This window comes from Schistocerca serialis, chromosome 8 (assembly GCF_023864345.2).
Source record: "Schistocerca serialis cubense isolate TAMUIC-IGC-003099 chromosome 8, iqSchSeri2.2, whole genome shotgun sequence".
NCBI lineage: Eukaryota > Metazoa > Arthropoda > Insecta > Orthoptera > Acrididae > Schistocerca > Schistocerca serialis.
In genome coordinates this window covers 195,174,202-195,246,290 of record NC_064645.1, presented here as the reverse complement: position 1 = coordinate 195,246,290, position 72,089 = coordinate 195,174,202, and positions in this window count along the sequence as shown.

The window sequence follows — 72,089 nt, the reverse complement described above, 5'->3', positions numbered from 1 at the left end:
GGCAGTTATCAGTAACTGTTGGTTCCCTTTTGCAACTACACAGATTTATTTTAAAACGGTAACGCCAGCCTCAGCAATAAATAAAGATATCACACGTTATTAATGAAAGAATAAACAACTATGTAATTAATAGTGTTTTCAGTGAGTTACAATTTACCAAATGAGCATAAAATACAGATACAGCAATTAATGTATTAAAAATCAGCCAATGTGATGCGAATCAGAATTTTATGGCAAGTACCCACAGTCACGGCTGAAGGCCTTTAACGCGTAGAACGGCAATTATAAAATATTTAACAAACAGACTGCAAAATAGCAATGCAATAGCAAAGGTTAATTTAAAAATACCGGTAACTGGATCACCAAACGGGTGAGACAAAATGATAGTAAACTTGGTAGCACAACCATTTAAACCCGCCATAACGTCAAGAATGGCAACTATATAAAAAAATTTAGAAAACATACAGCAAAACAGCAAATGTAACAGCAAAGGTTAATGTAAAAGGACAAGCAACTGATCATCAAACAGTTGTGACAAAATGATGGTAAACATCGTAGCTTCAAAAAATGTTCAAATGTGTGTGAAGTCTTACGGGACTTAACTGCTAAGGTCATCAGTTACTAAGCTTACACACTACTTAACCTAAATTATCCTAAGGACAAACACACTGTAAGTAGGCTGTTTATGTTTTCTCTATGTAAGTAGGCTGTTTATGTTTTCTTATTGGCAATGTTACGTAGCGCTCAATATGAAAATCACTGGCTGTGTTGTGTGCAGTCTGTGGGTAGTTTGCATTGTTGTCTGCCATTGTAGTGTTGGGCAACGGCAGTTGGAGGTGAGCCGCCAGCAGTGGTGGATGTGGGGAGAGAGATGGCGGAGTTTTGTAATTTGTCATGAATTGCTATATTTATATATGATGATATCAAGGTAAATACATTGTTTGTTCTCTATTAATATCTTTCATTTGCTAACAATCCCTATCAGTAGTTCGTGCCTTCCATAGTTTGAATCTTTTATTTAGCTGGCAGTAGTGGCGCTCGCTGTAATGCAGTAGCTTGAGCAGCGAAGATTTTTGTGAGGTAAGTGATTTGTGAAAGGTATAGTTTAATGTTAGTCAGGGCCATTCTTTTGTAGGGAATTTTGAAAGTCAGATTGCGTTGCGCAAACAAAATATTGTGTGTCAGTTTAAGCACAGTCTTGTATAATTCTTCAAAGAGGACGTTTCATATGTCGACCCTTAGCCGAGGATGCCTCACTGGAATCTTCAGATTTTTTTTTTTTTGTAGTTTGTGTAATTAGTGTAGATTTTGTTTATTGCTAGCGCGTAATTGTAGAGAAAATCTCCTTTGTAGTTGCAGACTTTCATTGTTGTACAGTAAAACAGTTGTGGCATGCATGTGGATTTGCACCAAGTATCTCGCAGCTGCAATTAACTAGATATTATTTTCAGTGCATTGTAATGTGTTCTCTTATTTTTGATCTTCAAATTGTGTTTTTCTGTGTTGTCGTGTGAAATACTGTGACAATAATGGCGTGCGAAAAACGTAACACTAGGCTCCAAACTAAACTGAGAAATAATAGTGACGACGAGCGTAGCTTATCAGCGCAGCAGAGTAATGAATTTACTAATGTTCAAAGTAGTAATTTGGTAACTGTGCACAGGGAAATGGAGCGGGCGTTAAACAATGGCGTGGACAGTGAAACAATTAGTGAAGAGGGAAGCATTATCGATCGATCGGTCGGCAATAGCTCGCCTCAGGAAGCCGAAATGACACGACACGATCTCGCAAATACTGTAGGTTCAGGTTTTGGATCCTCACCGTTTTCTCAAATAAGTCAAGACACATTTTCTGCTTGTCAAAATGTGAATGTTTCCGGTGTAAATTCACTGCCGAAAAGCACTGAGGAACATGTTTCAGACACCAATGAATTGTTATTACAATTAATACAACAAATGGGACAAACACAGCAAAAGCTTCAAAAGTTAGACACAGTGGATCAAAATCTTAAAAAGTTAGACACAATGGAACAACACCAGAGACAAACACAGCAACAGTTAGACACAATGGAACAACACCAGAGACAAACACAGCAACAGTTTGACACAATGGAACAAAATCTTCAAAAGTTAGACACCACACTTGAACAAACACGTGAAGATTTAACTACTGAGTTACATAACATTGAATCGAAATGTCAAAAAGTCTGTAATGACGTAAAAACACAAATTTGTGAGCATTTTCAACCTATTTTTTCGCGGCATGAAAATGCATTACAGAATCACGAAGCAGCCATAAAAGAACTGCAAACCATTGTTCATGAAAATCATGAGACCTTGTGGGCTAAAATTGACTCAGTTGCATCTACCGATTCGGTTAAGCAACTTGCAAAAACTCAGGAAAACTTAAAGGACACAGTAGATTCGATTTCAACACAAATGGACACTCTGAAACTTGGTTCAGAAAAACACACTGAGGAAATGTGTTCACTATCGGAGAAAGTAGCCGAACTTTCGGATCAGGTTACTAACTTATCTACAAAGGTAGATGATGATCTGAATGACACAAGACCTGTAGCCTTCACTGACACAGAAGAGCATGAACAAATTAGAAAATTCAAACAGAATCAAAATCAAATCAATACACAGTACAAAAGAGAAATCCGGGAAGTACAAGATCAGCTGACACAGGTAATACAAGAATTACGTATTTCAGAGGATACTCGCGCCCCAATACGGGAAGAGGGACACAGAAATACGGAACAGCCACAAAATAATAACACAGGGCATTTCGGAAGTTATGAAAGAAATTGGCAATGTGCACCGAATTTTGAGATGGAACGGCCAACACGACCTAACAATGACCGATATGCGACTCGCCGTCATGATGATTTTGACTGTAAGCTGTTCATTACTACACTTAAATTCAAAACATTTAAGAATTCTTGCAACGACATTCATCCACAAGCATGGCTCCATCAATTCTCGCATTGTTTTCCTCCCAACTGGTCGTTAGAACACAGATTAGAATTTATGTGTGGCTACTTGGAGAATGAACCAGCTGTAAGAATGCGATCGGTAATTCACGATTGCCACAGTGAAGAAGAGTTTTACCATGCCTTCCTCTCAGCATATTGGTCTCAAGCCACACAAGACCGAGTAAAACATAGCATCATAATGATGAAACGTTTCGAACAAACTGAATTTTCCAGTCTTATGAAATATTTTGAAGACATGTTGCATAAGAATCAGTATCTTTCAAACCCATACAGCCCCTCAGAACTCATCCGCATTTGCTTAATCAAACTGCCTGAACATTTACGACATATGAAACGCCCCTTTCAACAATTATACATGACTGTGATTAAACTGACACACAATATTTTGTTAGCGCAACGCAATCTGACTTTCAAAATTCCCTACAAAAGAATGGCCCTGACTAACATTAAACTATACCTTTCACAAATCACTTACCTCACAAAAATCTTCGCTGCTCAAGCTACTGCAATACAGCGAGCGCCACTACTGCCAGCTAAATAAAAGATTCAAACTATGGAAGGCACTAACTACTGATAGGGATTGTTAGCAAATGAAAGATATTAATAGAGAACAAACAATGTATTTACCTTGATATCATCATATATAAATATAGCAGTTCATGACAAATTACAAAACTCCGCCATCTCTCTCTCCACATCCACCACTGCTGGCGGCTCACCTCCAACTGCCGTTGCCCAACACTACAATGGCAGACAACAATGCAAACTACCCACAGACTGCACACAGCACAGCCAGTGATTTTCATATTGAGCGCTGCGTAACATTGCCAATAAGAAAACATAAACAGCCTACTTACATAGAGAAAACATAAACAGCCTACTTACAACACACACCCATGCCCAAGGGAGGACTCGAACCTCTGCCGGGACCAGCGTACAGTCAGTCCACGACTGCAGCGCCTTAGAGCGCTCGGATAAACTCGTGCTGCCAAACATAGTAGCACAGTCACTTAAACTTGCTGTAACGCCAAGAATGACAATTAAATAAAAAAATTTAGAAACATACCATAAAATAGCAAATACAATAATAAAACACAAGGAGGACCAGTCACAGACGGTGCTCCAGGAATCGACCTCTCAGTAGGTCCGGCAAAAACACACTTTCACGTACGATGAGACAGGAAGCCAAGAGTTGCATTCATTTCACAAGATGGTAACTCAGACTGGTGGTAGTCTGACGGATGACTAATGATAATCTTGCTGAGGCTACCTGACGTCCAATAAACCAAATGCAAAGGTATGAAAATACGCCAAAGCCGGAACCAGCGGTCTGGACTCCGCCCGCAGAATACTGCGCTTGGAGGGCCTGGAACAAGAAAGGAATTACTACTGCCAGGGTAGAAGAATCGCCAACCAACCTACAATCAAGAAAGCTGTCAAAACTACACGCCTCACCGGACGGCAGCGGCAAGGCGAGGAAACATAATCTACCGTTACCATCACTAACCCCCAGGGCTGGTAACTGGGGCGTTAGCGTCCACGTGGCAGTAAAAATATCGCTGACTGAGCTTAACAAACAGTAGCAAACTGAACGCAATAAATAGTAATTAGAAGTCCAGGAAAGATAATCAAATCCGCCTTCCCCAAAACACTCCATTCGCTGCTCTTCGTCTCGGCAACACTACGAGCAGCAACACGAAACCAAGTCACTGGAGAATCGCTAGATCTCACAATGGTGGATGTTTCTCTACTTGAATCCAAATGCACTCAACTTAAAACTTTTATGATCCGGCATACGACGGGGTCGTGCGACCTCGTGAACTACGACCATGCACGGCACCAGCGGTCGTGGCTTGTTCTGGCCCTGCCCTGACGTGGCTCCTACTGAGTCCCCAACCGAACTGAACACTGGCACGACCCGGAAACACCACGACATTGCCCAAAGATAGGTCCACAGTTACTACATATCGATAACGGCCGCTGCTGCTACCAGCGGACAAAAAGAATTTGCGAAACCGAGTGGCGCCGTCAACACGAGAAGAAGACAAACAACCTCAACCATGTCAACTAAACGATACGGTTTGGCCTCCAACAGAGGACAGAAACCTACAAACAGCACCAACGCGGGCCGCAGCACGGTTCACAAATATCATCAGGTTCAATTTAATTTCATTTTACATATATATCTAAACGACTATGATCACTATATTTTTCAGTTAATGGGTTAAAATATTTGTTGTGTATGACTTTGTACACAACGGGAAGCAGACGTGGGCTACTGCACTTGTCATCGTAGAAAAGCTGGACAGCTGCGGAAGGGATTAGCGAAGAAGTTGATATAGTGAACAAAAGACACTTAAATTGTATCTCTCCAAGTGTACGAAGTCGCATTACAAATAACAGCAAGAGAAGGAGTGTAACTATCATAAAAGCAAGTGGAGTCTAGCCGGCATAAAGTCACCAAGGAAGAGACTCTATGAACTAAGCCGGCCGGAGTGGCCGTGCGGTTCTGGGTGCTCCAGTCTGGAACCGCGTGACCGCTACGGTCGCAGGTTCGAATCCTGCCTAGGGCATGGATGTGTATGTTGTCCTTAGGTTAGTTAGGTTTAAGTAGTTCTAAGTTCTAGGGGACTTATGACCTCAGCAGTTGAGTCCCATAGTGCTCAGAGCCATTTGAACCATTTTTCTACGAACTAAGCAGAAACGATGATGCCGTAGCGAAGCGGCTTCGTAGAATGACTTGATTTCCGTAATCATATTTTCTGGATATTTCGTTTGCCTTAGTGATTCCTAAAAAAGTTTCATAAGCGATTATACTTAATATGTTGCTAACCTAAGCTCTGATCGTTTGCTAGCTGGTTGGTTGATTTGGGGAAGGGGACCAAACAGCCATGTTATCGGTCCCATCGGATTAGGGAAGAAAGGGGAAGGAAGACGGCCGTGCCCTTTCAAAGGAATCATCCCGGCATTTGCCTCAAGCGATTTAGGGAAATCACGGAAAAAGTAAATCAGCATGGCTGGACACCGGTTTGAACCGTGGACCTTCGAAATGCGAGTCCAGTGTGCTAACCACTCCACTACCTCGCTGGGTCTGTTCTTTTGTCTGTTACATACACCAGTGGGAAAACATAATATGAAGATTATCTACCTTTTGCGACGATGTTGAACCCTCCACTATCTGTACCAATCACGCACTTCAATTTTAGCATTCAGTTTGAACAGGTTTTTTAATTTTTGTTTCTTTAATCATCTTCTGCTGTTTGCTCTTACCATATATATGCAATCATTGGTACTGACGTTCATTTCTGGTCCTGCTTTATTATCAGTTTACAAACGTTTTAAGTACTTCAACCATTCACTTTCGTATGTTCTATTCAGCTGTATAGTAAATCGTTCTCGTATATTCAAGTGCTTCATGATTTTGTATGCCCTGTTTTGTATTCAATGAATAATATGTTGTATTTCACTTACATTTCAATCCCAAATTTTACATGCGTAGCTGGTTAGTCTTTCATGGGACGCTCCCTAAATTGCGGATACGGACGCTCACTAGGTAAAGTGGTACCAGAGAAATAAAACAGCCAGGTCGGAGCAAAACTAGCACAGCAGGAGAACACATTTCTAAGACACAGAGAACACAATCTGTCTAGAAAGATAGGGTTTTAAATAACGTCTGCTGGGACTGTAATATGTGCATTAAATCCGTTAACTTATGTTGCAGGATTTACTGTTATTTGCTACCTGACGGGACTAACTACAAGAGTTGCAGCGGGAGAGGAAGACATAGAATATTCTTATAAAAAGTTGTTGTTCAATATAATTCACACTGTATCTTATACTGCGAGTATTATGGTTTTTTACTTTGTGTTGAGGAGGCAGGGGCAAAATTCGCTGCTGCGATGCGATAAGTTGGGTGATGTGCGCCACAGTGAACCTGCAGTACAGTGTGATGGAATGTATTGCACTGCACGGTAGAAAAGTATCAGAACTCGAATGTAAGGCCAATCAGAATTCAGACTCTAAAATATATTAAGCAATTTGTAATAGTGACTATCCTATCACACAACCTACCATTCACAGTGGAAAAGTAAGGCTGGAACATTTACTGCGATCACACAAATATTCATAGATACAGGGCAATTGTATGAAGCGAACATAAGCTCATAGCCTTCCAAAAAAACTGTAGTAATTATTAGTAGTTAAGACTAACAAGATGGACGTCTTACTTTCAAGAAAGCCGAAGAAAGAACGACGAGACTGAAGGAATCGTCCATCTACCGTTTCCTTTTTTTGGAAGAAAAAGGGCGAAAGAAACTGCTGAATATAAACATGAGTGATGCTCCCACACTCAAATCGATAAAAAATTTGCTATGCTACCCCTATTAATAGCAATCACGAGGGTTACAGGATCCTGCAGTAGATTTCAAAATGCCATAAGGTGATTGTCCACAGGAGTTAATAAAATACACATTATGAGAAGTACAACTAATAACGTCACATATGTTATTCAACAATAATTCATAATCATTCATAGCCAGAGTCCAGAAGTTACTGATAGTTAAATAAAGTTGTCACTTCATGGTCACTAAACGATTTATGAATAAAGTTCCTTTCAAACATAAGACTTAAAATAATACATAAATCACAGTGTGTAGTAGACATTTAAGAACGTTTTATACCGATGCCATATTGGTACGTCTGCACTTTGTGGTCTAGAATATTCAATATTACATAGCTTATGTACATTTCACAAGTTGTTTGTACATTTCATATGTTACGGTCATGTTGTATTCATACCAATAGGATTGCTTGTCTTTGTGGTACGCTGAGGTGGGGGATGTAAATATCAGGGTCATGTTGCGGATGTCGGTATCAAATAGGTGCACCAGGAGGAGTCACTCTGCTGTGTTAAAGTCCATCTTTGTAACGAGTCTCTGGATTGAAAGTCATCGGCCAGAGGAATAGGCAGGAACCATCAATTAGATTCGTCTGACATCTTACGATTAGTGGATAATGTTTACACATACATTTATTATTTCCATGGTGGATCCCCCATTAAATGAGGAAGGCACTTAAGCTTATTATGATTAGCGTACGATATCGGTACTTTACATTGTGATATTGGCAGCGAACAAGTTCATTCTCCCGAGATTAAGATTTCATTAGTGGTTGAAGACTTCCAGAACGCATTTGTAGAGGTATGTTGCTTGGAAATGACACAGCGAGGCGTCAAAGATCAGTTAATCAACTTATTCAATTTTGATGATTCGCAATTCGGTACAATTATGCATATTTTTGAGCACATGATGCAACAGAAACAACAATTAACAAAGCCATACAGTGAGTTAGCCGTCTTTGAACGTTTAATCTCAAAACTTTCTCATTATCTGCGTGATTCTTTACACACAGGTCAACAAAAAGAAGGAATGTATACATTCCGCGACCTTTTTCAATGACGTAAATTTAGTAATCTGACTTTTCTTTCGTTAACAAAAATTCCTCTCAAAACAACAGAGGTTACAAAGGCATACAGTAATCAGGGTTATAACAGGTCATTTAGTAACAGACGATATGGCAACAGTCAACGGCATCAGAATAATTTATTACAAGCGAAACAGACTCATTACAGTCAGAAACAAAACTAACATTTTTCTGGCAACAGCCAACAGTTTCAGCAGCAAGGTAATAGCAGTCACAGTTCATCTCAGTAAAGTCACGGATCACAGCAGAATTACAGTAATAATAATCTGGAAAACAATTACGTTCATCGAAATAACGAGTTACGTTCCAGTCGTCACGTACCATACAACAGAAAGTACGACAGCACACAACAGAACAACAATGAGAATAACAGATACATAACCGCAATGACAACAGTCCAAATTATAGTTACGGGCAGCAACAACATTGCGTACTAAATGAAGTAGATACTCGCTTCTGTCCCCCAAAATCTAGCAATGAGCGAAACACGCGTACTGTACAGACAGTTGAATTGGCGGAACAGTATAATCAGAGTAGAAACAGTAATGACACACAACGACTAGAAGCTCAATACTGAGCATACCGTAGATGCCCTCAGCAGAACGTCATCTACAGACAAAATGAACGCATTAACAGAACGTATTTTCCCGTTGGGAGATATAAGAGACACTTTATTGCAGGAAAAACAACAGTCACTAAAGAATGTGTTCCATCCGGTTATCAACATACAAATTGACTCACATAATCTCACCTCTGTAATTGACTCTGGATTCTTAAATACCGTGATTAATCATGCAGCATTTAAGAAATGCAATGCGAATAATTCTTTCCCACACTTAAATTACAAAGATTTGTGTTAGAGGAGCAGTTTCTGGAAAAGAAGTGGATGTAAAACTACAGACTCACTTGAAATTTACAATTCATGGCCACATGTCTTGCGCTACATTTTGGATCGTCCCACTTTTAACAACTGAAATTATGTTAGGTATGGATTTCTTGACAGTACATAAAGCGATTCAGCAGAGCATTTAAATTGAGGAACAGGAAATTATTATGTCAGAAGTTTCTTCACACTCAGAGTACACAATGTCTTTCACTGACATGTGCTCTGCTACATGAAGAATGCCTAATTTCAACATTTCCGAGACAGTCCAAGCCAACGCAGACAATCGTGAAGCAGCAAGATATGAAGACAGACAACAGTTACAAGATGTTTTACAACCACGTTCAGATGTTTTCGACAGTGTACTCGGTACTATGCTAGGATCTGTTTATGATTTCTATGTAAAACCTTATAAGACTTTTGCTTCAAAACGTTACTCAGTATCTTTTATTTATAGAGACAATGTGAAACAAGAATTAGATCCCATGCTTGCATAAGGCATTCTTGAACAGGCAGCAACTCTGTGTATCAGTCCATTACATATGGATCCCAAAAACGACAGATCATTGAGACCTGACTTAGATTTAAGACAGATTAAGGACATTGCAATTAAAGAAACAGATAGACCACAGACACACGGTGAACTGTTACAAAAGTTTCATGGAGTAACAGTGATTTCGACGTTAGGTTTGAAGTCTGGATTTTGGCAAGTAGAGCTTCACTCCAACTGCCAAAAATACACTGCTTTCTTATGCTTCAGTGATTGTTATCAACTCTGCAAATTACCTTTTTGCCTTATCATTTCTTCAGCGTCCTTCATTCGAGGCGTGAACAGTTTCCTTCAGTCTGTTTTAAAAGAACACTATGTATATCGATGACGTATTTATTGTGGAAGCGACTTGGCTTATTCACAACAGTACTTTGAATGCCCTACTAGGTATATTCTCATTCCATGGGATTAAAGTCTATCTATATAAACCAGAGTTTGGAAAATAATCTATTAAGTTCTTAGATCACATCACCTCTGTTGAAAGAATTGGACTTGACACAGATAAGCTTCAAGCTATACAAAACATTACTGCTCCACAACTATAAAACAACTGTCAAGTTTTCTTGGCCTCATCAAATTTTTTAGGCGTTTCATTCATTATACAACTTTGGATATACCAAGACCTTGTCAGGTAAGTGGTAAAAATTCAAATTGGTTCTGAAATGTTTAGGTGCTAAGTGAACTTCTGAATTTTAATATGCTTTATTGAATGCCCTTCCATTATCACTCCCAGACTTTCATTTACAGCAACAGACACTTCCCAAACGGCCCTTGACGTTCATCTCTTCCTGGAATTAGAAAAAGATGGAGTGATTGGCACGAAACCTGTTGCCTTTACCAGTCGTGTACTTTCCCCAAGAGAAAGAAATGATTCTCTTACAGAATGCGAAACATTTTCAGTCGCTTGGGGTTTTGCAAAATTTCGTTATTTCTTACATGGCAAACACGGGAAAGTGTATACAGAGCACCATGCAATTCAGCTCCTCATGTCATCTGTATTTTCACACGATCGTCTGGGACGATGTAAACTTTATTTACAGGAACTCAATTAGTCAGTCATCACTAAATGTTATCGCTGGTGCTTTATCAAGATCTCTTACTGGTTCTCAAACTACTGCTTCCACACGATTTTGTCACTCAAAGTTCAATGTTCTTTGCATTCAGCTAGTTGCATTTGAAAACTTCGTTTCTTCTACTTAAAAAATATTGCCAAAGAACAGGATAAGGAACCAGTGTGGAAAAACATCAAAGAATTAAAGCATACGGAACCAAGTTCTACTATCAGACATTACTGCTTTGTACGAAATCACGTCCTCTCAAATGTTTGAAACCCGAAAGAAATACTTGGTTTCACAGAATTCCTGATGATCTTGTCAACAAACTGTCAGGATATATACGTTTCAGCTATGTACATTAGTGACCAAGAAAGCGCTTTCTCATACTTCGTCAAACATGAAGATGGAGAAAGAATTAGGCGCTTTCTGGCGAAGTGCAAACTATCGGGAAGCAGAATCTTCCACTACATCACATTTTGCTCCGCTTTTCCAAATTATCCCCATTAAATTAGCGGTGTTCGGTCTCTACGGGCCTATTCGAAAGAGCAAAAAAGTTTGTTATTATATATTTGTTGCAGCTGAACTATCATCTAGATATGTTTTCTTTACGCCACTTCGCTGAGCAATAGCTAACAAATGTTTACCAAACGTAGAACACGTAGATATCTGCCGACGGACCATAATTTGAACACGTACATTGCACAATAGAAATATTAAAACCGTTTTTATTTCTAGGTACCGTGCTTCTTGCAAACCTTGTGAAACAACAATGAAAGAGATGGGAAAACTATGTAGACTTTATTGCCACAAACAACACACAGCATGGGACAGATATACTCAGATTTTTTAGGAGACCATTAATTTGATTCCTGGTGACTCAATTTTGCTCTCGCCGCATTTGCTTACGGTGAATAAAAATCCGCCAGGCAAAATAAAAGAACTTATTTCTTTCCACAAGTCATAATGTTTACGTCATCGTGAACTGATGACATTGCAGTTGCTAAAATAAAAAAGGTAGCTGAGAAGAGTAAAGCGATAAAAGAAAAGTTAAGTCAAGCTAGGAATTTCGAAGTTGGATAATAAATTTTATTTCAAGTACAGCCATCCTCTTTTAAAGTAAAGAAAAGTGTCAGCATTACTTTATAACGGACCTTTTCGGATTCGACGAATTCCACATCACAACGTAGTACATATTTAAACCCACAGAACAAAAACTTCGAGAGATCTTCATCACATCACCATATAAAACCGTTTATTGAAAAATTATTTGACTTTCTTTCTTACTGATGACAACAACAACGCACCGATGTGTAATAGTCACGTTGAGGCAACACGTATTTCATTTTCTTTTGACGTAAACACCTTGTACATAGTTAGTAGTTAAGCATTTTCTGCAGATCTTCTTTCATTCACATCTATGTATACATAACAATAACATTTCTTTTTCTTTTTTGCCTCTCGTAGTACTATACGTATAAGCCATTTCGTATGGTAATTGTCACTGTGTCATGACTTTCATCTAATAGATACAATTATAGTCACAAAGCATGTGCGACGTCATGTTCTAAGATAACTGACCTAGGTCTTTACAGTATATCATTTTACAAGCAAAGGTTACGTGAAAGGAGACAGCAATGATATTTTCGTTAAAGACAAAGGTATCACAGAAGATAAAAGCAAAATGATAAACAATAACATCGAATTTTGAGCGACATAATGAATTTTCTCTTACGGGCTGACGCACAGAGGTATGGACTAATGGGTTCGAGATAGTTGTGATACAACACTTATTGTGTATATACTTCCACAGGTATACCACGTTCTGTCAATAATCTGAGGAGACATCTGATTTCAGTGTCTCGCACTGATGTATTCTAACATGGAGCTATAACCAGGGATCCTTCATTGACTGTAAGAACTTTACTATAGGTGTCATATGTGATGTGAAGTCTTTTGTGGATTTATTACACAGGGTGTTACAAGAAGGTACGGCCAAACTTCCAGGAAACATTCCTCACAGACAAATAAAGAAAAGATGTTATGTGGACATGTGTCCGGAAACGCTTAATTTCCGTGTTAGAGCTAATTTTAGTTTTGTCAGTATGTACATTACTTCCTCGATTCACCGCCAGTTGGCCCAATTGGAGGAAGGTAATGTTGACTTCGGTGCTTGTCTTGACATGCGACTCATTGCTCTACAGTACTAGCATCAAGCACATCAGTACGCAGCATCAACAGGTTAGTGTTCATCACGAACGTGGTTTTGCAGTCAGTGCAATGTTTACAATTCGGAGTTGGCAGATGCCCTTTCGATGTGTCGATTCGCACGGGGCAATAGCCGTGGCGTGGTACGTTTGTATCGAGGCAGATTTCCAGAACGAAGGTGTCCCGACAGGAAGACATTCGAAGCAATTGATCGGCGTCTTAGGGAGCACGGAACATTCCAGCCTATGACTCGCGACTGGGGAAGACCTAGAACGACGAGGACACCTGCAATGGATGAGGCAATTCTTCATGCAGTTGACGATAACCCTAATGTCAGTGTCAGAGAAGTTGCTGCTGTACAAGGTAACGTTGACCACGTCACTGTATGGAGAGTGCTACGAGGGAACCAGTTGTTTCCGTACCATGTACAGTGTGTGCAGGCACTATCAGCAGCTGATTGGCCTCCAAGGGGACAATTCTGCGAATGGTTCATCCAACAATGTGTCAATTCTCATTTCAGTGAAAATGTTCCCTTTACGGATGAGGCTTCATTCACACGTGATCAAATTGTAAATCTTCACAATCAACATGTGTGGGCTGACGAGAATCCGCACGAAATTGTGCAATGACGCACATCATCAACACAAATTTTCTGTGAACGTTTCGGCAGGCATTGTTGGTCATGTCTTGATTGGGCCCCATGTTCTTCCTCTTACTCTCAACGGAGCACGTTATCATGATTTCATAGGGGATACTCTACCTGTGCTGCTAGAACACGTGCCTTTACAAGTACGACACAACATGTGGTTCATGCACGATGGAGCTCCTGCACATTTCAGTCGAAGTAATCGTACACTTCTCAACAACAGATTCGGTGACCGATGGATTGGTAGAGGCGGATCAGTTCCATGGCCTCCACGTTATCCTGACCTCAACCCTCTTGACTTTCATTTATGGGGGCATTTGAAAGCTCCTGTCTACGCAACCCTGGAACCAAATGTAGGGACTCTTCGTGCTCGTATTGTGGACGGCTGTTATACAATAGGCCATTCTCCAGGGCTACATTAGCGAATCAGGGATTACATGCGACGGAGGGTGGAGGCATGTATCCTCGCTAACGGAGGACATTTTGAAGATTTCCTGTAACAAAGTCTTTTAAGTCACGCTGGATAGTTCTGTTGCTGTGTGTTTCCATTCCATGATTAATGTGACTTAAAGAGAAGTAACAAAATGAGATCTAACATGGAAAGTAAGCGTTTCCGGACACATGTCGACATAACATATTTTCTTTCTTTATGTGTGAGGAATGTTTCCTGAAAGTTTGGCCGTACCTTTTTGTAACACCCTGTATACGAAGTATGTGAAGCGATGATTTATTGATCTTTATAATGAGGGTATGATGATATAATAAGAAGTGATCTTACGAATATTATACAGAAATTTGATTTATGACACGAACTATGGAAGATTGATGTTAGGCATTGCTAGGGATTACGTGACCAGTTTGCCTTGGTGCATGCTTCTTTTCTTGTGTTTTGGTGTGTTTCTCAGGTGACTAGTATTTCTCATGGTTTGTGGTAAGTTGCTATAAGACGATAACGCAAATACATAAATTTACAGGAAGACAAACACTTTGTTATCGTTACAACAATATGCATTTTTTTTTCTCTGTGAATAGGACAGTGAGGGAATAAAGAGGCATGTTGCCATGTAACTGCTTTGATGAATTCGTGACTTTGGTTGGGCCAACGGTTTCTTTCTCATTCGTAGGACAATACCGATTCTCATTCTTTTTCAGCTATAGTTAACCGATTTCATAATTATTTTTATTCTTTGTGTTTACTTCACTCGTTCGTAGACTTTGAGTACCCATCTTGACAGCACTTAAGTTTTGCATTTGGTACAATAATAAGCAATTTGCACGTGCATAGTTTAAGGTTGTGTGATCCCAATTTCATTTTCTTTACCTTTTTGACTGATAGACGGCAGGGAAACGTAATAATTTCTCTGTTTTCTCCAGCAACAATATATTGTGCCAATTTCTTTCCTTCCCTTCCCTTTATCCTGTATCGTTATGTGCATTTACTCGAGTATACAATATATATATATATATATATATATATATATATATATATATATATATATATTCTGCAGAAATGACTTTAGTAGTCTTTCATGACGAGACGAGTAGTCCAATGCTTACATTTTGGTACTGGAGTACACTTTTAGTTGCATCACAAACGTTCATGATACAACGCTTTCACTTGATGTATTATTACAACATTGTAAGCGCTAAAAGAAACTTCAGCATGCGCCAGGAGAGTACTGCGTACACTCATGTCAACAGCTCCGTGTACAACAACCACCGAAAGACATTTGTTCGATAAATATCTGCAACGATAAAAGACAACGTTATAACAGTCAATCTCACGAGCATTTGTGCTGAATAACTACAAAAATAATAACGCCATGAACGCCATTTTTCCCCACAGTTGAAGACTTCATAACTAATGCATATTAATGTAATAGACAACTTTCTTCAACTTTCGCACATTCCTTTCAAACTACACGTAATATATTTGTTTGCACCTGAGCACCAACGTCAGCAACATTTTTAACTTTACTTAGTTTGCAACTGAGTACGAAATATACAAATCTCTTTTCAGATTAATTTATGTGCAACTGAGCACCATTACTTACGAAACAAAAAAAAAAATTTCGTGACTTCTTCACAGTAAATATGTACGTCATTTGTATATTCTGTAATATTTTTGTGTTTACCCATGATATGTAGTGAAAGGGGTCTATTGGGAGTTTGGTATTTGTATTTATGGAATTTGTACGTACTGTGGATGTCCCAGACACCTTAGTTGTCAATTGCTTTTCTTCTCACGCAGTCTTTATAGTCAGAGTAGCTGTTTCTCTAGAAGAAGCGCTTGTTTCGTCATCACTGCTTGATAACGAGGAGTACGGGACTTCTATCGTTGTAGGAATAGTGAGACAGGCGCCGAGCACAGGATTCATGGCAATGTAGATGGAAAGTTAAGTGCATCTGTATTTGAATAAGTTTATTTGTGTTTGAATATTGTGCAACAAAGGAGATAGATTCGATTAGTGATTTAGAACGAAATGAGATATAATGAAATTAGAAAAGCATACAAAGAGGAATGAAGATAACGTGTTTTGCATTGGAGTCGAACGTAGTTTGGAAACATTGTTGACTGAGACATCCATATCAGGGACTTCAGAATTTTCATTAAAGAGCAAGTAATTTTAATTGTAATGTATTTTTCATGTAAATTAATAATTATTCTAACATATTTGAGAGTAAGAGTTTAATATCAATGTTGCCTTTGTCAATGTTAATGAGCGTTGTATCATGAATTTCATACAAGTAATAATGTATCAAATAATTTTAAAACAGTTTGTTCAAAAATATTGCACTTAAATACACTGTCCACGACCTCGACTCAAATCATTTTTAATTAAATAGTGTCTCACTCAACGATTTGTGTAAAATAGTTTAGCTGTTGTCTGGAGCTTGGCACTATGCTATTGGCAAGTGTAGATAGAAAGTTGCAGCTGGATCACATAGAGCAGCAAGCACCGCACTGGGACCATTTCAAGAACAACAGTGTTAGAATGTTCATTAACACAGAGGTACTACTTTCTTTAATTGAAGAGACTAATAGTAAAGTTCAGGATTCAATTTGTTTGCCCATTAACGAAACACTACCCGGCTATGGAAACTGACGCCTTGAAGTTCTGGATACAGTGACGCGTGATATTGATAGTACTTATGACGCTGCAGTATTGTGACAATACCACCTACGGGTGTAGAAGCTGGGCCCTTATCTGTGGGCTGCGGTGCACCCGCCGCTTGTACAGCCATATCATTATTTTCTCCTGCAACTAGTTTGCTTTTGCCGGCCTGACACTGTCATCAGGCATTGCATATTACTAGGAAGATCACAAAACAGGGCCAAATTCATGTTGCATTCTCGCAGGCAAATAAATTTATTTCCGAAAACAGCTATTCGAAGTCCCTGTCAGTTTCCTCCATACTGACCGTTTCGAGATTCCCCACAGGAGGTAGGACGTATTTTCTGTGTTCACACGTGTCCGAAAGAACAGACACCACACATCCAAATAACTCTCATAGCTGTTGACTGGACGGAGGGTGTGCGAGGCTAGTATGTGGCAGCCGGCTTGGACGCCGGACGTTATCTTCCCTGGGCCAGCCGAGGAGGGGAAGAGTAGTTGTCCCCGTGATCGAGGACGTACATCGCAGGAGACAGTGACACGCGTCTATAAGAGGTAGAGTGTGGTGTGGAGTGTGGTCACCGCATTAATTTAAAAAAAAACTTAACAATTACTTTCAAAAATACCTGCAGGAACGGCCCCCCACAGAAACTAATAATCGAAGAAAATTATCAGATGCCGTACTGGAAGGCAAACAAGTGATAAATAAATACACAGCTCTCTGAAATGAAACTCTGTTCTCTGCCCTCAAAGAATTATCAGACAAGACCAATCTATAATTCTCTCACCCCTCCCCCCCCCCCCCCCCTCTGCAGCCCCACCCCCCCACACAGACACAGACACACACACACACACACACACACACACACACACACACACACACACACACACACACACACACATAGAATTAATTAATTTCAGACATAGAATCAACAATTTTCAAAAAGTAGCTTTGGCTTAAACAATTTATCTACTTTAAGGTTTAAGTGGTTCTAGATGACAAACTGTGGAACAAAGCAGTCACTGTAGAAACACAACACATCAGAAAAACCGCACCACGTGGTAAAAGGGTATTAATTCATAATTTGTGTGTTTTTTCAAATATCTGTAATTAAGATTTAAAAATTAATGGTTAAATATATACGAACAGTAAAGAACATTGTTTATCTTTAACAGATGAGAAAATTAAAGCCCACTGAAAATGCTGCAACTGAAGTGAAACATGTTTGAGTTAAAAAACCAAATTGTGTTTTGCTAAAGGCGGACTCCATCCAAATTATTAATTTCAAAGCTGTCTTGCTGATCTGTAATAGTGACCACCTTCCGAATTTTGCTACCAGCTTACAAGGACAACGTAGTCTCTTCCTTTGGCTTTGATTGTTTATACAGACGAGTTCATGTACCGCTGAGTACACTGTGTTTAGAACATTTATATAAGCTGCGCCATCGAATGTGGTTTGATCACGTCACGTCGAAATCCTCCATACAAAAGTAAAAATTCAGCTTACGTTCTTAGGATCTGGCTCTTTTAATTGATGGTCTGTTTCATGATCGTTAGGACAATAATTTCTCCCATGATTACTAAATTGCTTACTACTATGTTGTTGCGTTTGCTAAACTAAATCATTTCGCTATTTATGTGACGTTTCTTGTGAGGCTGGGTACAGGATGTGTATGTGATGGCTTTATCATGACATGTAAGCTTAGTGTGTATTTTTCTCTGTTACAGAGGTATGTTCTGCATAGCAAGGCATCTCTCACGAAGAGTGGCTCATGGGCATGATTTCCTTGCGTCCTGGTTACGAAGACTTTGGCCTGATACGGCGCCTTGAGGGGCCGCAACGTCTTCTTGAAAATTTATTACCGAAACATAGTGTCTATTTTAAGCAGTATCTTGGTCTGACCAGCCCATAAAAGTTGCAAATGAACGTTTTGGGGCATGCCTTAGTAAAACTGGCAGTCGTGCTTTAATGAGACAGTTTTTGAGTTAGATTTTTCTTGTTTTTCAGTTGTCAGTTGCTTTAAAGATTTACTCAGTTCATTTACTCTTCAATTTAAAATATATTATGGCAGTTTTTAATTATGTTTGAAACATTTTGACATTTCCCACGTCTTTAATTGCCTTAAAGACATCTGATTGTATCAAAAATTTTGTAACTGCCCTAAAGATTCCAACGCTAATTAACTTGTTCTTCTCTGGAGTTACGTTGTTCAAGTACTAATTTACGCAAGTATTTGACATTCAATAACTTGTCGTAAGTGATAAAGCAAGGGCCCAGTGGCCAGTCACCTACAGATCCTCGTGTCCAAGCTGTACTGCACAACCGTACTTAGTGCGTATCAGTAGCCAGGATCTGAGACAGAACGAGAAACTCGTAGGCCCTGCAGGCCGCACCCGCCCCTCGACCTCTCGGCTGGCATGTTGCGGTTGTGCGTGGCTCGGACACTCGGCAACGCCAACAGATGCGTGTCCGACACGCACCCCAGAATGCCCGGCTCGTATACGCGGGCAATCCGCGCAACCCGACACGCACCAATTATCGCATACCGCTGCCTTCAGCTGACGTCACTCGTGTGGGTCTGTGAAGTATGCGGAATGGGGAGAAGGACCTGGACAGGGCGCTAATCAACATATCCTGTTGCAGGACTCCGCGTGTTTCGTACTTCAATGCGCTTCTCATGGCGTCCAGACAAACAGTGAAGGACACATACGAAGGTGTGCAGGTCGAACCTCGGTATTTTCATTACGTTATTCATGAATTGACGACATAAAGGGTAACAGCGACTGGCGACTTGTCAGAATTTGCCAAAAAGTAAGTGAATGGTACCGTAATAGGACTGCTTTATAAATTGCGTGCTGTGTGGTAACGATTCAAGGTTCATATACGATGTCTGATTAAAAAATCACTCTGACACTTATTAGTGGATATTAATGCGTTTCTATTCACTCTTCGCTCTTATGACGGCTTGAACTCTACCGGCACCGCTTTCAGTGAAACGCCTGAATGTCTGAGTAAGAAAGGCAGCCCATTCATCCTCAAGAACCGAAACCATACGGGGCTACGGTGTTGGATGCTGCTATTTAGAGTGAAGTAGACGTATTAAGTCATTCAAAAGTTATTCCACTGGATTGAGGTTAGAACTGTCGGTAGGCGAGTCCGTTTCTGGAATATAAATACCCACAGATGATGCTGCTATATGAGTAGGTGCGTTGTGAGTGATTCATCGACACCGAGCTTTTAATTTACTGCTGTAAAATGTGTACACGTCTTTCCACATTTATTGTTTTATCGAAAGCAATGAACGGGACCACTAGCTAACCACGGAAAACATCACTATGCTGTAAAATCACTTTCCCCGTACTCCGTCCCATAGGCTATAACGTTATTCGTCACTCGAAATCACTGGTACCTGGTCATCCATCGCCCAATGGCAACGCTCTTGACGCCACTGAAAGGCCACTTAACATTGGCTGCAGATAATTGAATACAGATATGAGAATGGTTCAAATGGGACTGAGCACTATGGGACTTAACTTCCGAGGTCATCAGTCCCCTAGAACCTAGAACTACGTAGACCTAACTAACCTAAAGACATAACACACATCCATGCCCAAGGCAGGATTCCAACCAGCGACAGTAGCGGTCGCGTGGTTCCAGACTGTAGCGCCTTGAACCACTCTGCCACCCCGGCCGGCTACTATGAGAATATGGCGGGCCATCATACTCCATTCTTTATAACTCCCTAAACTCAGACATCGTGTTACTCGACTGCTGATATCGCCTTCGAACTCGCGAGTGACTTCAGCCTCTGAGTTCATGTGTTTTTCTACAGACCCTCTCCACAATTCTAGACGGTCCCTGTCAGTGCATTAGGTGCTAATGGTATTGGTTTATCTGCGACTAATCCTGACCGTTTCTACTTCGCAACCACATACCAAATCTCGCTTAACACTGTTAATAATAAAAAGATTGTAATAAGATATTTAGATGTTCTGACGTGGTGGGCTTCTTTTATTTCAAAATAGTTGATAGTTTGGTTTTGGTTTGAATTTAAATTACTTTATAAAATTTTATGGGTTAATAAGGATTAATCCTGAGCAAATTCACTGTTCACGTTAATTGCTGTAATACGAACTAATCTTGAAACACGTTACATTTAAGTTAAGAACTGAAATAATTTTTTGGTATTTTTGCCTCGGTTGAATATTTCTGTCGAGCGTGAGATCTTTGATTATTATTTGCAATTGCCCACATACGCGCTAGAGAATTCTTTGTTACCATTTATAATAATTAATTGTAGTGCGAGTCGTGGCTCTGGATCTCGGCCAAGAACTGAAAATCTTAAAACTACATCTTTTTCTGCTGCTTCAGTCGGCTGTGGGAAAAATGTTTTTTTATATTTTAAGTGGACGAATTCTTCGTTTCCGCGATTTTCATGAATTAAGACTGCCACGTAATGGCGTCTGTGTCTGCAGCGGCGGCTGCATACGTAGCGCTGAAAATTACTCAGAATAGTGGTATTTAAAGGAAACGGACATGAGATAGGACTCACCTCTTACAAATAAAAGTGAATAATAACACTAAACTAATATATTATCACATAAATATTACAACTTAGCTTACATTCGTCAGCAGTGAACCAATATGTCCGACTTCTCAGAAGGCAGACAAGAGAGAGGATCAACTGATAAAAGAAGACAATTAAACACAGTTCTTCTTTACTTTAACTGTCCATCGTTGTAGTAGTGCATACTGATTGATCTTTGCACTCGAAAGTTGATGTCCACATTTCATATAATAGTAATAGCAATAATAATAATCCAAAGGAGAAAAATTATCTACCGCCTGAGCCGCAGTATCGCGCACATAATAATATTTCGTATCAAGATAAAAACTTTCGTCCAATTTATTTGTTTTTAAGTATCACGTTCGAGTTTTTTGCAATATTTCCACTGGGGACGGCACACAAAAGCATCGGCTTGTGCAGTTTTAGAAGGCTTGAAATGTCACTGATGGTTATATTACTCAGGTAACATACAATGACCAGTCTCCTTTCGAAGTCACCGAGCTCAACTGACAGACCGACTCGGCTGTTACTGCCTACCTACTGAAAACACAATATTTCCTGCCTTCTTTCTAAATGACGGGTCTGCTTCTTGTGACATCTAGTGGTGAATTCCGCATTACATAGAAATATGGAAAACCAAAATGACATAATTTCAGGAGGCGGTACCACACAGCTATTGCATATTTGTAAAAAAAGTGATATTTTATCAGCAGAATAAGTCGGTAATACAACCTTTTTGAAGATGACATACTTTCGGGTGCGTTTGATTTAGATAACCACATGCATGCATGTTTGAATGAAGCCATAAAACACTGTGTTACTTCACTCATTTGGTCTTTCGTCAGACGTCAGCAGAAACACTCTTTTAGTGCGTTAGTATCTATAGAATAAATGACTGGGGTAAGGATTGACGCTTATTCTATGACAGAGCACAATGGTGTTTAAGCTGTATACAAATTGGTTTTAATGCTGAATTTTTATCAAAGAAATACACGAATTTAAACAGTTTGTAACGTGACAATGTTAGGACAATTGTCAAGATAACCCATCTCGTCCTGAGCCATCGAAATAACTCTAAAAACAACAATATCAAATTTTAACCATAAGCTCCTTTACAAATATAGTCTTACTACCACATCATGAAGCTGGCCAATTTTACAACAAATCATCTGACTGAGGTTCTAAGTTCGGTACTATTTAGGATGACAATCAAGTCTATGGACGATGTTCAGTTTTTGTTACAAGCTAAGCAAAAGATTATTCAAGGTTGCTCGAGTTCACAGTGGACACAAACTGGTGAACTCACAAGTTACGCTAGTGCTTGCTCTATTTACCTTAACTGCATGGCTTCTCTCATTCTCTGAAATTCCTACAAAAGCTAATCAAAACCTTTGCTGATTTTTATCAGCGGAAACTCTCTTGTGTTTCTCCTTAGGTGAGAAAACATGCAGTCATCCCTAGTCTTGAAATATGGCGAAATAAGCGCACATGGCTGGAGCAGCATGCATGTTAGAACGCCCTCTCAGTTCTCACAAGAACAATTAAGTAAGTGGCTGGTTTGTTTCCCCATTGTTGGAACTCAACGATGCTACAGCTAATATGTAGCTGAATGTCAGCTGCACTGAATGCAGAGTTCACACAAATTTCTCCTCTGCGTCGTACAGAGCATTACGTGCCCCATTCTGCACTTGAAGCCAGTTCAGAAGAGAGTGCAGGAAATTTTCGGTCTAGTCTTTGTCGTAGCAAAACTTTCCCCTTCCATGGTCCTTTCGTGCTCCACATCATAGCTTTTTGTGACCAATAGGACAATTTCTCTAATTTTGTAGAAACTCCCTCTGCCAATCGCAAGGGCCCTACTATTAAAATGCATCGAAATCTCGGCACTATACGCCTTTGTAGCACGTTCCCGCCAATCGCACATTTTGTGCCCTCTCCAGGTGCCAAAAATTACATGCGTCCATCATGAGCATACCATGTGCTGCTCACATGATGAACTGCACCACTGGTTTCTTCGTATCCATTTGGAAATTAGGCAATACAGTTTTCAAAACCTTCTTTCTGTACCACTCTGGTGGCCCGCTATTTGCCCTCCTGGCTGAGTCACCTGGGGCTTTTGTTGACTCTCACTGTGGGTCACCTTTAAAAGCTTTCCGTTGTCACCTGTGGCACCTGTGGCTCATTAACATGCAGTATATAGGTTCGGTGTTATAATTCTGTCGATTTGAGTGTCATCCCTTTGCACTGCATACTGTACATTTTTATAGGCAAATCTGCCGATGTAAGTCAGGTGACATATTCACCTACCCATTATGATGTAGAAAAACGTTCATGTAAGGTGCGAAATTGACTATCATTTAATCTACCACCTTTCATATCTTCCTCCTTCCATCTTCAATTTTGCGCTGGGTCAGTCAATGGTTGAGAAATTGATTGAAGTCAGTGAAAATTCTTTTCAAAGGCTGACTGTAACAATTATCTTATTTAGTAACCAACATCCTATTGTAATAGGTGTTATAATCAAACAGTGGTTCGATCTAGTCTCCTTATCGTTATTTTAAATAGTAACTGATCGCATGTTTATTACTGATTTGAGCCCTAAAGTAATATTTTTCCTACGTTCTAATTTTCTGATTTAATACAATTATTTAACTAATCTAAGGTCTTTTCCTTTCTACATGCTTGTCTATGTCTTAATTTCAATTTAAATTCAAACAAATCTGAGCTTTTCTATCAATTTGTATTATCCCTAAATTTTTTCATTTGAGACTGATCTGTTTTTGACTACATGACATGATAAATGATGATGGATATGTGTTGAAGGTGAAGAAACCACCATTTACCACTATCTTCCCCTTCTTCAATATGAATTGCGTTTTCTGAACCTTTCATGTCAATTATAATCCAAGAAAGTTTTATTTCTTACAATAATTTGTTTGATCTATGTTAAATTTAACTGCACTCTCATAACTTTACAGGCATTATCCTACTCATAAATATGTTTATATCCCTCATAAACCTTTAATGTATGCGTTTTAATTATATGAAAATAAAATGTTTGTTTATAAATAACTCATCTGCTACCAGTCACGATTTTCTTTATTTTATTTTTGCACGACGCGTTTTGGGAAATGATTCCCAATTTCAAGTGTATTTTTTCTGTTTTTTATGTCATCACACAGAAATGAAAGTGGGAATCATTTCCTAAAACGTGTCATGCGTAAAATAAAATAACGAAAATCGTGACTGGTAGCAGATGCGTTATTTATAAACAAACCTTTTGTTTTCATAGTTGCAGGCTTTCAGAACCATTTGTAATGGATCAAATGAAACTTACAAAAGTTTAAATTTCACTTTTACAAATATACTAGATTTCTAATCCTACTAACTACTTTGCAGATTTTAAATTGACACCATGGAATTACTGAACTCATATATATTTTTAACAAAAACATTGTGTATTTGGATCGTTACTTCCCAAGAAAATGTAAACATTTGGTTTTCTTAACTTAGGCATGTTGAAAAGTATGAAATACGCGGAAATATTATTGATATGTCAAGTTTTAAAATTTTAAAAGAATCGTTGATAAGGATCTGTTGCTGATACATGAAAGCCTTAAAAATTCCATATTGCTAAACAATTGTCACAAAAAATTATCTTTTTTCAGTTTAATCGTCTACTAGTCTGTGACAGACATTTCTTTCTTCTATATGTTTAACGTGGTTCAATGCAATCGTTACTCTCCTTTTCGTGATTCTCGATGTGTCACCTCTGAGCATGGAATGATGGTCAGCCGTGTGCCTCGACGCGTCTCTGCTGATCTTGGAATGACTGTCGGCAGACAAAAAGATTGCTGAAGGTCTGAGCGTGTCATGAATTGCTTTGCTGCCATTGTTCCATTCCGCATGCGTCCATGGCGACACTATATCGGAGGTCTATTCTTGGCAGCATAAAAACTTATCTTCTTCATTCGTCGAATCTTTACGCCAGTTCATCGTTAGTCAATTCGTCTCCATATGAGTAGTCATCTCCCATCTCTCGGTATGCCATCTGAAAGTTTTGCAATCTGCCATAAGGAATATCTACTTGTACTACTAGAACAGTTAAAACTGGATTCCTTGTGGGTAGGTAAATGCAACAATGGTCTTGTATTGGAAGGGATTTCGGAAGGTTTCTTGATCCCTTCTGGTCCTGGCTTTTCTTTCTTCCAAATCTTCTCCTTTGAATCTTCTCTTTTTGTTGCATCTTGAAGTCTTCTCACTTGTGTCTTCGTTCTTCTCTGGACCTGGACTCGAGATTGAAGAGATGTTTAACCTCATTATCGTTTAATCCGTTGTTATGGTGTCTTCTTTCAAATTGTTGTGTATCCTTTATTGTATCAGGCTTTCCATCCAGATAGATCAGACAGCCTTCCATTGTTTTTTTGCTTACTCCCAAGAGTGTTCAGGGAATGTTTCACAGTTGTTGAATTCTGGGTGGTATGTTAACCGTTTCAGTTATTTTGAATGTTGAGCTACAGAAATGCGCCTCTTCTTTTCCATGGAATTTAAACACCCACTTGTCCTTGATGTAATATGTCCGCCTCCATTCCGGTTCGTTGGACATCCATCATCTCCCCTTATGCTGCTCTAAACAGTTCGCGATAGAAGTGCTAATTATCTAACACTTCCGCAAAACCGTTGTTATAACGCTTTTGTATGGCTTTCATATGAATAACACTCGCGTCATGGTACATGTTGATCGTATCCAGGACGTTTTGTAGATCTAGAAACTTATCCACAGAGGTGTTATCCTCTTGGACCGTTACCTTCACCAAGGCCTCTTCTCTCGTCATCTCGTAAGCTGACGTACCAGGCACTCACACTCAGTGTGCCTCCCTCCCACGCCTAACTGCTTTCTTCAGTTTTGCTGTCGATCTGGCCCCAATGATGCAGAATCATTTTTGGTGACGTCATGTCTAATACAATATTGTCTCAGTTTTTTCTTATATCCTCACCAATTCTGTAATTTACTTGACATCATTTTCTATTTTATTATAAACATTTACAAACATTAAATCGTTAATAAATTTTACAGAAGTCCTTATTTAAACTATACAAAAATCTTTTCACGTCACTGTTCTTATTAGTCATCCTTTATTCGCATTTTACATAATACTTTAATAGTCTGGGGGTCATGGTTTCTTTATCTTCATCATCATGGATCGTAAGAGTGAAATTGATGGTGAGGAGGTTAGTGAGTTAGTAAGTTCCTTCCCACTTTTTTGTCTAACTATAGGCACATCATATTATCATAGAAACTTTGTAGCCTGACTCCGACTGCCGCGTCTTTTTCTCTGCAGTCTCTTCTTTTCGGCATTAGCTGTAACAGAACTTCAAAATATAATATATCTCTCCCCTTTTACTGTCACTGACCTGGTACCACCAGTTAAGCGTTACATTTCTCAAAAACTTCTTCCGAAATCGCCGTCATTTCGCTTTCCGGATCAATAATGTCGTCTACAAGCGTGCTACCTTCCTTAACCCGAACGATCGGTTGCTCCTCAAGAGGAGCTTTAGTTTCACTGCATTAATGCCTCATCTGTCGAGTCATAGGTTAAACTGTGAATGTGTTGGGCCTGCCTTTCCCATTGGTTTGTTACCTTCACTTTATTCTCCTCATTACTTTTAACACCTGTCACCTGAATCCTTTGGGATGAAGTTACGTGTCCACAATCATTATTAAATGCCCCTATTACATCATCATACGTTCCTGTCCTATATATGTCATCTGCCTTAGGTATCAGTACTGGTGTTGCCAATGGTGCATAATTCTCTTGGCATACCATTTCTCTCTCAGTTTGGTATAAATGAACTATTTCCTTCACTATTTCGACATCATCAGTTTTTGTACTACTGTCCATATTAACAATAACAACTCCTGTTCCTCATCATCGGTCGATTCCCAGTCAATTGTATCCCAGCATGCTGGTGTTTGTATTTGTCCTCCCCAACCTACTTCAGAATTTCGCTGATTAAAGCTAAGTCTATTTACATGTTTAACTATCAAATCAACTTTATTTGGCCACTGACTCATTTGTGACTGGTCTTCGTACCATTCACCTCGTCAATGATGTCTTTTACGTGGGTTTGGTGGCCTCAACTCGACTTCCTATGCCGGTTAATTTCGCGTGTTTTGTCCTGTTGAAGTTTGATTTTCCCAACCTTTCTGTCTTCTAGTCATCCCAGTTCCATCTGAATAACTTGGGTGTTGTGGAAAACCTCTAAAACTTCCTGCTTCGTTTGCACAGTGATTATATCTCGTATTCTAGTTACCACGATAGCTTCTGAGATCAAATCCATTATTGCAATTCCGCGGCTCACCAAAATCATAGTTATTGTTTGTTCTCTGTGAGTTTTCCAAACCATAGCTATTATTATCCCATGGGCGATTTCCATTCTTTTCAAAGCGATTACCTTATCTCCCATTCATACTGCCATTGTAGCCATTATGAAAGAGGAATCGCATTCTATTATTTCCCCTACCACTGTTTTCTCTCACTGCACGTTGTTTTTTCGCATCATTTTTACTGAAGATGAATTCAAGTTCTCTCAACATCCCTTTAAATGCCTGTATGTTAATTCCTGGTCTACCAACCAACGATTGATGATAACGCAACGGTAACTTCATTGTGCACATACATATTAGTTCCCCATAACTATATGGATTATCTAAACACTGATTCTCTTTTGTCATTTCTTAAAAACATCTAATGGTTTACTTTTCTCCTGAATTTTGTAATGACTCTTTCTGTAATAATTCATATGTTATTCTATTTTAGGTTTCCGTGGACCAGATTCGCTCCAAGAATGCAGATTTAAATTGCCATATGACTTACAATTTGCAGGGACTCTTTGCATGGTTTCAGCTATTACGCCGTCGATATGACCACAAATGAGTTAAGTTTCTGGCTAAGAGGCCAATTTTCTGGTAAATCGAGCTGGAAATGATATATAAACGTGCGGGGGTATAATCGAAATGAGCTAAGTTTCTGGCTAAGAGGTCAATTTTCTGGTAAATCGAGCTGGAACTGATATATAAGAGTGCGGGGGTATAATCCGTTCCCGCTTTCTTTCTAATGTTTGAATTTTGAAATCGTCAGAAAGTTTTCATTGTCAAATTTTATTATTCCGCCATACGGCGTTTGTGTTTTCGCAACACTTTCCGTTCCCTTCAATTGTGTCACGTTTTCCTTTATCCGTTCTATCAAATTTGGGTCCTGAGATGACATATTTAAGTCGCATCTACGCAGTGGTGCGCAATTATCTAAACCGTACCGTTACTCGTGTATCGACTGAAAGATATGTTTACATTTCCGGTTACTTTATCAGTGTTTTGCCTTTGTATTCGACTCTTATTGACCTGCGGCATATGACCTGTTGTAATGTAACTTGGACATTGATAATTTGGTGCATGTGTCACCGTAACTTGCTCTGTTCTCGTGTCACTCACTACGTTCGGAGGGTCCGCTGGCGCTCTGCTGGAATGCGCGCAGTTACCGCTTCTCGCACCATTGCCTGCTGTGAACGCACATTACCTGCTTCGCTCACCTGCCTCTACTGTTCGCCTCCCACTTGCTTCTGTTTCGTATCGGAAATTACTGACACAACTTCTTTTGGATATACAAGTGGAATCTCATGACTTTTTAGTGCCCCGGAAGATCGCATGACTGACTGTTTCCATCCCTATGTCGGATGACACTACTGATTCCGTTGCCTCACTACTGCTTTCTGTACGGTGCTCGATACACTGTTTCAGTTCTGTTCAAAGCTGCTCATACCGCTGCTGATTTTTCGAGACGATGTTTTCAGTGCGTGTATGGAATCTTTTTCACGAGGCAGGTTTTCTGACAATAAATTCTTCCAGGATCTTTTGCACCTTACCAAATGTCTCATGTTCTAAATTATTAAACTGGTTATTATCAGACATTGCATCCTGCACCTGGTCAATGTCGGAATGCACCTTTTTCTGGTCAGCCATTAGCGACTGAATAATTTCGCTCCATTCTCTTGCGTCTTTCCGGATTTCTGTAAATTGTTCACTAACTTCCGTTCGCAATTTATGCTGATCTTCGTGGACTTTTTCAAAGCCAGCATAGGTTTTAAATTTAAGAACATTGAAGGCCGCACTTGTCTCTGTTTTTAAGTCTCCTAGCCCTGCATTTGTCGTTTCACTCGTTTGCTTTACGACAATGATGAATGCTTCAACATTGCGAACACACTATCTCAATCTTCGCTATCGTCACCTGTCACTATTTGGTGTAAATTTTGCCGTTCGCGTCTTTCACGTGACGTCTCACCGACTTCCGTGCATAGTACTTACGTACTTACACACGTACTTTCTGTTGGAAACTGTCCCGTTTGATTCAGCATTACTATCTCTGCTTCCACGTATCGAAGATGCTCGTCCTCTGATTCTAACTCTGACCCACAGGATCCGTCATTTGTTCGTTTTTGTACAGGCTCTGACAGTGGTGCCGCCGGCTGGTGTGGCCGTGCGGTTAAAGGCACTTCAGTCTGGAACCACGTGACCGCTCCGGTCGCAGGTTCGAATCCTGCCTCGGGCATGGATGTGTGTGATGTCCTTAGGTTAGTTAGGTTTAAGTAGTTCTAAGTTCTAGGGACTGATGACCACAGATGTTAAGTTCCATGGTGCTCAGAGCCATTTGAACAGTGGTGCCAATCGCGAAACTGCACACCGTTGCCTCTGCACTATCCGTTTGTTAGGTTTCGCAACTTACACTCAATACATTTTGTTGTACATCAATTTCTATCATGTCAAGACCATTGGTCTATCTTATATGCGCTATTCTCCGTCCTTCCTCCGTCTCCGATCGTCTAACTAGCTTCTGTCCTTCTAGATTTGCACGAGCCTGAACTATGGCTCTGAGCACTATGCGACTTAACTTCTGAGGTCATAAGTCGCCTGGAACTTCGAACTAATTAAACCTAACTAACCTAAGGACATCACACACATCCATGCCCGAGGCAGGATTCGAACCTGCGACCGTAGCGGTCGCCCTGTTCCAGACTGTAGCGCCTAGAAGCGCTCGGCCACACCGGCCGGCGCCTGAACTCTCATCAACATTAAGTTATATGATCTAATACGTCTCCAAAGTGTCACAGAATGTTTCTTAGACTTTGAACACATCATTAGCAACGCCTTTCACTGTTTGTGGACATTAAAACCAACTCATTAACACAGTGAGTAACTTCAAGTGTGCCAGCATGGTCGTCCACAAGCTACTTTTACGCAAATACAAACTTTATTAAATGATAATAGAATTTTTCTGCTTGTGGACCACATATTTACTGTGTTCTGACCACTATACATACACATGCATTGAGTAACCCTATCACAAAAAATGTTTCTTTTTTTTAATACTAAAGTTTAATTTCTCTTTCTAATATGACTAATTGCCACCCTGGCTGACCAGCTTCCATCCTGTCAGGGTCGCCATTCTCTGACACTTCACTCCTTTACCCTTTCGTCAGAAGAGAGCAGAAACAGTCGTTGAGTGCGTAAGCGCCTATAGAATAAACGACAGGGCTAAAGATAGGACCCTTATTCTTTGACAGAGCACAGCAGTGTTTAAGGTGTATGGAAATGGATTTAATGCTGCATTTTTATCGAAGAAATACACGAATTTACACACTTTGTAACTTGACGATGTTAGGACTGTTGTCAAGATAACCGACCTCGTCCTGAGTAATCGAAAAAACTCTAAACACAACTATATCAAATATTAACATGACGTATATTTACAGATTTAATCTTATTACTACATCATGATGTTGGCGATTATTATGACAAATCATCCAATTCCAGTTCTAAGTCCAATACTATTTAGATTGACAGTCAAGTCAATGGAGAATGGTTAGTTTCAGTGGCAAGCCGAGTGAAAGATTACTCAAGGTCGCTCGGGTTCATAGTGCACACAAGCTGGTGAACCAGCAAGCTGTGCCTCTGCTCGTGGTATTTACGTTTGCTGCGATGTGCTGTCGTCTGCAAAGATTCTCTCGTCCTCTGAAATACCTATAAAAGCAAATCAAAACCTTTGATGATTTTATTAACAGTAAATCTCCTATATTTCTCGTTAGGCAAGAAAACATGCACTCATCCCTAGTCTAGAAATATGGCGATATGCACGCACATGGCTTGAGCAGTGTGCATATTACAATGCCCTCTCAGTTGTCGCAAGAACAATTAAGTAAGTGGCTGGTTCGTTTCTCCGCTGTTGGAGCTCAACGATGCTACAGCTAATATCTAGCTGAATATCAGCTGCATTGAACGCAGTGTTCAACCAAATTTCATCTCTTCATCATACACGGCGCTATACGCCCTGTTCTGCACTTGACACCAGTTAAGAGGAGAGTCCACGAAATTTTCGGTCTTGTCTTTGTCACCCGTCATTGGTCCTTTTGTGCACCAGGTTATGGCTTTTTCCAATAAATAGTAGCATTCCTCTTATTCAGTGGAAACTCTCTCTGCTAATCGCAAGGGCCCTACCATTAAACTGCATGGAAATTTCGGCACTTTACTCCTTCCTAGTTTGTTTCCGCCAATCGCACATTTTGTGCCCACTCCAGGCGCCTAAAAGTTATATGCGTCCATCATGAGTGTACCACGCACTGTTCACGTGATCAACTACATCACTGGTTTGTTTGTATCCATTTGGAAATGCAGTTTTCTAAAGCTTCTTTCCATACCACTCTGGTAAACCGCTACCTGCCCTCCTGGCTGAGTCACCTGTCCCATTCGTTGACTGTTCACATGGGACGCCTTGTCCGTTGCCACCCAAGGTGCTCCCATCATGCTTGCTTCCAAACACACCGATCTCTCCAGCCACTTGTTTCACCTTTTTCTCATTAACATGCAGTGTATAGGCTAAGTGTATTAATACCATCGATTTGACAACGATCCCCTTGCATTGCATACTGTGCATTCTGTAGGAAAATCTGCCTAAGTAAGTCAGGTGACATTTTTACCTTCCTGTTATGATGTATAAAAATTCTTATGTAAGGTGGGAAATTTACCTTCATATTTCAATCTGCCACCTTACAACTCCCAAATCCATTGCCAATAAGGTAAAAAACGCAGAAATCTGAATACTTTTCTGAATAGCCACTCATGTCAGCAAGCCGCTTCCGGAATTCTAGCAGGGAACAGCCAATGATTGTGTCTTCGACGTAGGTCAACTACAATGTTCAGTGTGGTGTCCAGCTCAGATGTGGTCTCAGGCGGTTTGCAGTACTGGACTAGTAGACTTCCTCATCCCGGTTATACAATTAGCAAACGTTTATAAAATTTTGGCACATTTTCACACAAATAACACTACATGTAGACATATGAAGTATACAAATTGCTTCCCAGAAGATTAAAGGGGTGGCCACAGGAAGAGCATCTGGTCACACAATATCATTAACAGTGCGGATTCTGATAATAGCTATGTCGACTCCTTGGAGGTAGAGGATAAGGGCAAAAGAAAAAGAGGAATAGAAAATTAGAATGATAAAAGTTGTGCTCCAAAACAATAATACATTTCACAGGTGGATGACCAACCAGGTGAGTGACCTGGCTGAATTCCTGCTGTATCATTTTAAAGAGTAAGATATTAAAATCAAGGGCAGTCTTTACTTTCACAGAGCCAATACTAGGCTGAATTAGCTAGTTCACGTCGTCCATTGGCTTTTTGTATAATTATTTCGATAACGTTTGTTATTAAGTTTAATAGCACATAGATAATGCCTGTCAAAATCCGAGCGGTTACTGCATCTACGATGACGGCTTTGTCGACGGGAACATGATTAGCACATTTATTGTTTCCTTATCAATGACTCCCACTATTTATATACTTTTTTAATAGTACAAGGAACGTAGTTAGTGCTTATGTGACGTACTATATAAATTACATATTGACAGTTTGGCTGGATAAGGGTTTGAGAACACACACTGGTTACAGAAGGATAGGTTGATATTTTGCTAATCTTCCATAAATGCTCACCAGCGTTGGGAATCCAGCGATGTAGCGCAGTAGTTACAGGCACTGCTGAATTCAGATGTTTCGAATCATCTAACGACCTCCATATTTCCTGTAAATAATGCAAGTTGAGCGTCAGTGGAGTTTCTACTAACTGAATACTACAGTGGTCATCAGAAGACGTCCTTGTCCTCCTTTAACGATCTTCTCTCTCGAATAGACAATAACCAGCAATATTATTTCAATCTTTGCTTTGGAAGGAATGTCATCCACGTCTAAAAACTAATATTAAATGTTACTGACAATGAAGTGCACTGCGCGTAGGAGTAACATAAAGTTGGCTAGTAATGACTTACTTGTGTGGTTAGTTATTTACATTCATTGAAAATTAAAGTTGTTCAGCACTAGTAGGTATGTACCACTGAACTTCTATTGAAAATTCGAGTTCTTACCGAACCGTAGGTTCATGCAGTGTATCTGTAGACTGAAATGTTATAAATTGTCTGGCTACTTTAAAAATGTTAAATAGTGTTCTGTATTCACCTTTATTTACTATTCAGTAGTATGATGTATATCATGTACTTAGTAGTAAAGCCGCTTTATAAAAATAGAGGAAGGGATAATGTATACAATTTAGACGTACTTGTATGCCAAAAGTGTTTATTAAAGTTGCTGAAAAGGCTGTGTATGTAAGGATAATTGATCATTTTTTTCACTTAATTTACTATCAAATGTAAATTTAGACTTTAGAAGTGGTTTAACAAGTAAGGTATTGGATGGATTGAACAAAAGGTTTCGAAAGCTAGGCATCTTTTCGATTTAACTAAGGTATTTTACTGTGTTTATCACAAAATATTGTTCCAGAAGTTGGACTGTTATCGGTTATAGGTAGTAGATCACAATTGGTTCACCTCAAAATTTAACAACAAACAGCTGAAGAGCTGAGAAGGGCTATAGTGCTGGGTCTGTGTGGGGTACGGTCAGATATTGGAGCGGATGGCCCAGGGATAATTGCTTTGGCCTCTTCTGTTCCTTATTTAAGTAAATGATCTGCTCTCTAGTGTTACAGGTGAATCCGAGGCGTTTCTGTTTGCTGATGACACTAGCTTGGTAGTAAATGATGTCGTGTGCAACATTGGCAGTGTTTCATATAGCGCAGTAGAAAATAAACTAACGATAATTCACAGTAAGGCTCAGTTTTCACAGTTTCTAACACACAATTCAACAAACCCAGACGTTCTAATTTTTCAGAATGGGGAATATGATTAGTGAAATTGAACATTTGATATATCTAGGTTTTGAGATAGATAGTAAACTTTCAAGGAAGGTCCACATTCAAGATCTTGTTCAAAGACTTAATGCTACCATTTTTAATATTCAAACGGTATCTCAAGTAAGTGATAGTTCGACACGAAAACTAGTCTCCTTCATTTATTTTCATTCGTTTATGGCGTACGGTATTATATTTTGGGGTAACACTTCCCGCCGCGCGGAATTAGCCGAGCGGTCAGGCCCCTGCAATCATGGAGTGTGCGGCTGGTCCCGGCGGAGGTTCGAGTCCTCACTCGGGCATGGGTGTGTGTGTTTGTCCTTAAGATAATTTCGGTTAAGTAGTGTGTAAGGTTAGGGACTGATGACCTTAGCAATTAAGTCCCATAGGATTTCACAAACATTTCAACATTTTTTTGGTAACATTTTCCACTCACAGAGGATATTTTTGGCTCAGAAACGGTTTGGGCACTAAGTGGTATAAGGTCGTGAAACTCTTGGCACCCCTGTTCGTTAGTCTGGATATTCATTGTCCCCTCAATATATATATATTCTTTATTGTCGCTCCTTGTTAACAATAACAGCTTATTCTCAAGAATTAGCACCTTTCACTCAATTAACACAAGGCAGAACTACAATTTCCATTTGGATCACAATTCCTTAACTCTTGTCCAGAAAGGTGTACGGTATGCTGCTGCATCCACTTTCACTAAGTTACCACAAGAATTCAAGAATCTTAGCAGAAATCCACGCTCTTTCAAATCGAAACTGAAGAGTTTCATCATGGGTCACTCCGTCTATTCTGTTGTTGAATTCCTTGAAAAATTAAGCTTATTCCTGTGTTATATTGTTGATCACGTTTACATAAACTTATGGCTCGTCTTGCTTGGATTCATAAAAGTTTTGTTTCATCTGTTATTACTTTTATATTGTTGTTTCATATACCGACATGCTCCATGTCCTTGGAGATTTACTTCTCAATTTGGTACTATGAAACCGTATTTTCAAATAAAAAAAAAATACAGATAATAATTTGTACTATACATTGCGTTGCGGACAATAGCCACACTGGAACTGAGTCATACGTAAACAATTGGTTTCTGTAATTCCGTTTTCTGTCCTCCTTCTCGGTCACTGCTTTTGTTTCAATGGCATGTCCACTATTTGTTATTGCTCCTTCGACGCGTTCACCAAATACGTGAAAATAAAATATGAGAAACATGAGTCGCTTTATAGCTTCCGAAATATAAACTGAAGTTTCAGCCATAAAACCACAAAACAGTCAACACACGTTGAAGTATAAAGCAAATAGAATTGAAATATACTGTATCCTCGTGTATCAGTATTCAGTGTTTCGCAGCTTGAGCGTGTGTAGACCCAAAGTATTTACCATATGAGTAGCTAAGTTTCTAGGAATTATGTTCGGGCTGTGCGCTCTAGAATTTCAGTCATTGGCAGTGTTAATATCATTCCCTGCCCTTAGACGGCGGAACTGGTACAGTGAAGTATGGCTGAAGTATCAGAGTGCGTTATGTTTCCAGTCAACGTGAGACTGGAAAAGGTGAGTAGGGCTTTACTCGTATAGCTGTTTTACCAGCATTGGTGCTGGTGCTCTTTGTGGGTATCGATGCGTTAAAGGAGTACGGAGAAGTCCTCTTTCCACACAGCGGTGTTAGAACAATATGATTCGTAAGTTCTAATTAACGGGTGATCTGGGAACTGTTTCTGTAGAGGACGAGGCGAAAAGCTCCACAAATTGTTTTAGACGTTACTGATGCCATGGCTGAGAATGCTGGACGCTATGTGCTATCTTCCAGCAGTGCACCACCTACGTCACAACAGCTGAACATTCATTCCATAGTGCACCATTGTTTCGGTCAGCAGTGGAGCAACCTCTAACACGGTTACAGGCTGTCTTGGATGAGGATGGTCGCCACATTCGACTACGTTTGTAACCTGGAACGTTAACATGGTACCCGATTATCAAGTGCTACTCTGTCAGGTGGGTATTAAAATACGTCTCATTCAACAGTTTATTCGTTATATCTCTACCCCATGTGCTTGCCTGTGTTTCCATAAACTTCTCGTACGATCACTCGTTTTCAGGGGGAGCTTCTCAAATGGGAAAAGTTTAATGGTAACCACACTGCAATTAGTAATCATTCTATGAGATTTGTGTGTTTAACTTCACAAAATGGACGTCGTCGATGATGTTCGCGTAACGAAGTGGTGGGTATTTCACCACCTATTTCTCAAAAGCACTACTCACACCCTATGTGCAGTTCTCTTACGCCCATTTTACCATTCTTGCTGGTTGTGGTGTAAGTATTCCCTTTTGTCCTTACAGAAACACGCACACGAAAGGAACTGTAGCGGGCAGAGCACCTCGAACTTCTCGCTGCACTTTCCAAGAAATTTACCATCCACATTAACAGTCGGCAAAATTTGATACGAATGCGTTGAATCATTGATGTTGGCTGATGTTGATAGAAATTTCTTGTCACACCTAATTTCCAGACTTCCTTTAATATGCATTTGCTCTTTTAACATGCATTTGCTCTTCAAATCCCGACTGATAGGAGTTGGAAAAAAGAACAAATTCTTACTGAACGGCGGCATGAGTTAGCTTCTGTCATTTATAGATTTTCGGTCCAATTCCGCACTATGCTGTTCTTCCTAAAGTTAACGATTTGTTTGAAATTTTCTTACCTAACACATTCCAGTTCTGTTACACTGTTTGAAGTTATGAAACCATCAAAAGCTTCCCTTAAAATCACTGTAATTTATGTGGCACGCAGTTGATGTGCACAATCTAGTAGGTCACCACCGTGCACATCCTGTATATTGTATCGAGCATCCCTGAAATGCGCCATCATCATTTTATGTAAAGAGTGGGCCTTGTACTCCCTTAAATATCTGTAGTTTTCCTGTTGCAGTAGATGGTCATATTGCTACGGACTCATTCTAAAGCTGTTTGTAATTGAATTTTTACTGTGCTTCGGATGATTTTCCATGTATTTAATTACGTTTAATTCCATCTCCTTCTATGAATATCTTTCTCACATCTCGAAATTCTTTGGGTTTATTTCTGACGAAATGTGAACTTCGATAACTGTTGTTCTAGATATAACGAAGTGTTTGCTATTTTCATCGTTGACATTGTTCTGCTGCGTGTCAACACCAGTAACACTGTTGTGAGTTACTCGTTGACTAAGCAGTTCTACTACGTCCGTAGCCTCATGCTGTGGTCATCATCGGATATCTCCAATCCCGTCCACTGTTGCCATTAGCAGCCAATAGTGTGATTGCATGGTAGACAACACGGGGTGGCTAAAGTTGCTACTTCTTTATATTCGCTTGTTGATTGCTGCAGTCTAGTGGATAACATTTAAAATTATCAGATAGACATCCTTGGCGTTGTAAGAGAGTTCCGTGGAAACAGAAGCGGGGGCTCCTCTGCGCCTGATGCAAGTCAAATGATTAACTGATTGGCATGTTTTATAAAAACATACTGCTAGATAAAACAAATCAGTACAAACTTTTATTAGAAGTTTCCAGTTCACACGAGATTTATTGTGTAACAGAACATATGGAGTATATGAAATGATTACATTTACAGATTAATAGTGTAAGCGGAAACTGGTTCAAATTGCTCTAAGCACTATGGTACTTGAAATCTGAGGTCATCAGTCCCCTAGACATAGATCTACGTAAAACTAACTAACCTAAGTACATTACACACATCCATGCCCGAGGCAGGATTCGAACCTGCGAGCGTAGCAGCAGCGCGGTTCTGGACTGAAGTGCCGGTAACCGCTCGACCACAGCGGCCCGCGATAGTACAAGCGGTTTTGACGCATCAGGTACCGACGCGTGTTGAAACACCAAAGTTACTACGTGGCGTAGTGTGCTGTGCGTACTGTAAGACCTTGAGTACGCACACCATCATATTATTTGACTTGTAGCTCAAACGAAGTGGGCGAGTGTCAGCAATAGGTCTCGTGGTCTTATCGTGGCGTGTTTATCTTCTAACGTTAGGTCAGACAATAGATATGCCACTTGCACGCTTAGAGTAGCAGATTGGCGGTAACCAACTTTAAACAGAACTTGAAATTTTCACATACATTTATTAAAATAATAACAAGCATAAAATTTACTTAACTTGGTTCGGGATGCTATTTACAATTGACAATCTGAATTTCCTTTGGTATGAGTACGTTAATCTTATTCTCACATATATCTCTGATACTTGACAAAAGTGTCTATACATTTATCTTCATGCATATGTAAAGGAATATGCTAATCTTATTAGGCGCAGACTGAAACTTGACTATAGACTGGTACAGACAAATGTAGAACTGGTACAGACTGGTGCAGACAAATGCAGACAGACTGATCGGAGGTCTGTACACTCATTATAATACCTTGCATGTTCATGTATCACTGCGCGAGTGTGATCTGCGAGGAGAAAAGGTTCTACGTTAGCAGCAATCTCATTGACTGCGTTACATATGGCAGCGTCATCTCGTAGTGCGGAGACGGACGAGCGCTGCGCCAGCGCTGTTGTGCTTAGCGAGGCGCGCTCTAGTGGGAAAGTTGTGTACGTGCTGACTACGCGGAACTATGTATACAACATTTAGCCACCACGACCGGCATCGCAGGTGCTGACTCTGGTATCCAGTCGATCGTAGAGATTGCGAAAACTGTCCTGGGACACGCTATGCCACGCCTGCTCGACCTTTTCACGTTGTTCTGTAGGAGATGTTGGTTGACGAGTAGCATGAGTCACTTCTCCTCCCATTATATCCCTCACGCGCTCGATTAGACGCAAGTCCAGACATTGTGCTCGGCAGGAAGCTACTTTGGTCCTGCAGTGAACTTAGAGTTAGGCATTGTGTTGGCGAGCATGATCCTGTTGGAACAACACATTACCTTCCTGTTGCATAGACGTTAAAAGAAGGGAACTAATAACATTTTCTACATACCAAGCGCTGATTGGCCTTCCCTCCAGAAACATCATAGATGAACGAGGGTTGTAGCTTATTGCACCCACAAGACCTAGGATGGGGACAACGTGTCTGTCTCCGACGAATGCACTCTACGAGACAGCGCTCACCAGGTCGATGTCGTAGGCTGAAAACATTATCATTTGTAAGCAGGCATCACTGAATACCACGGCGCGACATTCCAACTGATCCTCCGAGAGCACCAGTAGAGCTGTGAACGAAATGGTTCAAATGGCTCTGATCACTATGGGACTCAACTGCTGAGGTCATTAGTCCCCTAGAACTTAGAACTAGTTAAACCTAACTAACCTAAGGACATCACAAACATTCATGGCCGTGGCAGGATTCGAACCTGCGACCGTAGCGGTTCTTGCGGTTCCAGACTGCAGCGCCTTTAACCGCACGGCCACTTCGGCCGGCGAGACAAGCTTTAACATGTCATCAAATTATTTAAGGAAGTCATGACAACAGTCATGGGATTCCTGTGCTCTGCAACAGGCTTTGGGTGCTGTAAGATAAGGAAAAATGCTGTTTGCTACAGCATCCCAACTATTCAGTGGTAAGAAACACTGTTAAAAGAAAAGTTCTTAAAAACACAGAGTGGTCCTACTTAAGAAAAGAAAATTTTTATGGTTTTCAGATGTGCCTTCAAACTAAGTACACAACGAAGAGCTCGTTAACCATATTTGTGACATGCAACGAAGATATTTCTCAATATCAGTAACAGATTTACGTAACTTGGCATTTCAGCTTTCTGTTCTGGAGTAATCTTCCATACTCATTCAACGGAGAAAAAGAGAGGGAATCATGGACTGGGTAACACAGTCTACGAACATACATCCAAACATAAATCAGATACCTTTAATCTGCGTCTTTGTTTTCCTTTTCTCTGTCTCTGTCCAGTTTGCTATACGAACTTGACAATGCGACGTTTTGCTAATTTTCCCTTCAGCTCATTTTTCTCAAGGAATTATCTTATGCACTGAGGTAAAAAAGACGTGGAATGACTCCTAATATCGTGTCCGACCTCCTTTTTCCAGGAGTAGTGCAATAACTCAGCGTGGTTTGGTCTCAGCCTACCGTTGGAAGCCGCCTGTGGCAATATTGAGCAGTTTTGCTCTATATCCGTCCATAATTGCGAAAATGTTGCCGCTGCAGGATTTCATGCACCTTCTGACCTCTCGATTATGTGCCATAAATGTTTGAGGGGATTCAGGTTGGGCGGTCTGGGTGTCAAATCATTCGCTCGATCTGTTCAGAAAGTTGTTAAACCAATCGCGAAAAACTGTGGCCCGCTAACTTGAAATATAATCATACACAGAAATTCCATCGTCGTTTAAGAACGTGGTGTCCACGAGTGGCTGCAAATCGTCTACAAATAACCAAACATAACCAATTCCAGTCAACGGTCAGTTCAGCTGTGCCAGAGAACCCACCTGATTCGATGAAAATACAGCCCACGTAGTTATGGAGGCACCACCAGCTCTCACAGTGTGGTTGACAACTTGACAGCTTGGATCCATGGCTTTGTGGGGTCTGCGCCAAACCCGAACCCGACCATCAGTTCCTACCAAGTGAAATCGGGACTGATCTGACAAGACCACTGTTTTCCAACCGATGTGACCATGAGCCCAGCAGAGTTACTGCAGGCGATGTCGTGGTGTTAGAGAAGGCACTCACGTTGGTCGTCTGCGACCATAGACCATTACAGCCAAATTTCACAGCACTGTTGTAACAGATACATTCGTCGTACTCCCCCCGTTGATTTCCGATGTTATTCCAACCAGTATTGCTTGTTTGTTACCATTGACACCTGAACACAATCGCCACTGCTCTCGGTCGTTAAGTGAAGTCCGTTGGCAACTTCGCTGTCCGTGCTGAGATGTAATGCCAGAAAAGTGGTATCCTCGGTACACTCTTGACACTGTGGATAGCTGAATATTGAACTTTCTAACTGTTTAAGAACTGAAATGTCCAATGCTTTTATCTCCAGCTACCATTCCACTTTCAAAGTATTTTAAGTTCCGTCTGGTGGCCATAATCACGTCGGAAACCTTTTCACATGAATCACCAGAGTACAAGCAACAGCACCGCCATTGCACTGCCTTTTATAAGTTTTAAGCAATTTTGCCGCTATATGTATGTGTGTATATAGCTGCCAAATGTCTTTTGTCTCCTCGGTGTAGTTGCAGACTCTATGCATTTTATGCAGATATTTTCCGTATGCTTAACTATGACCTGATGTCAAAAGAAAAAAAAAACTTTATTGGGCGTGAACATTTTACCCAGCTATACCCTATTCCACAGCTGAAATTCGGAGCACAGTATGAGTCACGCAGGCAATATATCTCAATTGTTCAAGCATTTACTGTGAAAATCTGCCAGTGTGTGGACTAAATGCTATGTCTCTTCCAACCGTTGTAAAATGGTTACCACACAGATGTTGGCTGTGCTGATTAGGGAAGAAGGCCATCGACATGGACCAGAGACGACAATGTCCAGGCAGTCGGGGAACTGATTCGCTGCACTTGGAGGTGTCCAGACGATGAGGACTTCAATATAGCTGTTCTCGAATGTCTCATTGACTAAGGGCTCCAATTATGATGTCATAGAAGTGGGCAATTCATAGAACATTCCGCTCTATGTTTACGTAGACTTGGCGACTATCTTGAAACGAATGGTCAAGTGTAGCACATCGCTGATTAAAAGTAATTTCTTGTGCCTAATATTGTGTAACTTACTTGTTGAGTCCCCTGGTAGCAATCATGTATTCTTCTTACTACACTGTACACACGCAGTAAGTCAATTTGCTTTGTCCTTCCTGGTGTAGCAATTACAATGGTCATCAGAGTGCATTTATGACCGAAGAACGACATATTCTTTCTGCGGTAGCAAAATTTTAAAGTTGCGCTAGTGTCTATAACTGTGCTGCAAGACTGCTCGTAGTGACTCACGAGGATTTATCGTCGGCCGAGAGACATTACTCGTGACCTGGGCACGGCCTACACTATACACGCCAGCTTGTCAAAACACATCGGGTGGCGAGAGCCAGCATGACATCGGAAGCACTCGAGCTGTCACAGCTGTCTCCTCGACCGCCCCGGCACAGGGCAACGGACTGAAACCTGTCTACACCAGTTTCCCGTCAGATGACGTCACCTACGGTGTCACACGGAAAGCAGGTCGCAACCAATCTTTCGCTACTGATTACAAACGCGTAAGGCAAGCGATATATGAAAAACAGAGGAATATGGAAGACATCGCGGAAAGTAACAGAAATCAATAGAAACGGTAGATAATAATAACGTGGAGCAACGAAAAACACATTTTCTACTACTTCTAGTTTATTGGACTCTTAATCAATGCGTCACCTAAGTTTGCTTCCATCGCGCACTGTGTCCTTCTCATATTCACATCGTTATAAAGATCAAAATTACCAAAATACGTGTAACAGCAACGAATTTTTGCAATATTAAGCAAAGTTTTATTGAAATATGAACGTGTAAATATCTCATTAATGCATTGTAAATACGTGCGCACTAGCTTATTATTTCCTTTCTCTCTTTTCCATAAAACGTCTAGTACAGCTTCTTCTGTGACGAACTGCCCGTCAGACGTGTCTGCGAAGGAGACTACTTAATTAGTGAATCCTGTGACTCATGAAACAACCCAAATCCTTGAATGTTTCCAGCAAGTTGCCTTCATTAAATATCAAAGAGCCTTTCATTGCTTGAGATCTTTGCTGCAATCTCTCTTAATTGCACTCAAGACTTCCTCTCTGTTAGCGTCATATTTTATGAGAAGGTGGAACTGAGTTTCAGTTTTTTAATCTCAGATTGTAAATCCTCAACTACAGGTTAGCAACAATTAGTAATTAGATCAATTATCAGCATTATGTCTATACTACAATTATTGCAATGACATAAAAATTGTGATAAGATCGGTGGTAGAAAGTGGAAAAAAATTCATTTCAACTTATCCTTCTGCTGCATCACAGTCCAGGGGCACCTAAATTCATTCTCATACTCCAAAGTGAGGTCCGGGCTTGTGTACAGATACTGTAACAATTTGTTTTGGACGTCACATTTTTATTAAAAAATTAGCTGCAGCATCCGTAGAGACCACAACTCTTTTTAAATAGACTTACCAACATCTTGAAAGAGGTCCATTAATAGCGAACCATGCTCGTGGCAAGACAACTTATTATTAATTCTTTGGTACATAAAAACTGTGTATTTATGTGTTATTGAAGAATACGATTTGTATTAATATTTATAATTATTATTTTAACCTATTCTGCTTTAATTGAACGTAAAAATCACTGCATGAATATCCTTTTCAGAATTACCGTAATTGTCTCTTATGAATTGTACATAATGCTCAAGTAAACTTCAGGTGGGATAAAGAAATGCTAATAACTGAAAATTACATGGATTCAACGAGTTCCGCTGCAAAACCTGAGACATGTGTGAATTTAAAGAAAGTTTTACCGATAACTTCAGTTGAGAAAGCAGGTATCGATGGAGGGCATCAGCCTTGGGTCGCTAGAAGGTAGAACGAAGAAGTCTTATTTGAATTTTGCTTCCGGTAGATGAGGAAAATTCTTGCAGATAAACTTCAAACATTCTGCGGATAAAAAAGTTCGCAGACTGTTTTTTTTGGGTCAACGTAATATGCACTATTCATAGCAGATTTTGTTTTCGCATCCAAGTGCTCCTTCCGCAAAACGTTCGTCACTACAAGCTTCAAAAGTCGTTTCCAGATAAATTTCTTCTGTAGCAATGCTGGTACCATTCTGTACTATCCCCTTGACATAAGAAGCATTGGAATGAGGTGTACAACAACCGTTAAAATTACACTTCTTGTTACTGAGTGTTTACTGTACGAAGATTGTCAGACGTATTTTTTCTCATAATATTTGGATTTATCAGTCGAAAACCTACAAGAATAAATCATTTACATTAAAAGTTTCCCATTGTGTAATTGAACATGAAGCATATGGTTGAAGAATGGGTGTGTTCTGGCGTGGTTACTTCTAGGATCGCCTAGTAATCACCTTCACGTCTATAATTTACAGTCACGACGCATTCGAACCTAAAGGAAGTTTATTTCAGTGCTAAGAAGTATTTCTTAAGCAATTGTTTCGTTGTTACTGGCCAAAGCCCTTATTGTCGACAATCTTGTATTCTACATCACAGAAAGAGGCGCTGTACTAAATTGTATGGAATCCTTTTGGTCAAACACTTTAGATCATTTTGACTGATTGTAATTCGCCGCACACTGGGCTACATGTTACCAGTATTGTACTTATAATACCCTTATGTTCCAACTGTTGCTAGATAGATTACGACACAGGCCTCGTATGATGCACTAATAAAACGACTCTGCTGTGGGAAGTGGACTGGATACAGTACAATTTCTATTATTGTTATCATTGTTAATATTACATTTATCATTTTTACACGTCTAGTTCAGTGGGACCAAACAGGAGAAAACCGCCCTCGTCCTGGAACCAGTCAATATATGAAGTTATCAGAAAAAATAATAATAATTGATAAAATAAAATTTACAAGAAACCTATGCAGACGATGAGCTACCGATACGTACGTACTAGCCTAATTATCAGTCAGCACAGGAAACTCCTTAAGTTCCTACCAGTAAAGCAATTTTGTCACATGATGACATGATGGAGACCGTGGCTGTTGTTAGAAGACAAATTTTGATGCTGTTAGGACAGCAACCAGCCACAAATTTACTTTAAGTTCCTTTATTCAAAGGGTACAGTTACCGGTTTCGAACCGTTGTGATTCATCCGCAGACGGTTTACATGCTTTCTTTATGACATATGGTGTGTTTTTTACAGATTAATTGTCCAAAAATTTCAATAATGATACATAATTATAAACACGCCACGCACAGATGGTTGCGTTACAGATTTTCGTTGCATGTGACTTACGTGAAACGTCGGTTTGGAGTGTTTGTTTTCATAACATTCGTCCAACAAATGTAAATACATTCCCACTGCATTCTTATTGTTGCACACGTAAATTTTTCGCACTGAACACTTTAGATTTGTCACTGAGAAGCCAGCCGTCCAGGTTACGAATTAGTGCTACTACGCTGTTTTAAACGCTCTACTGGGAAACAGCAATCGAAAATTATGAGAAACGTGTTGAAGAACGTGTTATATATATCTTTTACGTTGTCAGCACTACGAATATCCTGCAACACTTTTTCTGGAATGAAATTAAAAAAACTAGCTGTTACCATAGGATTAATATTTCTAAATAGTTTGTAATTATAAACACCATCTATGTGCGGTCACGAACTCATTAAAGTGCCAAAATTTGTGCTTCATGTTGTGCAAGGCAAATTACTCTTTCACTAAAGGGGTGCCCTCTAGTAACGAAGAACGAACGAAAATGTTTTCTACAGATGTTCTGAAACAGACGATATGAATTTAGGAGAGCTTACTCCTCTGACACAGTCAGCTATAAAATTAAAGTCACCAATGCATCTGATTTTGGTGTTTTCTATAAAGAGAACGAAGACCTCTATGTCCGGCAATCAGAGTTAGACAACCTATAGGTAACTACAATTCAAATCCTAATTTCACTTAATTTTTCTGTTCCATCTCAGTATTTAGTGACCTCTTCAGTAAAGTGCTTGAGATACGTCATTAGATTTAAGTGAAATTCCATGACCCTTCCCTCACTCCATAGAAATCTCTTTGCAAAGTAGCCAGCTGATGTGTATCTGGCTATAGGAAGCCCCTGAATTGTCACACTATTTAAATAATGCTCAGATATACTGGTAATATCTGAGTTCAGATACATAAAAAGTTCACTATCGTCGTCTCTAATACATCTTATATGTTGATGAAATATGCTAACTTCTTCATTACATATATAATGCTGGGGAGACTTCCCATAAGCGACGATGCCTATCAGCTGACCGCGCTCTATAAAAAGATGCAGCCCTAATGGCATTCACAACAGGAACTTTCATCATGAATGATCCGAACAATCCTCACTACCTTGTCGCCTACATGCTTTACCAGCTTCCCTTTTCAATATCTATGCAAGCCATGCCGTCAAACCTGATGCATGCATCACAATTTCAGGTGGCAAAATTGCAATGTGAACCACACCTTCCAAGAACAGGGTCTTCTAAAGCCCCATTCTAACACGCCCAACAGCTATATTGAGCCTTATCATGGCGCTGAAACAGCGGTACGAAGTGCATACTTTTGCCACATGGTTGGGTAGCTACCTAGAAAAACTAGCACTGCTCACAAAACCATCCATTCTCTGATTGCTCACATCCACTCACGCTATCCGTTGTCCTGTTAACTTTTGCGCCTTCAAAATACTCAAATTGAAGAGAGGCTATTGAATGATGTTCTAACAAAAGCAATAATTCGATTATTGAGTCACATCTTCATCACATTAAGACCACATATTAATAAGGTAACGACACCCGCTCAGAAGCCCATACGATCTTATAATCTTCCCGTGGGTGATTCACACCAAAAGAGAGGAAAAAAACATAAAACACACACGTTTCAACCTGAAGGTGAGAGATCTTCCGCCGCTGCCCCTGTGTACATTTGTACTGACTATCATGCAGGATCTCACCAGAATGCCCACTGACTTCCCCGATGTACTTTGCACAAACCGTAACCCACAACTCAAAAATTTAAGACAAACGCCACACATTTCACCTACGGTAAAAATATTACAACTTTCGAATATAACTACATGTCTACGTTACTTGAGCTATGCTACTACAGTAAAACGATTTTATGGGTTAACTAGCGTAATTTCGAACATTGCCCTCTAGAAAGAAAATAACTGCTACTTTTAATATCACAAATGCCACAACCATACGTTCTTCACTGGAATTCTTGTCTAGAACACAAATCATACGTCCACTGGTGCACTGAGCGAAACTGGACACTGAACAGTAAGCAAACTTTTTCGACAGTTTTCTCTACAGTTATTTCACAAGAAACGGAAATAGATACCTATTGCAGCTCCTACATTAAAAACTGACAAATTTTCACTGACAGCTCTATCAGGACTTGGCTCTAAGCTCCTCTCCAACAGCCAATGCTCGGCGCAGAACGTAAGCACACAGTAAAGAGAGTTCGATGCAACACATGCACACACAGCAGAGAGACGTCGAGGCAATATATAAACAAACCCTGAAGCATAACGCACAGCTAGAGGCAATACGAGTGCAAATTTAAACCGATTTTCTTTGAACAACTGTGCATAGGTGATTTGGTCGAACAACATGTTATCTTACGAAATAACAGTTTAAATTTTGGTTACTGGTAACATTGTGTTAATAATGAGAGGTTCAAAAAAATATTGTTCAAATGGCTCTGAGCACTATGCGACTTAACGTCTGAGGTCATCAGTCGCCTAGAACTTAGAACTAATTAAACCTAACTAACCTAAAGACATCACACACATCCATGCCCGAGGCAGGATTCGAACCTGCGACCGTAGCGGTCGCTCGGTTCCAGACAGCAGCGCCTAGAACCGCACGGCCACTCCGACCGGCAATGAGTGGTGATACATATTTCCATTTGAATGCTTATGTCGGCATAGAGCAGTGGTGCGTTCATATAAATACGAGCGGTAATCTGTGATGTTGACGAGGGCTACATTTGTTAGAAACTTTCGACAACTGAATACTCAAATTATTCGAAGATGCTAATAATGAGACGGTTTCCTATAAACATTACTTTCAATTTAATTTCAGTAAGAAATAGACACTCTCCACAATGGAATGGATGTCATGCAACTTAGTCGACACATATTTCCACAGTTTTCAATCCGGCATATCGATGTGGCTCAAATGACCTCTTCATTCGCCGTTTGTGAGTTTATATAGCTACTACTGTTGAGATACTCGAAATCAGAGATTTGAATCTGCGACTCTTACACAACAGGCAAGCTAAATTTTCTTCTTCCAGAAAAGTTCAAGAGATTCGAAAACGACATATATCCCTAATACATAATACCTGGGGTCGAAATCCGAGAATACATGTCGGTGAACGTATCCAGCGAATACTCGTTCCATGCTTGACATCTTATGAATTCGTTCCGTCCAGACTTCAAGACTACTGTAGACCCACTTTGTAGATGTTAGTAATGGCATGATATTAGCGTTAATTTTGTTATGTTTACTTTCTGGATGGTCTTACTATAAAAACCTGAACGATAAGCCATTTTCTCATGTAGTCTACTGAGTGTAAGATCAAAAAAAACTCTCAAGTTATGGAAGACCTCTATGTTAGCGTCACGAGGTGTTCATGTCTAGTATGACCCACAAGGATTTTAAATGGTTTATAGTTTTGAAAATATTTGTTTTTAGTGAATTGCCTTCATTGATTTTGTATGTTCCTTAATAAAGTACATTCAGATGTTTGGCTTCCACAAAAAGAGTACTTCTCAAGCTGTTCGGGTCTTCTTGGACCCTGTTTATTTCAACTTTTTTTACTACAGAAAATTATGACGGTGTAGTATGTATGGGTGCAGTAAGGTTGGTAAAGAGAAGTGTAGTCATTGTTGTTTTGAACAATGCAATGTCTGTTTCTGTCAAAATAAATGAAAGAGGTGTGTGAGACATTGTATTTTCTTGTAGATAAATCATTTCGTAATGTGGTTAATTTCTAGTCAAGTCACTAGGTTTCTACCTTCACAGTTCATATACTTTATAAGTTTTTTCCTCAAAATAATGGCCTCTTTGGAAGCTGATGAAATAGCAGAAATACTAATGAGCATATCTGACAGTGATGAAGTAGTTTCGGTAGATGAAGTTCATGTTTCGGAAAGTGGTTTTCTATCTTAACTAGATGGTCATATGAAACACCTGAACGGCAAATGGTAAACAATGCAATTATGGTGTCAAACGATAAATCAGTTGAATGGATGACAGAATCCCTACCTCAAGTGCCACGACATGTAGCATGTAATGCAGTTCACTTGACTACAGGATCAAAAAGGTACGCCACTACTCGCATTGCAAATTAATACTCAGCTTCCAAATTGTTCCTTCCTCCATCATTTGAAAACATTATACTCACCCGCTCTAATGTTGAAGGAATGCGTTTATGTGGAGATAAGTGGGAAAAATTAGATATTCTTGACCTAGATGCTTGCATAGGTCTGTTGTTATAAGCAGTAGCTTATAGGTTAAATAATGAGTCTATCGAAAGCTTCTGAACGCAAAAGACGTCCAGATTTCAGAGTTACGGTGTCACTAGAAACCTTCAAAAGATTTCAATGTTTATAAGGTTAGACGACCGTGAGACAAGACTACAGAGACGTGAACACGTTAAGTTTGCACATGTAAGGATATTGGGACAACGGTTGGAGATGTTACCTAAACTGCAGAATCCCAATATGTTCGTTACAGTAGACGAAGAAATTGTTGTATTTAGGGGAAACTGTCCTTTCCGACAGTATATGCCTAGTAAACCGGTGAAGTATGGCATCAAAGTTCCGGTACTTTGTGAGAATGAAACAAGTTATGTATATAACATTCAGCTATAAACTGGGACACGACCAAAAAATGGTACAAATGCCTCTGAGAACAATGAGACTTAACTGCTGTGGTCATCAGTACCCTAGAACTTAGAACTACTTAAACCTAACTAACCCAAGACATCACAAACATCCATTCTCGAGTCAGGATTCGAACCTGCGGGCGTAGCGGTCGCGCGGTTCCAGACTGTAGCGACTAGAACCGCTCGGTCACTCCGGCTGGCCGGAAACAACCAGGAAGTGCCCGTAAACAGAATCAAGGCTGTTGTAACTGACTTCTTCTAGGGCTTGAAAGAGCATAGTATCACCTCTTACAGCTTTTTCACCTTCTACTAGCTAGGACAAATGCTGATGAAAGAAATGTCACAGTGATTGGAGCTGTGCGAAAACACTAGCTTCCTATTCCACGACAACTAATGCAGACTAGAGGGATTTCTAATTACACAACAACATTTGCTTTCGCAAAAGACGCAGCGCTTGTATCCCACAGCCCAAAAAATGAAAAAAATGTGCTGATTTGTAAAACACTATATAGTACGACCCTAAAGTCGGTATGGCACCAAGATGCAACCTCAGATTATTGTAGACTACAACACCACAAAAGGAGCTGTGGACACACTAGACGAGAAGGTGGTGAATTACGCAACACAGAGAAAGACCAAGACGTGTCCTACTGCAATGTTCTCAGATGTCTCCGACATATCTACTATATAACTATACAAGGCAGCTTACCCCCTGGGGAAAGCAAACACCCAACAGCGAAGAATTTATTCCTAGAAACTCTTGGCGAACAGTTAATGGCGGGGGACATCAAGAGACGAGGACATCTTACAAATTAAATGCTGCAAGAGAAGCAGTAGATATAAAAACATCCTTTGAGTCAGCATCCACCATCGGAGGAAAATGATCCTTGGAGTACGAAGGGAGGCAGAAGTTATCTATGTGGAAAAACTGATAACAGAAGATCAGTGTAATGTGTTAATTGTAAAAAATTTCACTTGTAAGAAACATCTTATACATACATGAAAAATCTTTCAGTAAATGTTAGGCATATTGTAGTAAACCCAGCACACACATATTTATAAAGTTTGATTATTGTATTGTTGTGGTGTTCCATTATGCATTTCAATGATTAATACATCAAACTATCTGTACTATAACTTTTCTTATGATTTCAATAGACCAATGAGTCAAAGTATACCTCAATGAAACAAAAAAAATACCGGGTCTTCTTGATCCGAACCTCTTATTTGTATGTGGAAAATAAAGACCGTAGTAGGGTTACACAAAACAACAAACCAACAAACTGTGCGAAGGAGACCCATTCGTAAATCAAAAGTGCATGCTGATGAACTGTTACTACCACCCGTGCATGAGATTCAATATGCATTAATTAGGTTGTTAATTAGTGGTGGACTTGGAATGCACAGAGATTGTAGGACGATGTCTGTTTCAGTGTGTCAGGTACCTCCTCTGTAATGCAGCACAATGCAGAGGACTGTAAATAAAGATGTGGATCAGCCACAAGCCACAAATTTTTCTTCATTTTACATCTGGCCCTGTACACAGCCAGATGCATTTAACGTGTGGCCGTTGCCTATTAAATTTCCCAAGGCGAATGCCTCTGGCGAGTGGAACATGCAAAATAGTGGAAAGCTGTGTGAAACTTGTGGCTGCTTCGCTGTTTTATTTTTAAATGTCCCTTTTTCCTTTGGGCTCTGCCTGGGCTTGCTAAATAATGAATTGCGCCGTGATAGCTATAAACTTCAAGCACCAGTTTCTTTCACAATGAATTATGCTCCTACTTTCCAGAGCAGCAATATTTTTGAGTAATTCTCTGCCATAATTCATATGCGACCTGTATTTTATTCATGCCTACTTAAGTTTTTGTATTACTACATCTACATCTACGTGATTACTCTGCTATTCACAATAAAGCACCTGGCAGATGGTTCAGTCAACCACCTTCATGCTATCTCTCTGCCGTTCCACTCTCAAACGGCACGCAGGAAAAACGAGCAATTAAATTTTTCTGTGCGAGCCCTGATTTCTCTTACTTTATCGTGATGATCATTTCTCCCTATGTAGGTGAGCGCCAACAGAATGTTTTCGCAATCGAAGGAGAAAACTGGTGATTGAAATATGAGAAGATCCCCTCGCAACGAAAAACGTCTTTGTTTTCATGACTGCCTATCATGTCTCTGACACTATCTCCCCTATTTCGCGATAACATGAAACGAGCTGGCCTACTTTGAACTTTTTCGATGACATCCGTCAGACCCACCAGATGCGGATCCCACACCGCACAGCAATACTCCAGAATAGGGCGGACAAGCGTAGTGCAAGCAGTCTCTTTGGTAGACCTGTTGCACCTTCTAAGTGTTTTGCCAATGAATCGCAGTCTTTGGTTTGCTCTACCCACATCTATGTGATCGTTCCAATTTAGGTTATTTGAAATTGTAGTCCCTAGGTATTTAGTTGAATTTACAGGCCTCAGATTTATGTGACTTATAGTGTAATCGAAATTTAGCTGATTTCTTTTAGTACTCATATGAATAACTTCACACATTTCTTTATTCAGGGTCAAATGCCACTTTTCGCAACATACAGATATCTTATCTAAATCATTTTGCAAGTCATTTTGATCATCTGATAACCTTACAAGATGGCAAATGGCAGCATCATCTGCAAGCAATCTAAGACATCTACTCAGATTGTCTCCTACGTCGTTAATATAGATCAGGAACATTAGAGGGCCTATAACACTTCTTTGGGGAACGCCGGATATTACTTCTGTTTTACACGATGAATTTTCGTCTATTACTACGAACTGTGACCTTTCTGACAGGAAATCACGAATCCAGTCGAACAACTGAGGCGACACTCCGTAGGCACGCAGTTTGGTTAGAAGACGCTAGTGAGAAACGGTGTCGAAAGCCTTCTGGAAATCTAAAAATGTGGAATCATTTGAGATCCTCTGTCGATAGCACTCATTACTTCATGAGTATAAAGAGCTAGTTGGGTTTCACAAAAGCCATATTTTCTGAATCCGTGCTGACTATACGTCAATAAATTGTTTTCTTAGAGGTACTTCACAACGTTCGAATACAGTATATGTTCGAAAACCCTACTGCAAATCGGCGTTAGTGATATAGGCCTGTAATACAGCGGATTACTCCTACATTCCTTTTTGGGTATTGCTGTGAGTTGAGCAATTTTCCAGTCTTTAGGTGCGGATCTATCTGTGAGCGAGTGGTTGTATATAATTGCTAAATACGGAGCTGTTTTATCAGCATACTCTGAGTGGAAACCTACTGGTATACATTCTGGACCGGAGGCCTGCCTTTATTAAGTGATTTAAGCTGCTCAGTTACACCGAGGATATCTACTTCTATGTTTCTCATCTTGACTGTTGTTCTTGATTGGAATTCAGAAATGTTTACCTTGTCTTCTTTGGTGGAGTTTCGGAAACCGCGTTTAATAACTCTGCTTTAGTGGCACTGTCATCAATGACTTCACCGTTGTTGTCGCGCAGTGAAGGCATTGATTGCGTATTGCCACTGGAGTGCCTTATGTATGACCAGACTTTCTTTGAGTTTTCTGCCAAATTCCGAGACAGAATTTCGTTGTGAAAATTATTAAAAGCATCTCGTATTGAAGTACGCGCTATATTTCGAACATCGGTAAAACTTTGTCTATCTTGGGGATTTTGCGTTCTTTTAAATTTGTCATGCTTGTTTCGTTGCTTCGGCAACAACGATCTTACCCGTTTTGTGTACCATAGGGGATCAGTACCCTCACTTATTAATTTATGTGGTATATATCTCTCAACTGCTGTTGATATTATCTCTTTCAAAACATTCCGTAACTTTTCTACACTTACATGATCAGATCGGAAGGAGTGATGACTGTCTAAAAAAAAGGCGTTAAGAGCATTTTTATCAGCTGTCTTAAATAGATATACTTTGTGTTTCTTTTTGGTGGTTGTAAGTGTTACGGTATTCAGCCTAGCAGCAACTGCCTTGTGCTAGCTAATCCCTGTATTCGTCACAACACTCACTATTTGTCGAGGATTATTTGTTGCTAAAACGTCAAGTATGCTTTCGCACCCATTTACGCTTCGTGGGCTCATGAAGTAATTGTTCAAAATAATTTTCTGAGAAAGCATTCAGTACAGTTTCAGGTGACGTATTACGTTTTATGCCTGCCGCCGGCTTTAAACGTATAATTTTTGCAGCATATCGAGGGTAGATTGAAGTCACTACCGTCTATAGTTTTATGAGCGGGGTACTTATTTGAAATGAGACTCAAGTTTTCTCTGTAGTGTTCAGCAACTATATCTTCTGAGTCGGGGGTCGGTAAAATGATCCAATTAATAGTTTAGTCCGATTGACAGATATAACCTCTACCCATACTATTTCACATGAACTATCTACTTCAATTTCGCTACAAGGCAAACTACCTCTGACAGCAATAAATACTCCACCACCAGCTGTATTTAATCTATCCTTTCTGAACACTGTTAGATCACTTGAAGAAATTTCGACTGAATTTATTTCCGGCTTTAGCTAGATCTCTGTACCTACAACTAATTGAGCTTCAGTGCTTTCTATTAGGGCTTGGAGCTCTGGTCCTTTCCCATCACAGGTACGACAATTTACAACTACAATATTAGTCGTTTATACAACTACCTTACTTTGTTTTCCCACTTATAGATTACATAATTTTAGATTGCCTTTCAGATGCCTTACAGCTTATATCGTTGTCTTTCTCCCTTTTCTCTCATTTTTGTCATCACGATGATTAAATGAAGTATATTTGTGGATGAGTCCATTGGTAAGAGATCATAGTCAAGTCCCAGATACATGAATCTAATCCTAGTTGAGCGTAATTTCGCTATATTCAGCTGCAGAACGCTCAGTTAATTCTGTTCTTTAATTTTTCACGCCGCTTGAAGCTCAATGGGGAAAACACGAACAGTTTTTCCACCCGACATTGATCCCTGAACAGTTTATTTTTCAGCAGGGCTTGCGGATTCCTATCAGCAGTACTTCATCTCAGATATGCTGTTAATTTTTCCTTGATCCATACTCTAATTATTTAAAAGATTCTTGACAGCTCTTATACTCATTTTCAAGGATAATACCCGTCTTTGGCGGGAAGTTTTTCGATCTCTTCTTCCGTACTACTGGCAATTTATGATCTTAGAGTGGAATCCTTCATTCTCCATTCTTTGTAGTTGTTCCTTACATTTGTTTCTTAAAATTAGAATTTTATCATTTAACCTAAAATATTTTGTTATTCTCTAATATATTGATTCCTGTGTCTTCTACTGTGCAACCTTTATCTCTTCTCAGGAATTAATTTTTTCTAGTTGAATACAGTTTTCTCGGATTTTGATATCCACTCAGGGTCTCGCTTCCATAGAGCAACAGTGTGGGGACATCAACAGTTTCGTAGAATTTGATTTGACTGTGTTTCCTAGATTTGTTTTTAAGGTTTCTGTTTTTTGCTGGAGGCTCATATATCAGGTAACTGAAGAGGTTTGTATGTTCTAAAAACTTCTGATTTGCTACTGTTTCGGTTACAATGGGTTCTTTCCCCATGAAGGCCATTGACTTTTTTTTTTTTTTTGCTTGCATCTCTATTCAAATTTCTCAGTTATTTGTTTCAGCAAGTCAATTTCTTTCTGAAAATCCTTTACTTTATGTGCTAGGATCACTGCATCGTCAGCATGCAGTACGTTATTTAGAAGAGTTTTCCTATGTACTTGTATACCTATTGGAAATTCTGTTTTCCGTATCCGCAGTATATTGTATATGTTAATGTTGAGCAAAATAAGGAAGATACAGCAGACTCGTCGTAATCTTTTGTGAGTCTTTTTTCTTCCTGACCTTGATTAACAGTCGTGTTCTGATACAAAATTTTTATCACATTTATTAGATGTTTTGGATATCCCTGATTCGTCATCGGTTTCTAAAGTTTCTCTCTATTGACACAGTCAAAAACTTTTTTAAAAGTCTGTAAAAGCAATATACGTCTCTTTATTGCATTATCTGGGTTTTGCATTATTTACTATCACGGAGCGTCCTTTCCTAGAACCCATTTGTTTCTCGTGCCGTACTACTTCCGGTACGTCTTAAAAGCCTGTGTTCAATATCTTAGCATATGCCATATACGCTGACTCTAGTAAACTTATTTCTCTATAGCTACTATGCAAGCTGTTACGTCCTTTCTTATATACTGATGTCACTCTATCAATCTTCCAGTCTTTGGGGATACTCTTCCTCTACCAGCCTTCGTTTAACAGACGTCGGAGTCGTACGTGTTGGATCATTCCCCCACTTTTTAATTTCAGCATTAATACCAGCTCTTACGTCACTATTCTGTTCTTAGGTGAAGTTAACACAGAAGTTATTTCGTCAAGCTGTTTAATCCTTCTCATCTACGGGTACGATATGACTTTCTTGCGCTGATCGTCATACCATTATGCTTTATATTTATTCACCCATTGTTCTCGTCAATACTGTTGATTTTTATAATGTCTATATCTGTTGTGTATAAAGTTCTTATAATCTTATGTCCGTTTCCCGTGAATATCCTCTTCCACATTAGAAATAAGTTGTTCCGAATGTTCCTGGTTTTTCTTTTTTTCCTTTTTCTTTTTTTAGCCATATTCCTTGTCTCCGTGTAGTACTGCTTCCTCTTAGTTTTGGATTGTTTAAGTAATCTACGTATGAATCCCTTTTCTTCTTTAACTGATTTTGTCTATCTTCATTAGGTACTTTGAGCCTTTTCCTTGTTTTTGTCTTTTGACTAAAAGCTTCTCCTGCTACTGTATTTACCACACTCTTTAGATGTTGCTGTTATTTATCTGTATAAGTTTATAAATTTGCTAGCTCTTTATTTAATATCTCTTAGTGAAGATGTTTAGTCTCCTTATCAAACAATCATACTTTACATATACTTTGATCTTGTGGGTTACCTCTTAGTTTCGCCATTTCCTTCCATTTAGTATAAATACAGTCCTGGAAATTGAAATAAGAACACCGTGAATTCATTGTCCCAGGAAGGGGAAACTTTATTGACACATTCCTGGGGTCAGATACATCACATGATCACACTGACAGAACCACAGGCACACAGACACAGGCAACAGAGCATGCACAATGTCGGCACTAGTACAGTGTATATCCACCTTTCGCAGCAATGCAGGCTGCTATTCTCCCATGGAGACGATAGCAGAGATGCTGGATGTAGTCCTGTGGAACGGCTTGCCATGCCATTTCCACCTGGCGCCTCAGTTGGACCAGCGTTCGTGCTGGACGTGCAGACCGCGTGAGACGACGCTTCATCCAGTCCCAAACATGCTCAATGGGGGACAGATCTGGAGATCTTGCTGGCCAGGGTAGTTGACTTACACCTTCTAGAGCACGTTGGGTGGCACGGGATACATGCGGACGTGCATTGTCCTGTTGGAACAGCAAGTTCCCTTGCCGGTCTAGGAATGGTAGAACGATGGGTTCGATGACGGTTTGGATGTACCGCGCACTATTCAGTGTCCCCTCGACGATCACCAGTGGTGTACGGCCAGTGTAGGAGATCGCTCCCCACACCATGATGCCGGGTGTTGGCCCTGTGTGCCTCGGTCGTATGCAGTCCTGATTGTGGCGCTCACCTGCACGGCGCCAAACACGCATACGACCATCATTGGCACCAAGGCAGAAGCGACTCTCATCGCTGAGGACGACACGTCTCCATTCGTCCCTCCATTCACGCCTGTCGCGACACCACTGGAGGCGGGCTGCACGATGTTGGGGCGTGAGCGGAAGACGGCCTAACGGTGTGCGGGACCGTAGCCCAGCTTCATGGAGACGGTTGCGAATGGTCCTCGCCGATACCCCAGGAGCAACAGTGTCCTTAATTTGCTGGGAAGTGGCGGTGCGGTCCCCTACGGCACTGCATAGGGTCCTACGGTCTTGGCGTGCATCCGTGCGTCGCTGCGGTCCGGTCCCAGGTCGACGGGCACGTGCACCTTCCGCCGACCACTGGCGACAACATCGATGTACTGTGGAGACCTCACGCCCCACGTGCTGAGCAATTCGGCGGTACGTCCACCCGGCCTCCCGCATGCCCACTATACGCCCTCGCTCAAAGTCCGTCAACTGCACATACGGTTCACGTCCACGCTGTCGCGGCATGCTACCAGTGTTAAAGACTGCGATGGAGCTCCGTATGCCACGGCAAACTGGCTGACACTGACGGCGGCGGTGCACAAATGCTGCGCAGCTAGCGCCATTCGACGGCCAACACCGCGGTTCCTGGTGTGTCCGCTGTGCCGTGCGTGTGATCATTGCTTGTATAGCCCTCTCGCAGTGTCCGGAGCAAGTATGGTGGGTCTGACACACCGGTGTCAATGTGTTCTTTTTTCCATTTCCAGGAGTGTATGTATTCTGGGGACCACTAAAAATGATCTGGTCCTACATCTTGTATTCCTCGTCTGAACTCTTGTATCAGTTATTTGAACCGATGGCTTCTTTACTAAAATTTAGTCAGTTACTGATCTAAAAGCTCTACCGGCTCACGTATACTTAATTAGATATCTTTAGTTAAAAGTGAGTTTATTATTTTTAGATTACTGTTAGTGGCAAAACGTCTTAGTATTTTTTCACCACCATTACATACCCGTTCTCGAAAAGGCCCTAAAATATTCGTTGCTGTGGTGGTTCGTACTCTGTCACTGGCGTCATCAATCATAATAATCTGATCAGGAACACTTTGTTTATTCAGAGTCTCCTGTACTTCTTCGTAGAAGATTGTAGACCGATCCCTTTTTTCTTCTTGTGGTGCATGTACGTTAAAAAATGGTTACGTTACCTTTCTCAGTTTTATTCCGCTTACGCAATCGAAAGAAAAGAAAGAAAGAAAAAGTAGAGCGGTGCTAAACTTTTGCGTGCTCTTTGATTATCTTCAACTACACTATACAACATATTGTAATCTCCTTCACGTTTATTACCTCTCACTGACATTTTCATTTCTGTGATTATTATAGTACTACGTATCTTTTGGAAAATTTACTGGTGTTGTCTGTTGTTGGGAAATTCTAACATTCCTAGTTCATACTCTGATGTATCCGTTGATCGACATTGGTGTGTCGTTTCTTATGGCTTTTATCTTTACATTTGAGACCATCCCTTTTCCGAGACTTGTGGGGGTGTTTGGAATAGTGTGTGTTTTTCGAGATTTAGCTACCAGCCAGCTGCTCAACCCCTTTCTAGTAGGATCAGAATTTTCTTTCGGTGTCACCTCCCTCAGCTGATAATTTCTCTTTAGTTAAAGGTGCCGGAAAACTCGCCTTTCGTCCTTCCCTGCTAACTAAAACATACATTCACTGTAGGCCAAACACTGTCCATAGATCAGACGATTCAAGCCTTCTGGGACGGGGTACTAGCGGATTAGTTTGTCCACAAAGCTGCACTGGATTCGTCAAGAACTGATTTATACCTCAAATTACAGTGGACGTTCCTCATAGCTCTGGTTCTCAACATGTATCGAAGACTGCACAGACTGCGGGGTCCTTTGCTAAGCTTTGACTACTGCTGATGTACAAAAGGAAACTGAAAGACACTCTTGGTCCTCGGTACCTGATACCGTTCGTGTCGGAAAAAAAGAAAACTTTGACATGTCGATAGAAAATATCGACAGAAAAAGCATGTCACAAGCAGGTGGAAGTAATGTCGGATTTACCTAAGGGACCGTATCTGTGTCACCCACATACTCCAAAGAAGCAAGCCCCCGTAAGGATGGCTAACCTTTCTCTAGAATTTCAGCAAGTGAACAACATGGTATGGGCGACCCTACCATGAGAGTTGCTCCCGCCAGCATAGCTCAGTGGTACACTGTAACACTAAAACTGTCTCCGGCGATAGTCAATGGGATAGAAAGACTATAAATATATTTACCAAATAATTAGATAAATTTCAACAGCACAAAAATGTCATCTCTTATCCCGAAAAATTAATTATTTCAACTACATGGATGTACCAACAATACCATTCTGTTTTAATTATACAACTCTCAGTTCTTTGATGTGGGAAGTCACACGTTGAACGAGTACTGACTGCACGTGCCGTTGCAGTAACTAGATGATGAGATGGTGTGTTTGATACGGGTTCCCCCATAAACCACTTCATCCTTGGAATAAAATGGCATTTCAGTCAACGTTTCCTCCGAATCATCTTCTCACGTTTCCAGATGTTTTGTAACACTTCCTCCATCTATCTCTCTCTTTGTTTGAGTTGTGAGTGTGTGTATGCGTACACACACACACACACACACACACACACACACACACACACACACACACACACACACACAGAGAGAGAGAGAGAGAGAGAGAGAGAGAGAGAGAGAGAAAGTACTATGTCGACCAAGAAGGCTTCCTGATTATACTAATCAATTGGCATCAAACAGTCACAATGTTGATGTTATACCCTCTGTCTTAGAGTATAAAACTGATAGGTAAACATTACTGACAAATGTTTACGTTAACTTCTACGACAACCAATACAACGATTACTTCCGAACTAGGCTAGTAAGTGTTTTTTAAAACCTGGTTCTGTATGCTTTCCTACGCAAGGTGATTAAAGTTATATATAATCTTGTCTTAGTCACTGCTGAATCTATCGGGGTGTATGGCAGTGGTTCATTAATCTTTTTTGTTTGTGTCATTCCGTCCAGTGCTTCGGCTGGCGGGTCCATAGAACCCTGAAGTTTCACCAGAGTTGTGTTTAGGTTTTTCGACAGAAAATGAAGCGATAAGCTGTACCATATAATTTCCTTCCTTTTGCGTGTGGTATTATACCTAAAAACAGAGCATAATGCGTGTCGACCAGAAATACTGTCTCTGGATGCCCGTGTAGAGTCGTGCTTCTAACGATTTTGATCCAGTCATTTAAGCGTTGTCACCCACTGCTCGTAGTTTTCCCATTTTAGTTCTAAGCCCAAAATAACTGAGCTGTAAATTTGTAACCCTTGATTGATATGATTAGCTACCAACATTGTCTCCAGCCATAACGCTGTGTTCGAAGCTCGGCTCAGGTATCATTACAGAGTTAAATAAAAAGAAATGCGAAAGTGGAGTAGTGCTTACCCACACAAAGTTCAGTACAAATTTAACTACCTATATAGATTGTTCATACACCCCTGGAATCGAGAATCTATGAGCTAAAACGTGACTACAGCTTAGATACTATGTTTGCAAGCTATGATATTTTTCTCTTACGCTTTTGATGGATGTTTGCAATGTACGTTCTAATAGCAAGAAGTTGTGACGTAACTACAGTTTAACAGTTTTCGGATTTTTTCTTTGCTTACAAGGTGCAACCTTCTTTCTTCCGAAATTAACGATATTAGGTCAACAGAAAATAGACTATAGGTTTAGATTATGTAGTTTGCAAGTATCAAAATAAGGGACCTAAAATATCGTATCTTTTAATTTCACTTAGTTAGAACGTTAAAATTCTTAGACCCTAAAGGGATCGTGGACTTTATTATATGGCATAAATTTCACCTTCAAACGTCTACCCCCTCCTGGGAAAAAGGGGTTTTAACGGACAGACGAACAGACATTCATATAACAGTTAAAGGTAACGTATTTTTTCGTGTGATAACATTAAACGTTAACCATTTTCGAGTTTTTCCTGTAACTGCACTGTAGAACCTTCCTTCTCAGCAAATTTCATAATCCTAGAGCAATATGAGGTACCTATATATTTTAATGAGAGAGTTTTCGAGTATCAGAGCAGGTGACACAAATGGACGTATCTTTTAATTACATTGACTTAGAAACTTAAATGTATTTCATTGGCCGGCCGGAGTGGCCGAGCGGTTAAAGGCGCTACAGTCTGGAACCGCACGACCGCTACGGTCGCAGGTTCTAATCCTGCCTCGGGCATGGATGTGTGTGATGTCCTTACGTTAGTTAGGTTTAAGTAGTTCTAAGTTCTAGGGGACTTATGACCACAGCAGTTGAGTCCCATAGTGCTCAGAGCAATTTTTTTTTTGTTTTTCATTGCCAATGGGCCATAGACGTTAGTATGTGACACACATTAGAACTAGATAGGCCTAGCAATTCCTGAGAGAAAGGGGTGTTAAGAACCGACAAGTGGATAAAAATATAAAAGCTTTTTTTACATGTGGTATAATTACAAATAAACAATTTTCAGATTATTTCCCTTTACTTGTATAGTAAAACTTCGCTTGTTGCCAATTTTCTTAATCCTAGGACAACGTGACGTACGAGATACTTTTTGATGCATGAGTTTATGAGGATTTAAGTACGTGACATAAACGTCCATACTTCTGACTACATTATTGTAGCTTAAATATTTTATACCGCCAGGGAACCGTGGACCGCAGTACATGACATAAATCTGAATCTGTTGCGTCTAACCCTTTCTAAAGGAGACACGTTCTTAACAGTCGGAGTGACACAGACATACTCTTACAACAAAGCAATCCTATAAGTGTACTGATTTTACCGATTGAGATGCTGCACCCAATATATGATCGTCGTTTGCCGCGAGTTAATATAGCATGAATATGTCCGTAAAAAAAGTTACAGTCTGAGATATAGCATTAAATTTTGAAGTACATGATTGAAAGTCACGTAATGAAGTATTCCTCTTTGTCCGTCATCACCCTGAAACGGGCGCGGCAGATATATTCCCGGCCACTAGTCTAGAGGGTATCTGATATTCTAAATGTAATTTTTAATAGACGATCTGCCACTGATAACGTGACTTACTTTCTAGTCTTCTGTCTGACAAGCACGATTACATTTTTGTCGTCGTAATGTCACACATAATGTCACAGTTCTCTTGCAAGATAAGTTTGCCACGTGCCATTGAGAAGTTTAATTATCAAGTGTTTTTATAGTAATATTTTTCGAAAATTGTGTGCACTTCTTCCAAAACCGTCCTCAATATATCATATACACCAAGTGAGATATAACTGAAAGGATGAGGCTGAGTGAGCCATACTGCATTCTAACTGCTATGGAACGAATAGGTTGAAATGGTCCTTTATGTCTTTAGGTTACCTGTGGTTTTTACATATTATTTGCTTCCACGATTTCCTTTATGTAGTCGTTTCCCAAGTTGAGCTAGTGACAGTGTGGTGCAATGTATATGACTGTTTATAGTTTTTAGTACCTCACAATAGGCCTTTGTCTTCAGATGTAGGTGTAGGGGTAGTTTAAACGAAGATAGAGTTCGCTCTCATGTGGTCAGATGCAAGTTGAGGTTTGTGTTTTTCAGTTGGTGTGAAGTATTAATCACTGCCGGTTAAATGTAAGTACCGTATGACACAAGGGTTTCTAACATCTTTTGTTAACGTATTTTGCTGCATAAGCAACTGTCACGTATTCATTGTATTCGTTAAAATTCTAGTTTCCTTAGAAAAATATTTCCATTGCAGAGGCACATATATTCCATTAAACTACTTCCTTCTTCTACCACCTTCTAAGGATTGGCACCCATGTTAGTGCCCCAGTAACAGTTAGTGCCCAGATACTGAGCATTTGCGAGTACTTCCGACTTTCAGAGCCGCCTTGGACTGCGACCCAGATTCGTTTCTTTCGTGGAAAGTTATACGCATCACAGAGTATTTAAAGTTACACATGTTCCAGTTGTTGTTTTCCCCACACTCCATATCTTGGACTAATGATTCATTGAAATTTCCGACTTAATCAAAATCTCATTTGTTTCACTGAACACCTGTTACCATGGCTATACGATTGTTACAGATCAATATTATTGGCGAAAGCAGGTATTTATAATGTTAGAGTTAAATTAAATTTTGTGGCTCCTCATATGAATATGCCAAACAATCAATTCTAAACAAAAATGTTCACCAAATTTGAGTTTTTATGTACGTAACACTGGCAGCTGAATCGCGATGGTATTGTCCATTTTATAAAATAGAAAAAAACTCAGAGATTTATATATATATATATATATATATATATATATATATATATATATATATATATATATATATTACTAATTCTGGATTTACTAAAGAACTATACATCTCCACCAATAATAAATTAGTGAAACCATAGTATCTGTCTGTTTGTCTTTGAAGACGTTAATGTCTAAAACTACTAGACGTATTGTTGTACGGTTTTCGCTGCTATTTCAATGTAGCTAGACGCACCCCATAAGCAACATTTTATTAAAATCGAATCAAGATATAGATATTCTCATATCTTCTAAAAATGTGTGTTTCACATCATCTCCAAAACCACTGGACTGGATTCAACCAAACTTACTACACATATCCCCTTACTGCCTGGAAAGAATCACTATGGGGGAAAGAAATACGTACCTTCGAACGGGCGGGTGAAATGTAGTATAGGCCACGACGAGCCAATGCTCGGATTTTATTAATCTAGTATTTCAGAATGACAGTACTTAGTGATATGCAACAAACTTTACACAAAAATTTTTAACTTTAGGAAACTTATTGTCGCTGACACCCGGACATAACGATGAAAAGAAAAAAGTTTATCACTTCATACTTCCGCTTTTCATTTTCGCATCAGGCATGACGAGATAATTTATTACTTCTTTATTACTAACTATATTCACAATATATTTTGCAGATCATTTTCACATATAGCAATGGTTATATGTTCCAAATTATATAATTGTATGACAATAGATATGACGTCATACCGTCTGAGATTCATGAAAAACTGTTGCATAATGCATGACGTTTCGATTTAGTACTTCTTCAATACCAACTCTATCCGTAACACATTTAGCAGACAGTATTCACATATGCCTCTTGAAACGTCCCCTTTGAACAATTATACACGAGACTGTGCTTAACCTGACACACAATATTTTGTTAGCGCAACGCAATCTGACTTTCAAAATTCCCTACAAAAGAATGGCCCTGACTAACATTAAACTATACCTTTCACAAATCACTTACCTCACAAAAATCTTCGCTGCTCAAGCTACTGCAATACAGCAAGCGCCACTACTGCCAGCTTAATATCATCACAAGTCATAATATATATATCAGTTCATGACAAATTTCAAAACTCCGCCATCTCTCTCCCCACATCCACCACTGCTGGCGGCTCACCTCCAACTGCGCAACGCTACGCGCTGTTCACAGCCAGCTGCCTAACACTACAATGGCGAGTATTACAACAATGCAAAGCAGCCACAGACTGCACACAGCACAGCCAGTGATTTTCATACAGAGGTGGCGTTACCAATAAAAAACCTAAACAGCCTACTTACATAGCCCCCATGCTCCCCACAAAAAATTTTACAAATTGGATTGGGCAGTGGCCAATACAGATTTGAAAAATTTTTTTCATAATTACAATAACAAAGATATCAAATGCACACACTTATTGATATTATGTTGGTCAAAAGATCAAAATTTCTCACAGTCCATAAAGACAGTCCACATTGTTCATTACGGTAATCACAGGTTTTTTTTTTTTTTTTTTTTTTTTTTTTTTTTTTTTTTTTTTTTTTTTTTTTTTTTTTTTTTTAAAACTCCGCCATCTCTCTCCCCACATCCACCACTGCTGGCGGCTCACCTCCAACTGCGCAACGCTACGCGCTGTTCACAGCCAGCTGCCTAACACTACAATGGCGAGTATTACAACAATGCAAAGCAGCCACAGACTGCACACAGCACAGCCAGTGATTTTCATACAGAGGTGGCGTTACCAATAAAAAACCTAAACAGCCTACTTACACTCTGAATGTATCTAAAAAATTATATACGGCTCAGAGAGAAAGTAGGGCTCCGAGAATGGTGGGTGGGGAGGGGGGAGAGGGGTAGGACAGAGAAAGGGAAGAATAAGAGATGGACCGAGAGTGGGAGGAGGAGATCGACAGAGAATATGGGGTGGAGGAGGCGGAAAGAGCGAAGGGTGAGAGGCAAATGGACAGAGAGGCAGGAGAGATGAGACATACAGAGACAGCGGAAGGAAGAGATTGACTAACAGAATCGAAATACACTGTCGGGCATCGCTGGGCACACAGCTAGTCCATAATATGAGTCTTCAACAATAAACACCAGTCTCCTCCTACGGTGGGTTTCTGCAGACCTCATAAACACGGAGAGGACGGTTTATGTGCATAAAAGAGAGCTGGAGTAAGCAGTTTACAGTTCTGGTTGCTCTTAAGCATGTCTCACGGCACCGAAACGACGAGAAAGATCTCTCAGTCTATGCCTTTATCACCGGAAGTTTTGCAAATATAATAGGTAATGCCTCTTTATTGCAGCTATTCAATACATTCACAGCAGCTATGGGAAGTTCTTTCTTCCATTGTGTTTTTCTTGAATCGCCACAGTAGGATTCCGTCTTTTAGCAGAAGGGAAGCGAAACCGCGATCGACGCCAAGAAGCAATCGGAAAATGTCGAGGATCGGCTGTATAATTTTGTTTCACTCCCCTGGAGAGCCCTTAACAATGTTCTGTAGAATAAAAACGTATAACTGAAAGACGTCTGAAACTCAGCAGCCATTATCTCTCTCACATCTGTGGTTACGAGGTGTAGTAAGTGTGCATGATTTTTATTCTGTTGTATTCCTCGACTGTACTCATTAGATTATTGGTACGATAAATTTGGCGTACGCTGTGGAGAGGGACACGAGGAATATTAACATCGATCCCATGGTTATATATTCTGCAGGCTGCCAGGTCTTATTTACCAACCTCCACTCTTGCATATTTTTTTTTTTTTTTTTTTGACAAGGTCAGCGTTCGTAGATGCCACTGTCTAATCATTGGCAGTTCGCTTGCTACTTTCCCTTTATAATAATAAGGTAGTAGAGTTTTTCCTTCACAAATGTCATGACTGAGTGAAAAGAAACCTTCAGAGTCGACTGTTAATTTTTTCTAGACAAATAGATGGGCGTGCTCAAGGTAAACATTTGTATTTACACTTACGCGTGTACGGTTAAAATACGCCTAAATAAATATGAATACCTTACGAGTATTTTCAAAACATCTGGTGTCATATGTAATCTTTCCAGAGCCCTTCTAAGGGTACAGATTCGTCTCTTTCCTCTAACAATGGCCTCGGAGTCCTTTCTTCACATTCTTGTAAATTTTTGTTTTCTAGATCTGCTGTGACAAAGTACTACGAACGAAAGATACAAAATTTTGGAGCTAACATTACTGCCCCGTATGACTGGTCGTCTTCACTTCACTCTCTCACTGATCGTCTCTCTTCGACGTGGCTCGTCGACTCCGGTTTGACTTCAAATTGAATGGAGTTTGTAAAGTCGCTACTCTGCTAACGTTGTGAAGAGACGCGGGCATTTTTGCATATGGCCTGTGTTGTTCGGAGGCAAATGCACCTTCCTGTCTTCAGCGCTTTGGAGAACAAATAACTTCGAGAGTTTGCATTCACGTTTCAAGTTTCTATTTCATATGACTAATCGTAACGTCTATATTCTTCGAATAGCTTGAGAAGACTACATCTATATCTACATGACTACTCTGCAGCTCACATTGAAGTGTAAGTTCAAACAAATTAGTTTTGCAGTTGGAGGAGAAGGTTTGTGATAGAAATATTATGAAAGTATCTCGTCGTGACGAAAAACTTATTTGTTTTATTGATGGCCTCTGTATCATATCCCTGATACTCTCTTCCGTATTTCCCGATAATACAAAACGAGCTGCTTATCTGATACAGATCCCATACCGCGCAACATCACCCCGGGAAAAAAGGTTAGACAAGAGTAGTCTAGGAAGTCGCTTTAGTATAGCTGCTGCCTCTCTTAAGTGTTCTGCGTACAGAACGCCATCTTCGTTTCTCTTTTTCCATTACATTATCTATATTATCATACCAGTTAAATTCATCCGTAGCTGTTATACCCTAGTATATAGTTATACTCACAACTTTTAGATGTGTTTGCCTTATTGTGTATCTGAAAATTAACGAATTCCTATCAGTACTGATGTGAATGACCCCACATTTTTAATTAATTGTATTCAATTGCCGTTTTTCGCACCATACAGATATTTGTTCTAAAATATTTTGCAATTGTTTTTCATCTTCTGATGACTTCAAAGGACAGTAAATGACAGCATCATGTGCAAGTAGCCCAAGAGCGCCTCTGAGTCTGTCTCCTAGATAAGGAACAACAGAGGGTTTGTAACACTCCCATGGGGACACGCCAAGTATCACTTCGGTTTTATTCGATGACTTTCCGTCAGTTGTTACGAACCGTGCAAATCACAAATTCACTGGCACAACTGAGACGATACTTCATAGTTGCCCAATTTGACTAGTGGTCGCTTGTGAATAACCCTGTCAAAGGCCTTCTAGTAATTCAAATACATGGAATTAATTTGAAATGTCTGTCAATAGCACTTATTACTCCGTGCGAATAAGGACCTAGTTGTGTTTCACAAGAGCGATATTTTCTGAATTCGTGCTGAGTAAGAGCGTGAAAAAATTTAACAGAACATAGAGGGCGCTCCACTGAACAATTTACGTAAGATAAGGCACCTGGGGTCGGAGAAGCCAGTTTAAGGAGATAAAAGGAATAAAATTACATTATCGTGTACATTTTTATTTACATTAATTAAATTTAGCAGTAAACACCAACACTGACTCAGTGGATGTTCCATTTGTACTGTATCGCACGAAACTTGCTGAAACTGATGGCCATCAAATTCACTGCACGCACAACATTGACGAACAAAATTCTGAAGCACGCTGATAAATATCCCTGGTGTGTTTCGATTAACACCACAGCACCACAGACAACTACAGTTCTGGCAACTAATTTCATCTCCTTATTCACTGGGGTGTCATACAGAAGTGACTTTAGATATCCAAATGGGTAGTAAGCAAGGGGATTCAGATAAGGTGACCTCGAAGGCAATGGAATAGGAACTCCTCTTCCAATCCAGAGGTCATGAAATACAGCACTGAGATGGCTGAGGGCATCCACACTGAAGTGAGACGGGGCAGCGTCATGTTGTATCAACATATACCCACGAACAGCCAAGTGCACAGTCTCCTACAACTCAGGTACATATCTCTGCACGAACCTAAAGTACGTGCAGATACAAGACATGGCGCAATGAGATTGTCGCCTACAATACAGGTTCAGATAAACACAGCAAAACGTAACTGATGGCGTGAATCTGCTACAGAGTGATGGTTTTCCTCATCCCACACATGGCTATTCCTAATATTCGAAATACCACAACGATCAAATCAGGCCACATAAGTAAGCAGCATGGAGGAAATCTGGTTGATCAATCCATTGTTGGAGCAGCCACTGTCACAATGAGACCTATGGTGCAAAATCAATCAGATGCATTGCACCGACCCGTTGTGGGAGACATAGGTGTAATTGTTGTTCGTGTAGTACTCCCCACACAGCAGTATGTGCAGCCAACGCTTCACGTGCAATAGGGAGAGTCCGCTGAAACATGTTCCAGCACCTCCGCTTCAAAACCGGGTATGTGAATGATCCTCATGTTGCCAAGTCCCTCTTTTCTTCTTTCCGATCAGACAGGATCCCACAATCGTCGATCTAGAGAAATAAACACACGAAGTGACGGATGATGCCTGTTAGGGAATCGTTCCTTGTACAGCCTCTCATCAGCGAGAGCATTGCAATGTACACTATTGGCCAGTAAATTGCTACACCAAGAAGAAATGCAGATGATAAACGGGTATTCATTGGACAAATATATTACACTAGAAATTACATGTGTTTACATTTTCACGCATTTTGGGTGCATAGATCCTGAGAAATCAGTACCCAGAACAACCAACTCTGGGCATAATAACGGCCTTGATACGCCTGGGCTTTGAGTCAAACAGAGCTTGGATGGCGTGTACAGGTACAGGTGCTCATGCACCTTCAACACGATAACACAGTTCATCAACAGTAGTGACTGGCTTATTGTGACGAGACAGTTGCTCGGACACCATTGACGAGACGTTTTCAATTGGTGAGAGATCTGGAGAATGTGCTGGCCAGGGCAGCAGTCGAACATTTTCTTTATCCAGAAAGGCCCGTACTCCACCAGCAACATGCGGTCGTGCATTATCCTGCTGAAATGTAGGGTGCCGCAGGGATCGAGTGAAGGGTAGAGCCACGGGTCGTAACACATCTGAAATGTAGCGTCCACAGTTCAAAGTGCCGTCAATGCCAACAAGAGGTGACCGAGACGTGTAACCAATGGCACCTCATACCATCACGCCAGGTGATAACGCCAGTATTGCGATGACGAATACACGCTTCCAATGTGCGTTCACAGTGATGTCGCCAAACACGGATGCGACCATCATGATGCTGTAAACAGAACCTGGATTCATCCGAAAAAATGACGCTTTGCAATTCGTGCACCCAGGTTCGTCATTGAGTACACCATCGCAGGCGCTCCTGTCTATGATACAGCGTCAAGGGTAACCACAGCCATGGTCTACGAGCTGATAGTCCATGCTGCCGCAAACGTCGTCGAAGTGGTCGTGCAGATGGTTGTTGACTTGCAAACGCCCCCATATGTTGATGGTTCAAATGGCTCTGAGCACTATGGGACTTAACTGCTGAGGTCATCAGTCCCCTAGAACTCAGAACTATTTAACCTTAACTAAGGACATCACACACACCCATGCCCGAGGCAGTACTCGAACCTGCGACCGTAGCGGTCACGTGGTTCCAGACTGAAGCGCCTAGAACCGCTCGGCCACTACGGCCGGCCCCATCTGTTGACTCAAGGATCGAGACGCGGCTGCACGATCCGTCACAGCCATGCGGATGCCTGTCATCTCGTCTGCTAGTGATACGAGGCCGTTGGGATCCAGCACGGCGTTCTGTATTAATCTCCTGAACCCAACGATTCCATATTCTGCTAACAGTCATTGGATATCGACCAACACGGGCAGCGATGTCGCGATACGATAAACCACAATCGCGATAGGCTAGAATCCGACCTTTATATAAGTCGCAAACGTGATGGTACGCATTTCTCCTCTTTACACAAGGCATCTCAACAACGTTTCAGCAGGCAACGCCGGTCATCTGCTGTTTGTGTATGATAAATCGGTTGGAAAATTTCCTCATGTCAGCACGTTGTAGGTGTCGCCACCGGCGCCAACCTTGTGTGAATGCTCCGAAAGGTAAATCATTTGCATGTCACTGCATCTTCTTCCTGTCGGTTAAATTTCGCGTCTGTAGCACTGCATCTTCGTGGTGTAGCAATTTTAATGACCAGTAGTGTACTTCCCCACACACAGGGTGCAGGGTTCTGCAGAACTGTACCAATACTGCACCATCATGTTGTACTGCACGTATCTGAATAGCACAGAGTAACGCATGGGTCTTTCGTTGATTCATAGCACGTTCAGTCATTGGACAACTTAAATATGACACAAATCCGAGCTAACTTGTGGACAAGTAAAGTAAACAAAAGCTGCATCATGATTTCCAAGTAATCATGCTCATATTTCTTGTTTCCTTGCAACAAATAAATAATGTACATGAAAATAAACAGCATTGTTTGCATAACTTGTACGCATAATTGTAAATAAGTTGGCTAACAGTAAGCCAAGACAAAGCGGCAGACCAATTTCCTCCTACGTCTCCTTAAGCAAGCTTCTCCTACCCCAGATTCCCTACCTCAAATTTTTGAGTGGAGTGTCCTCCATGTCCTGTGAAATTT